The sequence below is a fragment of the Mytilus trossulus genome, chromosome 8 (genome assembly GCF_036588685.1).
Source record: "Mytilus trossulus isolate FHL-02 chromosome 8, PNRI_Mtr1.1.1.hap1, whole genome shotgun sequence".
Taxonomy (NCBI): Eukaryota; Metazoa; Mollusca; class Bivalvia; order Mytilida; family Mytilidae; genus Mytilus; species Mytilus trossulus.
In genome coordinates, this window is record NC_086380.1 from 66,228,288 (window position 1) to 66,300,376 (window position 72,089).

At 32.9% G+C, this 72,089-nt stretch overlaps 1 protein-coding gene across 1 annotated transcript; it reads left to right on the forward strand.

Moving 5' to 3' along the window:
• The first annotated feature begins 13,591 nt into the window (after nt 1-13,591).
• Nucleotides 13,592-31,177, forward strand: LOC134727877 (uncharacterized). Its single transcript, XM_063592272.1, has 4 exons — nt 13,592-13,678; nt 14,890-14,994; nt 16,947-18,056; nt 30,678-31,177. Exons 3-4 carry the CDS (start codon nt 17,126-17,128, stop codon nt 31,175-31,177), a joined length of 1,431 nt encoding a protein of 476 aa, XP_063448342.1. The 5' UTR covers nt 13,592-13,678; nt 14,890-14,994; nt 16,947-17,125.
• The last annotated feature ends 40,912 nt before the right edge of the window (nt 31,178-72,089 follow it).

Genomic DNA, 72,089 nt, shown 5'->3' on the forward strand with positions numbered 1-72,089 from the left:
GCTCGATATGGTTCAAATCTGGGGTACGATCCACCCAAGGAAGATGACTCGAATTCCAATGGAACAATGAATCTTCCTCCACGATGCTAATTTTCAACTTAAACGAGCTCTGCACTACATTGGATACCGAAAACTGTGTGTCTGTTCGTAGGCAAAGGTCTCCGAAATGATGTCATCGCACGATAACCAGTAGCGATGAGTCGACCTCGAACAGTTCTTGTTAAAAGGCTCCTGTATGCCCATCACTCTCTTTTTGGAATTGTATTGTATGCAATTGGTTTCCTTCTGACCAACCTTTATTATGCTAGATTTTCCCTAGCAAATGGTATAGGGGGTCCATTTCAAGGTGTCAATCACATACCTTTAAAACCTTGTTATTTAAAGTGTTGAAAACAATGAGGATGAAAACCTCTGTTTTGCTGTTTACGGGTACAGAAGCTGCATGTGCAGATACAAACTTACCGAGTAGATATCTATTGATTAAACTTAGGTGATACTTAAATAATGTTTAAGTAGTTCTATTTTACCAAATTATTTCACCAAAAAATTAAAAGTGTTTTTTTAATTTCAATTTCAATTTGGTGTTGCAATACTTTTTCCATGTGTATATATACGTTCGTGTTTGTTTTTGTTGTTACGTTGTTTTCCTCTTAGAGTTGATCTTTTGACATGGTTTTAGTTTGTAACCAAAATTTGTGTTTTCTCTATCGATTTGTGACTTTAGAACAGCGATATACCATACTGTTGCCTTTATTTATAGCTTCAGATTATTGTCAGATTGGTAGTCAGGGCGCATTTGTTTTGGAAAGTTTGACAGTACGGCCAAACAATCCTATATAAACAGTTTGTGAAAAGTTACACCATAAACTTTCAGAGGTTTAAGACTTATACACAACTTATAAACTCACATATTGTTATAATTTTACATTTGAAAATCAAAAAGTGAAATTTGTCGACAAGGATATTTGTCAATAATATAAGGAAGCGTCAGTGCAGTCTGACTTAATGATGTGTTAAAGAGAACCAAATAAATTTACGAAATTGTTGCACTAAAATTTTCATCAAATCTCATTAAATAACATCTTATTTAAATAAACTCATCTTAGATACCAGGACTAAATTTTGTATATACGCCAGACGCGCGTTTCGTCTACAAAGGACTCATCAGTGACACTCGAATCCAAAATGTTAAAAAAGGCAAACAAAGTTAAAAGTTGAAGAGCATTGAGATCCAAAATTCCTAAACGTGTTGCCAAATGCAGCTAAGGTAATCTATGCCTGAGGTAGAAAAGCCTTATTATTTCAAAAAATTCAAACTCACCTATTAGTACGGTGACCGAGTAAGGAAAAGTCGCTTATTTAAGGAGTTTAATAGTCATTCGCACTATACGGCTATAAATCGCAGTATTAGTAGTTCAAATGTTAAACTTTACATTTTGACTTGTCGTCAAAAAATCGTACGGTGCAGTTTTTGTAAAATTTACTTTGAAGTACGTTAGTTGACTTCAAAGAAAAATCGACTTTGAATTTTTTTTAGGTCCTCATTCTAAAAGAACATTCGTGATATGCTTTCTGTGATTATATACATTGTTGTTACACATTTATTTAACAATTTCAAAACAAGTTTAGCAAAATTATTCTGTTATTGAAGAGTTTTTGTAAAAGTTTAACACTACGAATATTTTGTATTTAATAGAGTACGTTTCAATTCCATTTTGTAATTTGTATTCACGCAAAACAAAAAATAATCAGAATTTATATGATATTTCATACCCTTATTTAACAACAATATCAAATTCGTTTATTTCAGAAGCATTATTTTGAGTTGTGCATTGAAACAAAGTATACACTGAAAATTCAAAGATACAGGTTTTCCTCCGGAAATTCAACTTCTACCGGACCGATACTGTTACTTAAATCTATAAATGATATTTCGTATCAAGTGCACCGCACACAACGATGTTTCATTGCTAAAATTTGTGCAATTCGATTTATTTTATTTGTTCATATTCCCGTTTCGTGTTGGTTATTGTGTTTTTTAGAGGGTTTTTTTTGAAAATATTACTTATTTTCGTTGCTGTCATAAATGTTTTTGATTTGATTTCTTTTATATTTATTTCGAAAATTAAGAACCAAATCAGGATTTGGACCTGCAATTATCTGAAAAATGTCAGAATTAGGAAGTCCTTTACGATTAGGTCCTAGTAGTTCAAAAAGTTCACGAGTGTGTTTTAATTTTGAAAAGTGTATCGTTTGCCAGAGAAGCAGCAATGAATCAGTCACTTTATTTACTGTTAAGAGTAAATGTAGCTTTTTTAGTTCACTTGAAAGACGTAATGATGAAATCTGCCAGCTATTTGTTGAAGAGTATGGGTCATTTGCTGAAATCCCTATGGACTCTTTGAATATGGTGTACCACAGAAGTTGCTATAAATCATATACAAGTAAACACAACGTTTCTGTATCTGTTGGAAATAAGTCTAACGAGACGTTGGACGAGGAAACAAAAGATAGACTCCCTTATGCACGTACTCGTTCACAATCAATTCTAATCGATTGGAACGCATGCATTATTTGTAAGAACAAAAGTTACAAAAAAGATAAGAAACTCATCAAAATTGGGTTAGATGACAGAGTAGGTCGTATACTGAGTGCTGCCCACCACTACTCTGATTTTCATTTGATTAGTAAAATCAGTCAGGTAGACTTTAAAGAAAAGGCGTTTTACCACAACCAGTGTATTACTAAATATTTAGTAGGGTTAAAAGAGGTTGATGAGGAACCATGTGCAGAAAACATTTCTGACTACCAAACTGCTTTTTCAAACCTCATTTCACAAATTAGGAAAGATTTAATGGAGAACAAGAAAGCTTTTCTATTATCATCATTATTGGAAATGTTCTTCTCTTATTTTCCGGAAAATGTGGTAAACAATTTACAACTCGCAGACTTCAACGCTGGTTGGAAAATCATTGTGGTAGTTCTGTCGTCATTCAAACACAACAAGGTCAGGGCATGTCAAAAATTATGTTTAGCAGCTCGATCACAATTGGAGACGCTGTTAAAACAGCTGCTAATCTTAAAGTTGAATTAAAATGGTCTCAAGAACAAAATTCTGTGAGTGAACAAAAAGAGCCAACAGAAGAGCAACTTATTCATTCCGTTGCCAAAATCATTCGTAGTGAAATTAAAAATATTGAACTTTCAATTGAGCAGTATCCTACTTCAATTGAGGCCTCTCTTGCTCATTCAAACGTGTCAATGCCTCGTTCTGTAGTGAAGCTTCTCTACTGGCTTGTTGATGAAAAGGGTTTTAAAAATAGGGTTAATCCGTCTGATATACAGACAGCTTGAAAAAATGTTTGGCATTAATAGAATGCATTGTTACTATTAATAGGAATACGTTTACACCTTTTCATCTTGGATTAGCTGTACAAGTATATCACGAGTTTGGCTCAAAGCGTCTAGTTGAAATTCTTAACGCTCTCGGATTTTGTGCCACTTACACTGAACTGTGCAGATATCTTACAAGTGTGGCAAACCACGACATTAGTCAAATCAATGGTGACCGCTACATTCCTGGAGGCATTCGTTCTATTTTGCAGGGAGGTGGTCTGATTCAGGAGGGCTCAGATAACATCGACATAAACACAGAAACTATAGATGGTAACAACACTTTCCATTCTTTAGCTAGAGCCGTGTTTCAAACAAAGTCCTTTAATGACCCTCTTGAAAAGTTGACTCCCATCAAACGCTGTCAAGACAGATCTCTTTCTATGGATGACACTACAGCCTCTCTGACAAACACTTTACCCTTCTATAAACCAAAGGTTAGAGCAGAACCGCCTCGTCGTATAACCCCATTGGACCAAATTCAGACGTGTGTAAATGGCAAAGTTAATGCTGTCGATGATATTTGGGTGTTTTTAAGACTTCTGTCGAGAGATATTATAGACTTTCCAGTCCATAACGAAGAAACAGGACAAACAGTTTCTTTCTGGACAGGTTTTAATTGTTTGTTGTCTGAAAAAAGTACAGATGTTGCAGTTGTAACATATCCACCAATAATAGATGCTAAACCCACTGATATGTCTACAGTATTTACTGCTATGAAGAAGTGTCTTGATATGTCGAATGAAGCAGTCTAGGCACATGCCATTCAAATTTTTGATCAGCAACTCTATGCTATTACACAGCAGGTAAAATGGTCAAGACCAGATATTTTTGAATCTCATATTCTAAGACTAGGTGGTTTTCATACACTATCGTGTTTCATAACATCATTAGGGAAAATTTGGGCAGATGGAGGTCCTCGGGATTTGTTGGTTGATTCGGGTGTTTATGCTGGTAGTACAGCTGAACAAATGTTGACTGGGAAGCAATTTAACAGGGCTGTCAGGGGTTACACAATAGTATTTGAAGCTTTAAAACTATTGTTTTTTACTTCTTTTATACACTGGTATAGGACCGCGGATCACTGTGATAAAATTCCAGATGTTTTTTGGGCTGCTTTGTTGGAGTTTCACAAGAGTATTTCCAAAAATTCAAGCCAGACACAAGACCTAACGCATAATATGACAGAGCTGTTCGAAGCTCATATACAGCCTCTTATATATATGTATAAGCAATGGGGTGTGCTGCAACACCAACATTTAAGTACTGGTATATGTTTCTGGAAGCTGTAGAAATTATGCTGTCAAATGTAAGGGCAGAACGAGAGGGTAATTGGTCACTTCATTTGCGATCGTCATCTCAAATGTTACCTTATTTCTTTGTAACCAACCGTACCAATTACTCAAGGTGGATGCCAGTTTACATTCTCGATATGCTTCAGCTTCCTGCCAATATTCTATCAGCTTTTATAGATGGTGACTTTGCTATTAGACAGACTCCTGGACATTTCAACGGTATATGGACCGACATGGCAACAGAAAAGACCGTTATAAAAAACCCAAAGGGATCAGGTGGCATTGTAGGCATAACAAACCAAAAGTCTGTTCTTGTTAGATGGACACTTACCAGGCATTTTCTAGCATCCTTTAGTCGTGTAATGCAGAAAAGGGCTGGAATTGCTACAAATAATTCAAATTCACACGAGGAAACAAGACCAACAGCACTGAAGAGAGACGAAGAACATGGTATTGCCATTGTTAACCATCTGAATGAAACCATGACTGATCCCTTTGATGTTGAATCCCATCCTCCATGTCTAATAAATATATCTTCTGGCATGCATGCTACAAGAGATATTCAAGATTCTTTGCTCGCAGCTGTTGAGGTAGGCTTGAATATGTCTAGACATTTCATCACCAGTGCTATTTCTGTGGGTCAGTCGAGGAGTTTTTATAGTCCAATAGCAAAGTCAATACTAAAAACGTTTAAAAACATGACCTCAAAATCAAACCTTAAATGTAAATCGGGAGAAATAATTTCAGGTCACATAAATCCAGAACTTTTATTTAGACGGGCACTGATTTTGGCAAACTGTAGGGATGATGTTACAATAGAAAATGTGTTGTCGAACCCTGTAGGTCCCATTCCAGTTTCCCTTTTTTCATGATGACGGTACCATGAGAAAGTCATGTAAGTCTGATTTGGTGAAGCAATTCGAATCTGAAGTCGCTTGTGAACTTTCCCTCCCTTCCTTTGAACCATCACTCACAACTTATATCAGAGATGGCATGGCATTGGTTCAATGTTTTGATGTCAAGAAAAGTAAAACATTCGGTAATCTTGCAGCTGACTATTATAAACTAATGTCCCAATGCGTTTCTCTAGCACACACAGTTGCTGATGTTTTTGACCGCTACGACATAAACAAATCTATAGAGTCTGCTGAAAGGGAACGCCGCACAAAGACAGCTTCCACCAAAGTGTATCAGATCATTGAAGGGAGAAGTATTCCTGACTGGAAGAAGTTTCTTTCAGTAAAAGAAAACAAAAACAGGCTCTGATGAAATCATAAACTTTTAGTCAGTTTAATTGAAGTCTGGAGCTGGCATGTCAGTTAACTGCTAGTAGTCTGTTGTTATTTATGTATTATTGTCATTTTGTTTATTTTCTATGGTTACATCTTCTGACATCAGACTCAGACTTCCCTTGAACTGAATTATAATGTGCGTATTGTTATGCGTTTACTTTTCTACATTGGTTAGAGGTATAGGGGAGGGTTGAGAGCCAAAATATCAATAGAGGTAAAGGGAGGGGGGTTTGAGATCGCAAACATAACATGTTTAAATCTTCCGATTTTTTGGGCCTGTCCTAACCTAGGATTTCCTGGCCATTGTTAGTTTTGCGATTTTGGCATCCATGTACTAAAGACACATTCTTGTTTTCAATAAATTTGACGAATATATAATGAATATTGTCATGATGATCAAAGACCACGTCATACGACACTAAGATTAGTGAAGACGAAAAGTAAGCTAGTCACATTGACAAAAACTACATTAAAACAAATAATATATATATCTATACTATTAAACGAGAAGACCTCATTTTGGGTGTCGCTTCTCTTCTTTCCACCATTAATTAATCATCATGCCTCTGTGTTCTTTAGGTACAGTGCATAGTGCCATTTGTCATTCATTCATATGATTATTTAGATTAAGTTATTTTTGAAGAAAAACGAGAAAAAAAGCATCCGGATATTGTCCCGTCATTTGACGAAGTTTTAAGTCAGATTAGACTTCCGGTTTGCGTTTTTCTGTATACTTTGAACATACATATACAAAGAATAAAGTGTATTTTCAGAATACTATCTGATATCATTTTCAAATTTACTATCCACGGCAGTCACAGAGTTTATTAAATAGAGAGGGTCTGTATACTATATCAATGACCACTCATGATGGATCGATTAGTAAACTTAGAATTGAAAGTAAATACACTATATTTATATAGTAATGAATGTTCATAATATACATATAAGCGCTAAAAATATTCATGTGAACTTTTGATACCTTTTCTGAAATTCTCCAGTCATTAAATCTTTTACAAAATTCATGGATTACAAACAATGTAAAGCAATTAAAACCAGAAAACTAGCAGCCGTATTTATGTAAAAAAAAAATGAACGAAAAACAAATATGTAACACATAAACAAACAACAACCACTGAATTACGGGCTCCTTACTTGAATGTTCATAACATACTAAATGTATGGTCATATTGAAATTGACAGAAAACCAAAAAATGGGAATATTGGAAATAAAGGAGGAGGGATAAAAAAAAAAAGAAGCATTTTCCTGTCCCCAATAACCTATGACTTATGATACTTTTGCTGAAATTCTCCAGTCATTCAATATTTTACAAAATTCCTCCAACAACACTTTACATACTTTAAACTACGCCCTGAATGCCCGCGATTTCGCGGGTGTGTTCTAGTATATAATGAATATAGAAAAAATCTAAGAATACAGATTTATTTGATATAGTAGCATGTTCTATTTTGCAATTCTATAGAATGATACGGTTATAAGTCTGCATGGACGACTGAAATAGATAATAAAAATAAGATGAATTTCGAAAAGACAACCCTAACGATCCCTTTACATAAGTCTAGAGGGGGAGGGGGTGTACTTCAATACTTAATTGATAGGGGTGCCGCTGTTTTGTCACCTTACCCAGTTTTACATTTAAAAAATATATACCTTTTCGTAAATTGCGTAGGAAAAAAAGTTATATCATATATATCTGATAGTGTTCTTAACTTTTCATTTATTCAAAGCTTAAAAAGGTGTAAATAGAAGTGCCCCCCTTCAACCCCAATCCCTTCCGGAAACATAACTACTGTTATGGAAATACACTGACTTTTGAAAACACCCTTTAATGCATGTGTCTGTATCAATTTATTTAAGATAATCAATATTAAGATTTCTTACAGCTAAATGTGTCTCGTCTTTATATTATTCTTCTTGTCGCTGATAAGTGAGACCCAACCCAGCATCAGATGCACAATCTGTATATATCAGCAATACCCAGTGTTTTGTTTTGTCTGTGGGTTTTTATACGACCGCAAAATTTGAAAAAAAATTCGTCGTATATTGCTAACACGTTAGCGTCGTCGTCTGCGTCGTCGTCGTCGTCCGAATACTTTTAGTTTTCGCACTCTAACTTTAGTAAAAGTGAATAGAAATCTTTGAAATTTTAACACAAGGTTTATGACCACAAAATGAAGGTTGGTATTGATTTTGGGAGTTTTGGTCCCAACATTTTATGAATTAGGGGCCAAATAGGGCCCAAATAAGCATTTTCTTGGTTTTCGCACTATAACTTTAGTTTAAGTTAATAGACATCTATAAAATTTTGACACAAGGTTTATGACCACAAAAGAAAGGTTGGGATTGATTTTGGGAGTTTTGGTTTCATCAGTTTAGGAATTAGGGGCCAAAAAAGGGCCCAAATGAGCATTATTCTTGTTTTTTGCACAATAACTTTAGTTTAAGTGAATAGAAATCAATGAAGTCCCAACAGTTTAGGAATAAGGGGCCAAAAAGGGACCCAAATAAGCATTTTTCTTGGTTTTCGCATCATAACGTTAGTATAAGTAAATAGAAATCTATGAAATTTAAACACAAGGTTTATGACCATAAAAGGAAGGTTGGTATTGATATTGGGAGTTTTGGTCCCAACAGAATAAGGGCCCCAAAGGGTCCAAAATTAAACTTTGTTTGATTTCATCAAAATTGAATAATTGGGGTTCTTTGATATGCCGAATCTAACTGTGTATGTAGATTCTTAACTTTTGGTCCCGTTTTCAAATTGGTCTACATTAAGGTCCAAATGGTCCAAAATTAAACTTAGTTTGATTTTGACAAAAAATGAATGGGTTGGGTTCTTTGATATGCTGAATCTAAAAATGTACTTAGATTCTTGATTATTGGCCCAGTTTTCAAGTTGGTCCAAATCGGGGTCCAAAATTAAACTTTGTTTGATTTCATCTAAAAATGAATAAATGGGGTTCTTTGATATGCCAAATCTAACTGTGTATGTAGATTCTTCATTTTTGGTCCTGTTTTCAAATTGGTCTACATTAAAATCCAAAGGGTCCAAAATTAAACTTAGTTTGATTTTAACAAAAATTGAAATCTTGGGGTTCTTTGATATGCTGAATCCAAACATGTAGTTAGATTTTTGATTATGGGCCCAGTATTCAAGTTGGTCCAAATCAGGATCTAAAATTATTATATTAAGTATTGTGCAATAGCAAGTCATTTCAATTGCACAGTATTGCACAATGTCAAGAAATATATAATTGCACAATATTGTGAAATAGCAATTTTTTTTTAATTAGAGTTATCTTTCTTTGTCCAGAATAGTAAGCAAGAAATATCTAATTGCACAATATTGTGCAATAGCAAGATTTTTTTTAATTGGAGTTATCTTTCTTTGTCCAGGATCAACTTAAATCTTTGTTATAAACAATATACAATGTATATTCACTTTTAACTACCAACTGATAAATTAAAATAATCTTTACCATTCAGTTTTTTTACATCTTAATATTTTATGATGTATTTAAATGAGTAGTTATTGTTGCAAACTCCATTAGAAATTTTAATTGAGATTAGTTTTGGAATAAGGGAAAGGGGGATGTGATTAAAAAAATTGGGTTCAATTTTTCTCATTGGAAATTTCATAAATAAAAAGAAAATTTCTGCAAACATTTTTTTGGGAGGATTAATATTCGACAGCATAGTGAATTGCTCTAAGAGAAAATAAAAATTTTAAGTTCATTAGAATACATTCATTCTGTGTCAGAAACCTATGCTGTGTCAACTATTTAATCACAATCCAAATTTAGAGCTGAATCCAGCTTGAATGTTGTGTCCATACTTGCCCCAACCGATCAGGGTTCAACCTCTGCGGTCGTATAAAGCTACGCCCTGCGGAGCATCTGGTTCAATATTGCTTTCCCCCTTAATATTTACCTTATAGTTCGTTTCTTTTTACAATTTACATCTTAAATTGCTTTCTGTTTCAATATATTTAAAATTAAATCTTGTAAATAGAAAACAAATCGCGGTTGCCATGGGCACATATATGTTGCTAGGGAGAAGCAACAGTGAATTTGGCAAAAATGTGCAATTAATTATGTAATATTTAAATAGTGTACAAGTGTAAAGTTCACTACATGCGAAACAGGTTCAATTTCAAATATAGATATATTAAAGCTGTATAATAATCATATTTGATGAGTTTAACTCCGCCATTTTAGTGGTTGCTAGGCAACAGAATAAACGAGCTAGACCCTAGTCCTTTGTTTATCAGATGTTGTTTCGATGGGTCTTTGCTTATTTTTGTCATAAATTGTAACTTATATAAATGTATAACATACAATAAAAACCAAATGAGCAAAACATTCAATTACATATTAACTTTAAAAAAGGTGAAATCAAGAACAAAAACAGAAATTAAATAGCAAATAATATACTATAATTTGAGGTTCACAGTCGCTTATTGCAAGTACAAGGTATTTAACCTGCCAATAAAAAATCCTACTGTCCTACTCGTAAAATCAGTAAGTGTACATCCAGGTAGATTTCAAACAGGAAATATTTCAGTCAGCAAGTGCAATCTGTTTCTTGAATAACCTTCATCTGATCCTCTTAAACGGTCGAACAAAAGTATTTGTTTCTAACGCTTAATTAAACGGAACTTTAAAATTATGATAACTGACATTAAGCCTTCAGTGTTCTGATTTTTGTAAAGAAAAAAAACGTCTGATTAACATAGGTTATATAATTTTGTTTCGCAAGACAATAATTCGAGCTTTTCTGGACCTGCATGCATGTACTATATTATTTGACCCATGGCTGGCGATGGGTTGTGATTGTACTCAAGATCCTCGGTTATTGACCAGGTTAAACTGTTTTGCAAAACGTTCGCCAACATGCTAGAAAACAAGTTAAAACATTACCAGATTTTTAATACTTTTATTATGTTCGAATTAAAAAGGCCAGAAAGGGCTTTTCACTTTGAATATTTAACTATTTATGCATAGATTATATATCTAAAATGTCTTACAGTTTTTTTATTATAATTCAGACAAAAGGTTGAAGCTAAGTGGTGGAGCAATTACATTTAGTCTGTGTCACTATTTTTCTACTGATTATTGTATTGAAATTTGAAACAAATAACACAGTATGTATGTGCCTGTCCCAAGTCAGGAGCCTTTAATTCATGATCAGTAGTTGTCGTTTGTTGATGTGTTAAATATTTGTTTTTCGTTAATGTGGTATAAGCTTTGCTCATTGTTGAAGGCCGGACTTGGACCTACAGTCGTTGATGTATGTGTCGTTTTGTCATTTATTGAGACTTGTTTCATTGGTAATCATACCACATCTTCTTTTTTTATATTTACATGAAGGTTTTCTATTTTATCTATTTCATGTATATAAAAGATTTAAAATATGGAAACGGTATCTTGTAACAGAAATAAAGGAGTAAATGCTATCAGAGCCATATTTGGCCCGGAATATTAAGTTCAATATTTCAGGATAAAACAAATTTACGAAAATACATGTAAGGTAGATAAATATATGTTGATTAATCTTTTTTCTCAACTTTTTATGTTATGTTGTGTACTATGGTTTATCTTTTGGTCTTTTCCTATGCGATTGTCATACAGGTGAAAGGTTTAGCTAGCTATAACACCAGGTTTAATCCGAAATTTCTATTTCGGAAAATGCATGTACCATGGCTTTTGTAATTCATTCGCTAGATGAGTTTGAGCTTTTGATTTTGACATTTGATCTCGTACTTTCGGTATTCAACAATCCTCGATCTTTTGGTTAATTTTTTTTATCTAGTGTTTTAATTTTGCCAAAACGTTGTCAGTTAATTTTCTACTTTTGAGATTGTATATCCTTCGCCGCGATATAACCTTGTGGTGAAGCGGCATAAAGCAATCGCCAATCATTTAATCAATTGAATATCCTCTTGGTATCTTGTGTCTCTATTTGATTAAGAATGTATCCTTCTTTCTACATATAATATTATTAATGCAAGATGATGATCGAATGATCAAACTTCAGTTTTGGTGGTATCAATGATAAATAGATATAGGAAGATGTGGTGTGAGTGCCAATGAGACAACTCTCCACCCAAATAACAATTTATAAAGGTAAACAATTATAGGTCAATGTACGGCCTTCAACACGGAGCCTTGGCTCACACCGAACAAAAAGCTATAAAGGGCTCTAAAATAACCAGTAATAAACCATTCAAACGGGAAGACTAGTACGTTTTGTATACAGATCATGATTCATCGTATTATTCTATTCTTTATAACAATCTTTTCTTTCAGATATCAAAGTTTTCAGAACTAAATCTATCAAACATATTCTATACACCTTTCAAACATTAATCAATTTTTAAGTCGCTAGAAAATTTCTTTCTTGTAGCGGAATATGTAAGAATTTTATGATAAATCATATATGTAGAAGGTTATCAGACTTCAAATATATAGTACATACTCACTACATATTTTAAGTGGGAAATAATTTATGGATTTGTTGATAATTTACACATGGTTTGGGCCTTTATATTTGAATTTCTTCCTTGGCGTTAGCAAGGGATAAAATTGGCGAATATCACGACCCAGGCGTCGATTGTAATCGGACAAATACAGGCATTTAAAAACTAAATCGAAATTGGGTATGTCGTATGTTGGGTTGTTCCTTTCTAATTCCTGTTAGATAATGCATATACATTCTAATAAATCTGAAGCTTGCCTAAACTATCTCGTAAATAGCTGGTGGAAAAATTGTTTTTAGTACTTTTTCAATTTTTTATTTACATACGTTTTTCTCGAAAAGAACCGTCAAATCAAAAGTTGACATTTCGTAACGGCCATGTTGACTTGCTGAAATCGGTAAATATGTGAATACTTCAATAGAAATAAAACAAAACAAAAACTACCTCAAAAATGTAATTTTAAAAATGCAATATTATACGAATTTCGATGATTCACGTACCGGAAAACCCTTCAACTTTAGAATTTTCATTTGTATGACGTCATGTTTTGAAAGGACTTATCTACGCCAAAACATTTATCGATTTTCGCCGAATTCTATTTCATTTGGATTTTGTGGATTTCGCCGACCACTGCTTCAGAATTGTTTGTTGCTGTTGTTATGCATCCATCTTAGAATACAAATTCTGAAGTCTTTTGTTAGTTGCAATTTGTTAAACGTAAAATCGGCATAGCGTTTGCAAACAGATTGCGATACATGTGGATTCAGGTGGAAGATATATTGTAACATCCATAATAATATATATATCTAAGTCTGCGCTAAGTATAGATATATCGAGAATTTGATCACGGTGTTGTTTACAAAGTGAAAGAAGCACGTCATATAATGATAAATATTACTTGTATCTACGAGAGGATTGTTTAGTAAAATATTTAGTTTTAATAGTTATCAAAGATACCAGGAGTTTAACATATTTGCAGTGCTTTGCTTTCCTGTATCAATTTATTCACTTTTTAATATTCAAAGTTTAATGAAAAATAGGAGAAGACTGCTTTGATTAAGATATTGATGCTATAATTTCACTGAAAAATCTGATTATTTTTCAGTAGATACTATTAGGAGAAGCCCTTTTAAAGCAAAACCAAAAAATGTTAAAGATGATGTCGAAATAAATGGATATAAAAGAGTCATTAATAAAGGTAAATGACCAGACTACTCTTAGAGATGAAGATCACTACATGTATCTTACTTAAAGCTGGAAAGGAGTAGGGTCAGTAAGATCCTTTTTGGCCCCAATTTATAGCAGTTTTACAAAATTGTGATAATGTAATCGTTAAGCTATTTATTGGAAACTAGAATGATTCTGCTACATAAATATTGGCTGTTTTTGACCATACAATGTACATATATCGGGTACTACATGTAGCATCAAAAAGTCATGTTAAATGTTTTTTTAAATGAAAGTGGCCGCATTCGTGTTCATTCATAATATTAAAATGTAAGTTGTATTTAATGGTAATACATAATATATATAAAGGTTGAGGATGAACACGGATGAGGCCACTTTCATTTTTGACAAAAAACATCTGAAAAGTGACCATTTTTGGCAAATTTGAAAGATTTTTCATATTTAAGCTTGAATCGGAACGTTTTTAATGACTAAATCAGTTCAAATCTTTCACAAAAACTAATTGAATCAATTGAAATAGACACTTAAGTGTTTAAAAAGTGTCTAAAATATTTCGTCAGATGAACTTGAAAATTGAGGCCAAAATCGGCCCTTACGAGACCTACTCCTTTAACGAATGAAAGGAAGTGATTTATTTCTGTTTAAAATAAATAAATTACGGAAAATATGGGTAAATTTAGGAAATAAAAAAAATGAAATCTGCATATACCATTGTATACGGTCTTGGATTATGTACAATTTGTCAGTAAAAATATTCTCAGTCTAAAGAGATGGATCTATATATAGATATAGGAAGATGTGGTGTGAGTGCCAATGAGACAACTCTCCATCCAAATAAAAATTTAAAACGTAAACCATTATAGATTAAAGTACGGCCTTCAACTATGCTCACTATACTTTATCAAGGATTCGTAATCGAGAGTGTATAACCCTGAGGAGACAATCAGACATAAGTTCATTACCTAATTATTATTCAAATCCTATCTGAATTAATCTTTGTCGCCGTAAAAGTAAAATCATCACTCCTTTTTTTAGCTCACTTGGCCCTTAAGGCTGAGTGAGGTTTTCGAATCACTTTGCGTCCGTCGTTCGTGCTTGTTGTTCTTTAACGTGCGCAAATATTTCCCTCTCTGAAACTATTTAATCAAATATAACAACATTTGAACACAATCATCATTCGGGTGTTAAATTAAACGAAATATCTTATTTTTTCATGTTCAGATCAATTCTACCAATTACATATAGTGTGCGATAATTTTGTCATAGACTGTATTATCGACCGAAGACTGAAGAGAAAATGCAAAAAGTCAGTGACAGAATTCCAAGGTAATATGTCAAAACATTATTGCTTCAACACAAATCATTTGTTTAACAGTAATCTTTGACATGTTTTAATAACATTTTCTATAGCCTTCCATGTATGCACGTTGTCATTCGATCTTGTGACTTCAAACTAACACCAAATGTGATAAAAACAAAGTTGGTGCGGTACAAATATCATCGATAATGTTACAACGCACAATTTCATAAAAAATAACAACGTACCACAATAAATTTAATGAAAATGAAACAGCGGATTTACGCCATCTCCCTTCTTGTCCAATGTCAGAACTTACCACTGGATGTAACGAATGCCTTCACAGCAACAACGTATAGGCATTAGGACTCAAAGCAATGCGCTTTATAAAACATTTAACAAAAAAAAATAAGCGTGGATTTTCGATAGACATTAAAATTACAAAATACGATTAGTCTAAATTGAACATTATTGAGTACATACAAATTAAAGTATTTGATTATTTCTTACTTCAATGTTATTGAATACGTAATAGGCAAACGGTATTAGACAGTGGATAATTTAGAAATATACACTACAAGGAAACTTTTTACCCATCCAACTAGTTTCTGAACGTTCAGACAGAGACAAATATTATATAATCCAAATCGACTATTTATTTGAAAAAAAAGCCAAAAGAGCGACAAAAAGAAATATAGAGTAATGATAGGAAGATTATCTGTAGAACACTTGCAATATGCCAATATGAAACGATAATGACGATTTTGTGTGTAGTGTAGGTAATCATACATATAAGAAACTTTCATATATTAAAAATATTAAACTAACAAAAGGGTTTCTGATATGCCCATTTCTAGAAGAGGTATAAAAACTTCAGTTAGTTGCAAATTCGTGTCTGTTTGTACCGGCCAATAAATCATCGTAAATAATAACGAAATATGACGAAAGAGCAGCCATCAATGTTGTGGTGGTATGACATAAATACTTCACAGATGTCCATAAAAATGTACCTATGTTTCCTTTTTCCTTCATGTCTGTAGAGTTTGACTGCAATTCAGACAGGAAACAATACTATCATTATCACATCTCAAAGATTCACTCCAATAAGTATCCAATTTCTCCATTTACACTAATTGTAAAATATAACGAAAGAACGTCTTTTTAAAAACCTTGACGACACTGTTTTCAATGTATTTCACTAGGCGTTGCAGGATATTGTCTTTATTGTTAAATTATTTGTTAGTATCGAATATTTGATGAGTTCACTAATTAATGTGCATATTTGGTGGTCGGTTTGGAGAAGATGCTACTAAGTTTAAAACGTGTATCTGATCCATTTGTTATTTTTTGACAATAAAATATGTTGATCTACATTGGTTTTATTTTTAGACAGTTTGAAAATTTTCCTGTTGTTTTCAGACCATCTTGAGTGGTTGAAATATGTTAATTCGATACTTTGCTTGTGTTTTTTCTAAATTTTAGAACTTTTAAATATTTTAGGTTTTCCGAAGTGTTATACATGCTTCGTTGTCCGTTTTAAATAATCTACTTTCCGTTTATCCAACATATTGTTTTACCACTAGTATTGGTTCGAGCCACATGTTTATTTAAAGATCAACTGAATATAAGAGGAAACCCAAATGATAAGCAGCTAGAAGTAGGAGACATTTTCGTTTTCAACACGTATGGGGAATTGAACATGTGTGTCTGATGTACACGTATTTAGGTGTAGCAAAAACAACTGATAATGGTAGGGGAAAATGTTTGTATGGTCCTAGCTAAATGCAATGCACATATCATACATTGAATAAAAAAAATCCTAATAATTAAGTTTTTAAGGCCGACTTTGAATTACCTTAACAATGCTTAGGTCTGATGAATAAACTAGTATTTTTAGTGCATATATTACACTTTTAAAAAAGATTTTACGTTTTATCGCATATTTCCATTTTTTAAGATAGTTCCTACAATTTCCTTTCAGAATGCACAGCAGAAATTTCAGAGTGGAGACAAACACAATCAGCTGTTCATGAACAAGTCAATGAAAAGTTTCTACATTTTGTGAAGTTGCGAAAGTCATTTTTATGTCAATACTTTTTCAATCACACTTCATTCAACGAAATTGAAAATTGCATCTTAGTAAATGCGTTGTATTTCACTATGAAGAATGATGATGCAGACACAGCTAGATTCATCGGATGGCAAATTGCCAGAAACTTTCTCAAATCATTGAATGTACACGTATATGATATTTGGCTAGCGTCTTTATGCAGTTGTTCAAGAATACAAAAGACAGATTTCTCATGGTTTTGTTCCAGAAGTGTCAATATTTTCATTATGGTACCTCATCTCATAAAAGAGGTTGTGAATAACTTTTCTGGTTTACAAATCAGACAGATTTTATATCGTTGTGAAACTTTTAACGAAGCACATGCTATTTCCAAGGAAAAAACAAAACGGTTAGAAAGGGATCTAAATATTCAGTGCCACGTTCCAGGTCCATTGGCAGAAAAGCTTTTCAATAACCATAGAAAACTTGCTCTTGTTTGCTCATCTGAAATAAAATCCACAAATTTTCCAACAACGCCAACGTTTTATAACTGTTCTTGTATTCAATTGTTTTGCTATGTAAAGGGTGCGATTCCAATTGGCGAAAAGCATTTCCCTGGTGAATTACAGGGAATACCAACTGATGTCATCGAAGGATTTCCTAGGTTCTCATCAAAGCATATTCGAATAGGGGATTCCGTTACAAATACAAAAATGAAAGGTACATTAGGAGGTTTTTGTCGTTTTTATGGAAGAGATGCGTTTCTTACATGTGCTCATACAATGATTGACTGGGATACACTGCGTTCAGTAGAACTACAACACCATATGCAGCAGGAAAGTGTTCATTTATACACTGGTGATAATATATTGGACCCGACATTGCTTTGTGGAAGGATTGTAAATCACAGTTTTGCATATGACAACCCACGAGAAACAAGCACGGATGTAGCCCTTGTAGACATTTGCAATGGTTTTTCTATATCCGAGGATGACTATGTCAGAGCAACAGGAATTGGACCAATCAATTATGCAGCATTTGGTAAGATAACAAGGGATTTAATGGATAGACATTAATTGTCGAAATGCAAATCATGTACATAAAACATGGTATTGTAAATGTTATTTATAACATTCAACACGGAAGTATTAAACCGAGAGATGAATGAAATTTATTTGCCACCCTGATAAGTTTTCTTTTCAACTTTCGATACTACTTAGATAATTACCTAAATATTTTAGGCGCAATCACCTTAAAAACAAAAAAGCATATATTTTAAAGGCGTAATGCCAATTTCTTTCGAGTTCATTATACAACAGGGCCAATTTAAAGTAAACTAGGAGGTTTTTGTCGTTTTTATGGAAGAGATGCGTTTCTTACATGTGCTCATACAAAGATGTAGACACTCTATCCGAATTGATTAAGGCAGTGAGGTCGTTAATACAAATCAGAATTAAGAAACTGAATGGGTCCATCAATGCCCATGCTACGTCAATCTTCATAGATCCAAATGTTGCTAAACACCTATCTGACTTCCATGATAAATATGTTGTTGTCCCCGCAGACAAAGCCCCAAATAACATCGTTTTTGTCTGTAAAAGTCATTACATTAATTGCTTGATAAACGAATTAGGTATAGACAATTCACTTGGAAACCCAACATATACCCTCACTACACTTACCAAAGAGGAAATCCTGGATAATCATAGGTCTGTTCTTTGTTCCTTTGGTATTTCAACCAAAGATGAAGAACTGGATCTTCCATCACTGTATTGGATACCTAAACTACATAAGTGTCCTTACAAACAACGGTATATTGCTGGGTCTTCCAAGTGCTCCACGAAACCCCTTTCTAAATTATTAACATCCATTTTATCAGCAATCAAAGACGGGCTTCAAATTTATTGTGAAACTGTCTATTCTAGAGGTGGCGTGAATCAGATGTGGATACTTAAAAATTCCAAAGATCTTTTAGAGTACATACAATCTAACTCTCTTTCATCTTGTAACAGTATTAAAACATTTGACTTCTCTACTCTTTACACAAGTATTCCACATTCCAAACTAAAAGACAAATTAAAAGAGTTGGTATTACTTTGCTTCATAAAAAAAAATGGCCAACGTAGATACAAGTATCTTGTCTTAGGGAGGGATAAATCCTATTTTGTAAAGAATCCTTCTGATTCAAATAAAAAATTCTCTGAAACCGATATTATCAAGATGCTTGATTTCTTGGTTGACAACATATTTGTTACGTTCGGAGGACGTGTTTTTCAACAGACTGTCGGCATCCCAATGGGAACAAACTGTGCCCCTCTACTTGCTGAGTTGTATCTTTATTATCATGAGGCTGAATTCATGCAGGAACTTCTTAGGAAGAAAGATAAGAAGTAAGCAATATCATTTAACTCTACTTTCCGCTATATGGTCCGAGTACACAGTTATCGTCCTTTGATTTTCGTTGTTCACGAATATAGTCCTTAATTTGGACAGTGTGTTACTTGCCAATTTTTGTTATACCCCTTCCAAATTTAATTCTCCATGTTTTATGCCTCATATAGCAAGTTGGGGGGTGAAATGACGCTGTAAAATAATTTGGGTCATAAATATTTAGGTAAAGTAGTGATTAGGTCCAGCTGAAAAAGGTCAAAAATTAGCACTTCGGAAGCTGTCAAAAGATTTCAAGACCCCCTTAACACAAAATTGTCCATATTTTGAGTTAGAGCTGATGAAGTTTTCTATAATTTTGATATAATTTGTCCCAAAAGTAGTACAACACACTGTAAAAATGTTATTGAGAAAGCGCAGGTGGGATTTTTTTTATTTACATTTATTGTCTAAAAGAAATGCACTACGAAATTACTGTGTACTCGGACCTAAGAGGTGAAATCAGGAAATATAGAATCTGTACTTTGGCAACTTCCCTGAATGATTTGATGGTGTCAATTTGTCAAATAGCATAAAACTAAAGGATTTAAACTTTTATTTGATAGAATTTCTGCAAAAATGACCAATTTTGGCATTATATGGTCAAAATAAGCATTTCATAGCTTTTTCAATTTTGATGCATAAGTGGCATTTTGACTTTCTATCTGACATGTTTTCATGTGTCAATTTTTGTGTTTCTATGATTAAATCCAGTTGTATTACTCATTTGTGAACTCTGAATTTACAGAAAAGAAGATTATCTCAGACAATATGAGCAAAGTGTGTTGTATAAATGACCCTCATCTAACGCCCTGTTTGGATCAAGTTAAATGTGAGGAGCATGGTACATAAAAGTTGAAGTCCATAATAAAGACCTCACTAAATTTGTATAAAAAGCACTTAAAAATGTCTTTTGTACCTGTTTCATTTCACATAATATCTTTCTTTACCTCTGTAGGATACCATGTGGTTCAAATATAAGCCTGTTGAGACTAAAATTGCATGCAAGTATTTCACTAAAAAGTGAAAAATCTTTGTATCAGACCATACTGTCTGCTCAAAAAGTTGAATGTAAGAGGCTTTTTGTGCTCAGATTCATTGTATCATGTCACCTGAGTATAGAAATGATAGAAAAGACACAATTTTTTTTATTTCCTATAGCTTCAATATGCATTTTTAAATGTAAATATGTGCTACGGCCTAAATTGACCCTAAATTATTTTTAGTCATACTTGGCCTAAGACCCTTTTAAACTAATATGATATGTTATTTGTAAGTTTTCTTTCCATTTAAAGTACATTAAGTACATATGTAAGGATCATTTATAATCAAAAAGCTTCACAAATTTTAAATTGCTGGAAAATATTACATCTTCATGTAAGGCTCCCCTTCATTGGAAAACCTCCATTTTTAGGCACAGGCTCATATAAATTTGACTTTTGAAAAATTATGCTAAGTCTGATATATAAAATGAGTACTCTATTGCTTTAAATACATGATGTATTATATATTTAGGCATTGTAAAAGTATTTTTTTGCAATATTTTAATTTTAAAAGCCCCAAATGTTGATAGTTAAAATTTCTCAATTTTAACGTCCAAATTTAACACGTAAAGTTGAATATAGAATTAATCATAGTGTCTATAATATATATCCTATTGCTATGAAACTTTGTAAGCAGTCTTAAAATATATTAGGCTTGTGTCATACCAAGTTTTATAAAGATTGGTCAACTTTTTCTATCCTATTAGGTCCGAGTACACAGTTATCGTTCTTTGATTTTCGTTGTTCACGAATATAGTCCTTAATGTGGACAGTGTGTTACTTGCCAATTTTTGTTATACCCCTTCCAAATTTAATTCTCCATGTTTTATGCCTCATATAGCAAGTTGAGGGGTGAAATGACGCTGTAAAATAATTTGGGTCATAAATATTTAGGTAAAGTAGTGATTAGGTCCAGCTGAAAAAGGTAAAAAATTAGCACTTCGGAAGCTGTCAAAAGATTTCAAGACCCCCTTAACACAAAATTGTCCATATTTTGAGTTAGAGCTGATGAAGTTTTCTATAATTTTGATATAATTTGTCCCAAAAGTAGTACAACACACTGTAAAAATGTTATTGAGAAAGCGCAGGTGGGATTTTTTTTATTTACATTTATTGTCTAAAAGAAATGCACTACGAAATAACTGTGTACTCGGACCATATAGATGACGTTCTTTCACTAAACAATTCAAAATTGGTGACTATGTGGATCGCATCTATTCCATCGAATTGGAGATAAAGGATACTACAGATACAGTTCTGTCGGCTTCATATCTTGACTTACATCTAGAAATTGACAATGAGGGTCGATTGAAGACAAAACTTTACGACAAAAGAGATGATTTCAGCTTTCCAATTGTGAACTTTCCATTTCTAAGTAGCAACATTCCAGCAGCACCTACATACGGGGTATATATCTCCCAATTGATACGATATTCCCGTGCTTGCATTTCCTATCATGATTTTCTTGATAGAGGGTTACTGCTCACAAGGAAGCTATTAAACCAAGAGTTCCAAATGGTGGAGTTGAAATCATCCCTTCGTTATGGAATAACCGTTTCACAAATGATACCGGATATGTTCCTTACGTCGTAACTACAATCCCCTCCCTTTCATGAATTTGACCTACCAAATTAGACTTTTTACCGGATTTGAAATCACATAAGCAACACGACGGTTGCCGCATGTGGAGCAGGATCTGCTTACCCTTCCACAGCACCTGAGATCACCCCTAGTTTTTTTGTTTGTTTTTTTTTGGGGGGGGGGGGTTCGTGTTGTTTATTCTTTAGTTTTCTATGTTGTGTCATGTGTTCTATTGTTTTTCTGTTTGTTTTTTTCATTTTTGGCCATGGCGTTGTCAGTTTGCTTTAGATTTACGAGTTTGACTGTCCCTTTGGTATCTTTCGTCCCTCTTTTAAAACAGTCGTTTGATATTTATTTAGATTTTAAGTATTACAGACAAATGTGTGCACTTTGAGGTCTAAAAATAGTTTAGTAAAATATAACCTGAATGTTACTTTTGTAGACATTCTATCTATTACACTTGGTATACCACGTGACTGGAAAGATGTGTTATTACAACAACACATGTCACATAACAGCAACACATTAGGATTCGTTTTTGAGTACGATAATAAAAAAAATGCCTATCAGTAAATTATTCAATAAAGATGTATATTCACTTTTTATCGATCGGGGAATTGCTTCTCCTATTTCACAACAAAGGTGGGAAAAAAGTTTTAATAAACAATGATAAAGAAAATTAAGAAATTAGTGACGAAAGTGGAAACATATTTATTCGCTAGCTTTCAAATGTACTATAGAAAGCAAACTACAAGCTTTTCAATAAAAATAGAGGCAACAGTAGCATACTGCTGTTCAAAAGTACATAAATTGATAGAGAAAAAACAAATGTGGGTTACAAACTGAAACTGAAGGAAACGTTTCAAATATAAGAGAACTACGACACAACAGAGACACAACACCGAAGTGTAATACACACATAAAAGAATTATAATATTACACAGAATAGTCTCACATAATTATCTTCTTGAAAAATATAAACTTTCCTTACCAAATGAATGTGCCAGTTGTAAACAAATAGAAACCATAGAGCATAATGTTTTTGAATGTAAAAAAATAAAACATTGTTGGACATAATTTTCTAATAAGTGGCATTCAGTTTTTGGAGTAAGAATATTTTTTTAAGAAACACAGTGTCATTTTTGGTGTATTGAAAATTCTGATAACTTATAAATTATTTTACTCTAAAGGCAAATAATAATATTAACTATGTAAAGAGCACACAACTATATAGACTGTTAATATCTGTGCAAGCTTTCCTTAAATTTGAGAAGACTTCTGGAAACTGACAGATTGGGGAATTTAGGGAAGTTTTTTAATTAAATTTGTTTTGAATATGACTGACTATGCATTATTGGCCTTGCTCATTGTTGAAGGCTGTACAGTGATCTTTAGTTGTTAATTTCTGTCTCATTTGGTCTCTTGTGGAGAGTTGTCTCATTGGCAATCATACAACATCTTCTATTTTTATTATATAATGTTACACTCACAAACGTGTCATTCCCCCCAAACAAGTCCGATTCCCCCAAACGGGTCTATTCTCCCCAAACGTATCCATACTAATCAACGTTACCCAAACGTGTCCGATTTCATGACCCGCAAACGTGTTCATTAATATTATTATTCGCAAAAGCGTGTCCACTATTTAACGCCAGAACTTCTCACGTCTTTTATTTATATGATTTTTATGTGATCAACGCCGGTTGTTAATGATAACCTTATAATTGCAAATTTAATTTATACTGTATAAATTAATTTTAGTCTGTTGATTGCGTATTGTCCAGTTGCAAGTACTTTATGCATATTTCGAGCGAACATAGTTTTACAAGTTTTAATGTTTTTATATTTACTTTATAAATTAACTTAAGACTGTTGATTGCGTGTTGTCCAGATGTCCAGTTTCGTGCAAATTAAGAGAGAACATTTAAGTTTTAATGCGTAGAGAAAGAGACATTTTGACCCATTAACTATACAGTTTAACTAAACATGTTTACCTGCAATTTACATGCGACATAGCCTAAATGTCGCCCCCAAATTTACACAGTTTATACTGCTTGTTTATAAAAGTTATAACACACCTTCTCTATATTTTTAAGGAAATGGTATACGTTAATGAAATAGCAATACCCAAATAACGCTTGACTTGGACACGTTAGTGAATCGGACACGTTTGTGGGTTAGTTGAAAAATGGACACGTTTAGGCGTTTATATAATTGCCGCGCTTTGGCGCCCTTTTGCAACTATACAGGTTTTACAGTTCAGTGACGTTATGTTGACACGTTTAGGTGATTGGACACGTTTGGGGATGAACACTGAGTGTTACATATATATTAACATTATATAAATTATTTATTACCGAAAAAAAAATATGACAGATCTATATAACCAATGTACTACGTTGGAAGGACACAAAAAATATGCGGCGGGATTAAACGTGACCCCAACCCTCTCCTAAACCTGGGACACTGGTGTAACAACACAACATGATAAAAAAAACTGTAAAATTGCAATTGGCTCAACTCAAAATGTCGGTACAAGGCACAAAAACAACATAAACCTACGATCTTTATAAACTTGTTAATTTCAAACTATGAAAATTAAAAAAATGTATGATTTAAAACTATGAGGCACGAAAAACATTAAGTTTTGAATATTTAAAAATACCAAGCACGTTTTATCATTGATATCGTCGTGCGTTTTGTGATTTTTGTGCATAAAAATGTCACATATTTGAAAAACCTTTGAGTAAGTAATGAGTATTTTAACAAAGAATATATTGGAGCAAAATATCCGAAGAATATATATTTGATTTTCTTTAAAAGTATTTATTCTTAACTGTCTGACCTCAGTGGTACACGGTGTGTTCGATTCGAACGCGTCAACGTCCGAATCCATCTGTATCGGGGTTATACAGAGTGTATATATTCGATCAAAGTATATCATTTAAAGACTGTGATTGTTTATATTTATAATGGACCCACATGAAATATGTCGAACCCTGATTTTTCAATTCCGTTAGTGTTCAACATATTTCACGTTCTGCCCTTTTAGATATTTAATTATGGCTACGTAGATCTGGAATTGTTCTCGTTTTTGAAAGCTCGATCAATAAATTCATGTAAAGTCAAAGCTATTTTGATTAAATATTCATACATATGTTTTATTTGATATATTGAATATTGTACACTTGGTAGTGTATGCATACATTAGAAAAACAAATTGCCATGATAAATAATTCAACAATACAGTGCGCATTTCTACGGAAGCCGATAAGGGCCATTCAAAAAAAAAATGTATGTCGTAATTACGACAAAGCATGTCGCAATTTCGACATAACATGCCGTTATTACGACATCGCTATGTCGTAATTTCGACATAACATGTCGTTATAACGACATCGCTATGTCGTAATTTCGACATATCATGTCGAAAAACGACATCACTATATCGTTTTAACGACATAGCTATGTCGTAATAACGACATCGCTATATATAAAAGACTATGTATTATAATAGGCAAGATACTAAATGACACAGAAATTAACAAATATAGGTCATCATTATGTCCCCATTAAGGTGGTATGGGTGTCTTCCTCCATCTTGGATTGTAAAAAACAGAGAACCAAAGGTCCATATTTTCAATCAAGTTAGCAAAATTTGATGCAGGAACGCAGATATTTAATGTGAATTTTCATTTAAAAGAACTAATTAATAAGAATATAACTTATAAATATTAATATTTTTGCAAATTTTGATTATTTTTGGTTGTTTTTATATTTTTTTTAAATTGACGTTTTCAGGGGAGGTAACTCTAAAAAAGTGCATTTTCTGAAGGATTCAGATTTGAATTTTCCTATTTTGTATTTTAGCCGGAAAAAACGTACGGTGACCCTCTCTTTTCTTTTGATATCCTCAAAGCATTGTCTGAAAGCTATCTTTTCCTTAAGTATTAAACAATTCTATCATTTTGTTTAGTTTCTAATCACAAATTGGTGTTTTTTCCTGTATAATCCATACAAAATTTGTCATTTTGTCACGTCCTCTAGCTCGAAAAAATGCACGGTGACCTATCATTTTTATTATTTTTTTCAACATATATCAAATATTGAAAACAACACGTTATTAATTTCTTGCGTCCGAAGCGCTTTTCTGGATTTACCTTCATCAGGAACGCTCAAAGCCAAACATTTGAAATCCGAAGATGTATAAGTACCGAAACCGTTGAAGAGCTGTATGTCAAAAAATACCTAAAATAATAGCCAAATTCATCTAAAGCCAACTTTGCCTGAGGGAGTTGAAACCTTAGTTTCTTAATAATTTATAAATTTATAAACGGACAATTTTAGTAAAGTTTGTTAAATCATGTCAGTACCGAAATACTGACTACCGAGCTGATGATACCCTCGGGGACTGATAGTCCACCAGCAGAGGTATCGACCCAGTGATATAAAATATTGAAAACAACACGTTATTAATTTCTTGCGTCCGAAGCGCTTTTCTGGATTTACCTTCATAAGGAACGCTCAAAGCCAAACATTTGAAATCCGAAGATGTATAAGTACCGAAACCGTTGAAGAGCTGTATGTCAAAAAATACCTAAAATAATAGCCAAATTCATCTAAAGCCAACTTTGCCTGAGGGAGTTGAAACCTTAGTTTCTTAATAATTTATAAATTTATAAACGGACAATTTTAGTAAAGTTTGTTAAATCATGTCAGTACCGAAATACTGACTATCTATCAATAGATACTACGTTTTGGCAAAGTATGAACAAATTCTATCATTTTTATTTTAGACTCCCATACCACCTTAATTAGAAAAGCCCACGTATAGTCTGTTATAAAAAGGAATAAAAAAGGGAGGAAAGATACCAGAGGGAGAGTCCCCGAAATGCTGTGTGGCAGACAGTGTTATTATTTAATTATTAGCTCCCTTGGTAAAACTCCAAATTTCATATTTAATGTATTTTATTGTTAAATAATTTACATGAAGCTTATGAAGTATATATATTTGTTAATTGCATAGCTTTTGATATTTGAAATCATACGTTAAAGATTTCTATTTATATTGTAAAGTTTAATATTTACATCGTCGCAAAATCCTAGATTACCTTCTTTGAATACCTTCAGTGAGAAACTTATATATTTTATAGATTCCATGTGAAGGATGTAAGAATAAACATGAGATTAAGAATAACAACACCAACTTCATACTTTTCTTTTTTTCGGCAGCAATCATCAACCTCTTTTTCCAAATTTCATAACACGATTTGTTTTAATTATCATGAACATTTGATTGAAACTTTAGCACATGTAACGTCGAAATTTAGCGTCTTTCGGATTTTAGACGTTTTCAGACGTTTGGACAAATGGCTACCGTTTTGTAATGTATAGAAGCATTTTATTCCTTTAAGGCCCAAATATGAAGTTAATAAGAAAAGAATCTCGGAAATTTTTACTCTTCGTGTATCTAACTTTTGTTTTGCTCAATTATAAAAAAAAACCACGTTAACTGCTTTGAAAAATGAAATATCAACTTGAACAAAATGACTACCGTTTGAAAAACGACTGTATAGAGAAGATTTTATTGAATCAGCAATATTTGAACTCTCATGAGGCAAATATTTGTACTTTTGTTAGATATTATTATCGTCTTACTCTTTTTATTTAATTCCTGCTATATCTACTTTCAATCGTTGAGTTAACGAAAAACGTCGGACATTTTTCTTATTCCAGCTTTATATGCAGCCACCTAGTCAAATGAAATTTGGTAAAATAATGGCTTTAAACGCCACAAAGATTCGACACAGGTCGTTGTTCCTGCCAAGAATCAAGAAGATCAGAGAATAAGAGATAGGATCACTATAAATAGGAGTTAAAACAGTTTTCATAAATGTAACGTTGGACATCTGTTTTTTTTAGCTCACCTGGCCCGAAGGGCCAAGTGAGCTTTTCCCATCACTTTGCGTCCGGCGTCCGTCGTCGTCCGTCGTCCGTCGTCCGTCGTCCGTCGTCTGTCGTCCGTCGTCCGTCGTCGTTGTTAACTTTTACAAAAATCTTCTCCTCTGAAACTACTGGGCCAAATTGAACCAAACTTGGCCACAATCATCATTGGGGTATCTAGTTTAAAAAATGTGTGGCGTGACCCGGTCAACCAACCAAGATGGCCGCCACGGCCAAAAATAGAACATAGGGGTAAAATGCAGTTTTTGGCTTATAACTCAAAAACCAAAGCATTTAGAGGAAATCTGACATTGGGTAAAAATGTTTATCAGGTCGAGATCTATCTGCCCTGAAATTTTCAGATGAATTGGTCAACCCGTTGTTGGGTTGCTGCCCCTGAATTGGTAATTTTGTGGAAATTTTGCAGTTTTTGGTTATTATCTTGAATATTATTATAGATAGAGATAAACTGTAAACAGCAATAATGTTCAGCAAAGTTAGATTTACAAATAAGTCATAATGACCGAAATGGTCAGTTGACCCGTTTAGGAGTTATTGCCCTTTATAGTCAATTTTTAACCATTTTTCGTAAATCTTAGTTATCTTTTTACAAAAATCTTCTCCTCTGAAACTACTGGGCCAAATTAATCCAGACTTGGCAACAATCATCTTTGGGGTATCTAGTTTTAAAAATGTGTCCTGTGACCCGACTATCAAATCAAGATGGCCGCCACAGCTAAAAATAGAACATAGGGGTAAAATGCAGTTTTTGGCTTATAACTCAAAAACCAAAGCATTTATAGCAATCCGACACGGGGTAAAATTATTTATCAGATCAAGATCTATCTGCCTTATAATTTTCAGATGAATCTGACAACCCATTGTTGGGTTGCTGCCCTGAATCGATAATTTTAAGGAAATTTTGCTGTTTTTGGTTATTATCTTGAATATAATTATAGATAGAGATAAACTGTAAACAGCAATAATGTTCAGCAAAGTAAGATTTACAAATAAGTCAACATTACCGAAATCGTCAATTGACCCCCTAAGGAGTTATTGTTATTTATAGTCAATTTTTAACAATTTTCATAAAATTTGTAAATTTTATTAACATTTTCCACTGAAACTACTGGGCCAAGTTCATTATAGATAGAGATAAATGTAAGCAGCAAGACTGTTTAGTAAAGTAAGATTTACAAACACATCACCATCACCAAAACACAATTTTTTCATGAATCCATCTGCTTCCTTTGTTTAATATTCACATAGACCAAGGTGAGCGACACAGGCTCTTTGGAGCCTCTAGTTTCACATAGCTTTCTTATTTTAATCCTCAAATATACTAGATATTACTTAGGATATGATCAAGAGCTGTAAAAACATAATTCAAAGCATATATTGAATTTGTTTTAATATTGGTTCGTGTTTTCTAACATTTTTATTTTGGTTTGCGTACGAAATTGCGAAGATTCTGTTTTAAATCCTAGGGGTTGTATGAACATCGTGCCCAACGTTTGGTAGTAGAAATAGAGTAAACAAAACTTCTATTAACACTTATTACAAGAGGCTTGTATTTTGCATACGCAGATAGAAAGAATGGTTTGCCATGATAGGACAATATCAGTTCCCTAATGATTTCATTTTTCATTCTTCCTACATGTCAAAATTTATATCAATCATGTCTAGCTGTATCGTTTCTTGACGAACGATATCATCCACTCAGTGTTGAGATCTTTAAAATATATAAATTTCTCACTGAAGGTAGCCAAAGAAGGTAGTCAAAGATTTTGCGACGATGCAAATATCAAACTTTACAAAATAAATAGAAATCTTTAACCAATGAATTCAAATAGCAAAAGCTATGCAATTAACAAATATATATACTTCATAAGCTTCATGTAAATTATTTAACAATAAAATACATATTCAACTATTTATCTGGTATCTTTCGTCCCTCTTTTATTAAAATTTGAAAGGTTGACACATTTTACTGTTTATTGTGGAGTCTTTTGTGTTGTTCCACAGATCACAAGAATGAGCCTCCTTAATTAAAATTTTTGTTTTTATGATAATTAAAGTAGCTTAACATACGTTTCCCACCTTTTGATATACACAGCAATCAGATAATAATTAGTGGCGAGGTATTGTAGTGATAGGTGTTATAACCCAAACAATTGTCAGACAATGTAACAATATATAATAGAATTAATCTCTTTTATTCAAATATTTGTATATATGTATTCATCGAAACCTTCCTGTTATAGCATACCCTTATGAGCATATATAATTGACGTTCCGTAATCTTTTCTTTAAATTGTGTACTTTTGTTTGGTTTACTCGTATACATTTGTGATATTTACATGTCAGTCAATCATTTTGAGTTATTTTCGTCTTTAACAATGTGATACAGTTATATTTTCGCGTGTTTTTCCCATTCAGTGAAAATTATACACAGTTAAAATTTACCCTCCCTATTTTGTCAAAAAATCGCGAACAAAGGTATACGGTATTACTTTAGATGCATTACCCAACAAACTCATACTGTGATAGTGATCTTCACACAGAAAGGTCATTTCATTCACGGGATGGTTAATTGATTAGGATTATGGCAGTAATACTTGGTTTATTATTTGGTAAGCTAACTCATGTTAATTCTTTATTTTAACAGGATTGAAATCTCGCTATTTACATAATGGTTACATACAGTCACTACATAAATTACCTGGACAGAACGTCCAAGTTGTTTGTGCAGGTGCAGTTTCAGGTTTGAACAGTTCGGTAGGCTCAATATCAACGGTACCTAGAAGGATTTTGGAAAAGGAAGACTTACAGTCTGCGTCAATCAATCTTGAAACTCGCTTCAGCGAGATTTTTCAGGCTCAAGTAACTAATCCCGTCCATATGCAAGCACTACTACCTACTATTATCCATGATTCCCGTAAAGAAGAAGCAGAGTCGGATAGAACAGTGTGTTTTTATAACCAAGTTGCTGTACACAACATACCATTCGAACAAGGAGATTCGGGTGCTTGCGTTTATATAACAAATGGATTCGAGGAGACCGGATGTCTTGGAATGGCAATAGCTGATTTTCCTGGAGGTGGATGCATAGTTACTCCTATGGTTAAATTGTTACAAAAGCTAGATTTAATCAAATCATCATTTTGAAAAATACGTTGACTTGGAAGAAAAAGAAAAAAATAATTTCATAGATGTAATTAGAATCTATTTTCGTCCCAACATGTCTCTTGTATTTCATATGCGTGTACAATTTCAAAAGTAAAAAGTTGAACGCGTTTTCAGAGTTTATAACTTTAAAATTTGCAGATTCTGATATCTCGTGCATCAATCATTACTCTAAATCTACGAAATCGTATCAAGATCAAAACCAACTAGTGATATAAATGGTATAGAACTCAGAATAAAAGGTCACGTAAAACAAATGATTTAACTAACTTTACATTATTATGAACAAAAAATTACCGAACTTTAAAAATATGTTATATATTTATACAACAATATAACGGGCGATATCTTTTTGCGCCAAAAACGAACTCTTTTGCGCCACAACTTAATTGCGCCAATACTTCTTTTGCGCCACCTAATTTTTAAAACTATAGGTATCATTTGCGCCAATAAAATGATCATCTAATTTCGCCAATTTTATTCATTTTTATTTATACATACGTGTAACAACTTATAATAAATGGTTGACTTCCCTCTTCCTTTATCCAGGCATGGGACTTGCAGTTCTTGCAACTTTCACCAAATATAAAAAAGAAGATGTGGTATGATTGCCAATGAGACAACTATCCACAAAAGCTGAAAATGACACAAATGTCTGAAAACATTTTCTTGTAACAAGCTTCTGATTTTGACGGCAACAGACAAAATACTAAGGGAATATAATGTCCATTCTTAAAGCAATGTCTTGTATAAAGTTGTTTGAAGTAATTTGGACAACATTTATAGGTTCCATCAGCAAAAAAATCATCTGATATTAATTATACAATTGTAAATCAACCTCGCATCCTAATAAAATTATCTCGCTTTCTTATCCAATATTCTGTGAAATTCTGCTTGATTTTTAAGCTGAGCCGGATACAGTTTCTTCGCTCTCTCTATACTTTGACTGACGCACACATTTTAAATCTTTTTTTTCTAAATTTTCTTCTTCAATTTTGAAGAGCTCTGAATTTATCATTTTTGAAGGTCGATCTGGCAACATTCGTTTTTTTCCCAGACATTTTGACTTGTGAAAAAATATTATTTTACTAAACAATTTATTTTTTTGGTGAGTTTTCTTAAATTTCGGTAAAATCTTAAGTGAAAAGGTTAACTACAGTACATGTATGATATAGGTAAAACATGTTCAGGTATGTTATAGGTAAAAATATTTACAGGTAAATGTGGCGCAATTTCATTTCATTTATTGGCGCAATTAATACCAACCAAATAAAAGATAGTGGCGCAATTAATACCTTTTCAAAATTGCAATTGGCGCAAATTGATTCTGCCCAATATAACAACATTGGAAAGAGTCGATTATCACATGATTTCTATGTAGTTAACAACTCATTTTTTTACAATGAAAAGGAAAATGAACCGCTCTAAATTCACGGTATTCACAATTTTCAGGGGAAAGGATAATAAATTTGTTTTAGAACAAATACGATCAAATAATTCAAAAAACCTTTTAGTTGTGATTTGATAAATAGGTCGTAAATGAATCATAGAATGGTTTAAGGTCAATCAGATCTATTCGTAATTTATTTACGACAACGTGTTTAGATTATATTACATGTATATTTTACAACTCATTTATGACTTTTCACTGATTTGTGTGACTTTTGAAAATCATTTATATTTTGGTATAACGGAATGTTATTACTCTCCGGAATTAACTGAAATTACCGGTTCAGAGCTATATAAAAGCTTTTACAAAAAGTGTCTGTACCTAAACTGAACCGCAAAAGAAACATCGAATTTTTCTAAAACTCAAATTTTCAAATGCATTGAAAAAAAATATTTATTTATTTTAGTTTATGTAAATTACCTTCAAATGATGCTTGGGTTATGTTTAAATCACCGTTACAGTTGACTGCGTTCATTAATTCGGGCGTTCTAATAGTGGTTTCGCTAGGTCCTTTTGCCTTGTTTTGCTGTCAAATTTCATGATGATGAGATGCACGTTGAATCTGTGCCTCTATAAGGGTAGTTTAGAGGGGCGAAGTTTTTGTGTCATCATAATCTGTTTGATCCAGTACTGATGCCACGATTTAACCCACGACAAAGAGAACAGGTAATAGGGCGTTTGAATGCTGGACAGCGACCTTAAGTCGTTGAAAATGCATTTAACAACAATGTACGCACCACCCAACGTCTACGTGAACGCCACAATGCAACAAACAAAAAATGACCGTCCTTAGTATTTCAAAAATTCCAAGTTTTGTTAACACTTAATTTATAAGTGTGAACATATCAACAAAAACTCAAGTCAATACAGTAGTGCTGACTACTGGGCTAGTAATACCCTCAGGGGGGAAAAATCTCCACCAGCAGTGGCATCGACCATGACGTTACATAAAGACAGAACGCTAACATGTATTAGTGTATGTTTAATATCCACGGTTTTAGGATTACACATATTTCACCTTATCCTCAAAATTATGCATAAACTTTAAAAAAAATTCTTGACCTGTACGAAGAGTTTGAATCATAATTTATTTGGCGTAATTAAGTAGATACAACATGTTATAGAGGGGTAGTTGCGAACAATACCAGTCTTGGTACCGAATTTCCCTTATCAGCTGGTGGCTGGGGAAATTTCACAGTTCATTAACTGTTACAGTGTTATTTTAGCAAAAAAAAAACTCAATAACATAATCTATGTGTTCAGCATTCATTATGCAATACTGAACGTAAGTTTTCATATGTTTAATTGCCTCTAATTTGATAGAATGTGCATACAGGAAATTTCTTGATTTGAGATGAGAAAAGAAGCGGAGTTTAGTTAAAACATTTGGTACCCTGTTGTTTGTCATTTGATTGTTTTGATGTAATTACTGTATAAACGGTAAATACTTCACAGTTTATTTTATTCATTTATTTTATGAATATCAATTTAAAAAGCCAAACAGATTTTACATTTATTTTTCTAATGATTTTTGTGTTCATATACATAACAATAAAAAGAATAAAAACAAATTGTACTAAATTGAAACTGTACAAAATAGATAAAAATTATGTCTTTTAACTAAAATAAATATAATCATTAACATACATATATAAAACTCACAACAAAACAACCTAAACTAAAGGAATAGGCAAACAAGTACTCATTATTTTTACCAACTCTTTCTTTTAATGACTAATCCTTTTACCATCTCTTAACAAATATTTTATTTTTATTTGTATTCATTATAGTTTTTATTTGTTTTTATGTATCATGATAATATAACAACATTAAAATAAGATAACATATTATTCTGATTGGTAATATGATGCAACAAAATTGATTCAAATCGAAGATAACAAAAAGCAGATCATTAATGAAACTGTTTGAATGGCAATTTAGACTTTTGGTGATCTTACATTGTTATACATTTCATTGTTTGAATGGAACCCCTCAGTGGTTATCCTTATGTTATGAACAGTAAATATATTTAAGAGGGGCGGAAAGGGGGTATTTGCACGGAAGAACGCGAAATAAAATTGCTATTTTACGATGAACAAACAAATAAATAAATGTCTTTCACGTTGATCTTTTTACCCATTTCACGAAACACGATGAATAACGAACCTTGGTCATGGCACTAAATAGGTAGTAATTCATTATAAATATACTAACACGATCAAACTAACATGTCAACGGAAAAAATAGTTAAAAATGTACTTTTCATTATTATATGGATCGTTTAAGCTTTAAATTATGTTTTATATATTCCCTTTTTGCCAACAAGGGCTAAAACTAATGAATTCATAAACTTCACAGTTTAACATTTAATATGCTATTTTTTATAAGATCAGTTTAAAAAAAAAATCCAAAAATCGTGTCAGTTGATCAATTAAAAGAAATAAAAGTAAAATTTTCAAAATCACCTAATTAGTTAAGTTGGTAGAAGTACGAATTGGTAAAAATAGGGTACGAATTGTAGATGGTTGTTGTGTACCCAATATTCTATACAATTCATGATAAAAATACAAGCACTTCATCACTAGACAATACATAAAAACAATAAATACATATAAAACATAAATCTTTTTTTTAATGAAATCAACTAATGTTCAATGTTGTACCCAAATTTGGACGATCTTCAATACTGTAAGCAAAATAAATAATCTAAATACACAGTTAGATTCAGCATATCAAAGAACCCTAACCATTTTTCTTTTTATAAATCAAACAGAGTTTAACTTTTGATCCCTTTTGGACCTTAGTACAGACCAACTATGCCCAAAATCAAAACATAAAAATACACTAAGATTCAGCATTTCAAAGAACCCCAAGAATTGAATTGATTTTTTTTAAACTAAAAAAAGTTGTATTTTGGATCCTTTGGACCTTAATCATGTTAATGTGGACCAATTTGAAGATGGGCCTCAAAATTCAAAAATCTGGATACACAATTAGATTCAGTATAAGAAGGAACACTAACAATTATTTTTTTAAAGAAATCAAACAAAGTTTAATTATGGACCGTTTTGACTTTAATATGGATCATTTCAATAACAGACCATAAAATCCAAATTATAAATACCCAATTACATTCAGCATATTATAAAGACCAAAAATTCCAGACTTTTGAATAAAACCCTATTGAAATTGCTAAAGTAAAACGCATTCTGTGAGTATTGCTTCGCAGTGTATAGTCCCCTGCTGGTTAAAACATCATTTTACTTTAGCAAAATGCTTACTTGATCTATAACTAAATAACGAATATCAAATCAATATCATCAAGGATGACAGCAGAAAATGTGGAAAAATTATCATTTGAGTGAATTTTGTAAACAATGATAACTTGGCACAAAATCTTAAGACCGTACAAAACTTCAAACTTGATCTGTAACTTGTTATGATAAAGCAAAAGACTTAATATAAATCAATATCTTCAAGAAAAAAAAGAGGAAAACGTATTGTCTGGACTGACGGATAGACCGACTGAGTGTAATTCTAAATTCTCCTTCAAAAATAGGCAGTTCTATTCAAAGTATTGGTTTTGGTCCCCGTTAACTAAACAAATAGGGTCAAAACCCCCTTAAAATTAATCCAAAACTTTATTCTATAGTACAATGTATTTACCTTGTGGCAATTTCAATAAATTTATACTCAAGTTATGGTCAAGAAATCAGAGACTCCTAGTGTAATGGCCCCTTTTCACCCCTTTATTGATAACCAGTTTGGCACATGACCCTAAAATGAATCCCAGCTTTCCTTTTGAATTATTGAACCTTGTAGTAAAATGTCATAGAAATCCAAACTCTAATAGACAAAATCGTTACACTTAAAATACTCATGATAAGTTTATACCTGCAAACAAGGAAATAGTTCTTTTTCTGTCCCTTTTCGATCCCAAATTATTTAACGGTATGGGCCATGCCCCTATAAAAAATCATTGTACACTTTCCTTTTGAAGTGTGGATTCTTGTGGTAACATATCATAGAAATATATACTCTAAAACAACAAATATTGTGCTAAAACATGAAAAATGCTTGTTTTTGGCCCCCGTTTTTTTTACTCCAATTCCTAAAAACCTACAACGATAACCCCTAAAATAAACCCAAAAATAGACCCAAACCTTCCTATTGTTTTATGGAACCTTTAACTCAAATTCAATACAGATCCATAGATTTATTCTCAAGTTTTTTGTCTTTGAACCTGACAAAAATGTTTTGTGGGACCCTTTTTGGTCCTAATTTCCCAAACTGCTCTGACAATAATCGTCAAAATGTATCCCAACCTTTCTGTTGTTGTATTGGACCTTGTGCTTAAATTAAATAGTGATCTAAACAGTTATACTAATGTTATTGTATGTGAAACAGACAAATAATATTTTTTTAGGCAACTATGCTCAAGTCATTTCCTTCAAACCAGAAAAATTGTTGTTATCTGCCCCTTTTCGAACCCTAATTATTGAACAATATATATAGGACATGACCCTCCGAAAATTGCTTTTTAATTGTTCGGAACCTTGTGGTAAAATTCCATAGAAATCTAAACTCTTATACCCTTATTACTGTCCTGAAACATGAAAAATGCTTGTTTTGGCTCTTTCTTCTTAAACAGCTATATAACAATAACATGAGGAACCTGCAATTAAAATCCAAACCTTCCTTTTGTGGTGTGAAACCGTGTGTTGAAATTCAATAGAGATCCATACTTATACTCAAGTTATTGTCTGTGAGCCTGATAAAAACTTATCTTTAAAAGACCCTTTTTGACCACTAATTCCTAAACAGCTATGACAATAACCCCAAGATTTAATCCCAACCTTCAAGCTTCCTTTTGTGGTGTGTAATCTTATGCTAAAATTTTGACAAACGAAATATGTCTTATACTCAAGTTTTGAAACCAGACAAACAGTTGTTGTTGTCGCCATTTTGGCAAATAATTACAAAACAACTAAGACAATAACCCAAAAAATCAACCCCAACCTTCATATTGTGGTATGGAGCCTTGACCTAAAACTTTTACACACCAATTCACTTACACTAAAGTTATTGTCTGCAAACACATTTTTTTCCATGAACAAGTATAACCGGTTTTTTTTTGCCCCTAATTACAAAACTGCAAGAACAGTACAATAGCCCCCAAAAACAATCTTAACTATCCATTAGTGGTATGAAACCTTGTGCTAAAATTTCATAGAGATCCATGAACTAATACTCTAGTTATTGTCTCTGAACCACAATGTCTTCAGACACAGACAACATCATAACACAATACTACTGCAAAGCGGTTGTATAAAACACACACACACACACACAAGGCAAAGAAAAAACAGGGTTTTGTTTTGCATGACTAACTTATAAGTCATACATACGAATAAAGATATGACTGTGTAGATTTGATTACCTTCATTTGCAAAACGAAAAAACAAATCAAATCAAATACAATGCTTAAAAAAATCTGATAAGTCCTAGAAAGTCTCTGTAGGAAATAATCTGAACATGTTCTTGACTATTAGACAGCAAAAGTAAAAACATTGAAAATATGCTACAGGTATCTAATTATAAAGAAATGTAAAAATTGAATAGTCAGAATAAAGAAAGATGGAATGGATTCTTCAAATGAAATTATATATATACATGAGACACAGTTAATTAAATTGATTAGTTAAATGCTACTGTACACGTTTTCTTACTTTATCATTGACAAAAATAAGAATACTTTCATGAAATTTGAAACAGAGTATTTGTGCTTGTAAACAAAACCAAGACATAGTCTTATTTATTTAATATATAAAACGTTCAGTAAGATGCTATACGATCCTATGTATAATGATATAAAATTGCTTAACTGTTTTGATCTATTCAATTCATAAAATATACTCATATACATGTATCTCACTATAACCGTAAAAAATGCATAGATGCTTATACATTTTTCAGAAATCAATTTTAGAGCGAGTGTTGAATTTAGAAATATTTTTGTACATATTTGTACATTGCTTCATAGATAGCTTGCTGTTGTCCATTATTACATCCGTAACCTGATAACCATACCATGAAATTCATCGGATCTTGTTTCATAACTAGAAAATTCCCAAGTACTTGCGATGCCTACAATAATCATACTAAATTATTTTCATGTAATAATTATATAAATCAGTTATTCTAAGTATAATGGACAAAAAGAGACGCACAACCTTTTACTTTTTCTTCTGTTAGAGACTCAGAGACTTATGGCCCAAGACCACAATTAATGACCATACTTTTAGTTGTCCACGAATATAGTTCCCTTTAATTAAGGTGTATTCTTTCTTATTTTTTTCCCTTGCCTTTCTCATTGATTATTTAGTTTTTATGGGGTGGAAATTACAGAAGAGAGGTGAAATAAACTTTTGAATGTTGTATTTTAACAGATTTTGGTATGGAAAGAGTGATTAGGCTAAGTGCAAAAAGGTAATATTTACAGTTTTCGGAACATCTCTTGACTTGTCAATAGGGGTAGGGATGTGTATTTGCTAAATTTGTAAAAGTGATTGCTTCAATCTTTCTGAATTTTGGATATACTTTTGGACAGGTACTATACATTATACACACAAAAGGTTGGAATTTTGTTTTAAATGTGACAAAAAGTTATCAAGAACTAATAGAGGAATAAATTGCGGCTTAAGAGGCTGATACCCAAATTCTTCAAAGTGAAGAAAGGGCCAACTTTTTTGCAAGAAGTCACTTCAAATGATAGATATTATTGGTTTATTGCAACTTTATTCAATTTTAATCTTTAAACTGGTAATATAATGCAATTTAAGGCAGATTTTGCCATTTTGATGCACTAAAAGCCCTTTGACCCCAGTTTCAGCCCTTTCTGGCAATAATGTTATATTTTATAATATATTACTACTCTATTGTCTTACTTAACATCACATCTTCAAAATGGATGCATTTTATCTGAAATATAGTCAGAACTATGAGAAATAAACAGAAAGCTCTGCCCCTGGCTATTATGGGCAGTGTCAAATTTGCACAGGTTTAGGTACACCTTATAGCAAATATGAAGTTATTAATTGTAAATTTCCAGATGCCAGGGGGTGGAGACAAATAAATGTGTACAGGCTTGCCTACATGGTGCATCATCAGAATATTATTATTGAAAAAAATGATGATGTTTCACACCTGTGCCACAATTCAAAATACATTACTGTCGAACATATGTCGTTGGAACCTCATGGTTTCAACAACAGCGTGCAGTAATGCGTTTCAACCAGTTTCTACTTGAGCCACCCAGATCCCCTCCCTCCATGCAGAGTGGAGTTGAAAATGGACAATAATAATTTGGGTAAAATGATTATCGGGTACTACTATATTTTTATTTTATTTCTTTTTTTTTCTGGGGCGGGCAAAAAAATATATTTTCGTATCAGAATGGGGGACAAAAAAGGAAAAGAAATTTGGAAACTACTGAAAAACAACTTTAGATTCTTTTTTTTATATTTGGGTGGCCCTAAAAGGGACCTTTTATGATTCTGTTTGATTGTGGCTCTGATATCCCAGTCTGCAGCAGGTCTTGGAAGCTTAAATTTGCAGTAGCTGTCATGGTCCTGGAACTGTAAGGCAGGCTGTGGATCTAGTTGACCTTTGCAGCAATAGTCATGCTTTTTGTTCATTTCTCTCCATGTCTTGTGCTTTGCAAGCTTTTCTGCATTCTGCTGTATTCTACTTTTCCGAACGTCTTGTCTTAGTATGTAATTTTGGTGGTATTTAAAGTCACTGTCCATTTTCTAGAGGTAACGTTCACTTCGTTCGGAAAGTTCTACTCCTAGATTCGTAAATTTAAGTTGTGTCGAGGTTCCCGGCATGTTGTTGTTTCTATGTACTCCTGAAGCAAGTCGTCCTCCCATATTTTTGGAGTAAATTACATTCTTGGGCAAATTAACACTCAGTGCTCTATGAACTTCTTCATTTTTGTTGGTATTAATTGTCATAAAGTGTCATGCTTTCAATAGCTGCTGTAGCAAATTTCATGTCTTGAAGTAAAAATTTGTCTGTGTTATCCATTTGCAGGGCAGTATGTTGACAAGTAATGTGAACCACTCTACCAGTTGAGTGCATCATAACCTTTGCAGACAATAAAATATTCAGGACACTGGGTGCAATCACCATCATAGCAGCGGAGGGTAGCATCGAGCACTTTTGGTCAGTCTTGGCTTATTTCATGAATGTTTTTGTCATATTTCTCCATCAGTTTCTTTATTATCATGGAGCAACTGCACTTAAGATCTTTGCTGAACACCGTCCTAAGTTGTTTATTTTTTCTTTGGTTTTACCATGGAACATCCCGGGCTGTATTGAGCGTCCAAAGAGGCCCTGAATTGAGACTGTCCCAAATTTACATGGTCTGCCAGTCTTTCTACTTTCTACATTGGTTCCAGAGCTGTAAGGGCTTCTTCAATACCTTCGTCTGAACGTCAATCTCTATCTGTGGTCACATACCGTACCAGACATTTCTGGAGTCCTATCCGGTTTCCCATCCCTTTTCCCAGCTAATACTCTGACAGGGCAGCAGCTCTGTATAAATTTGCTGTACATTCTTCATGACCAAGACATTCTATTGGAAAGCCTTTCCCTCTATGCCAAGCCCCTTTCCAACACATCTGATTCTGTATAACAGCAGCTACAATAAACTTTCTATCTGTTAATGTTTCTATTCCCAGTGCAAAGACTTGAGTCTCATTCTGACCAGGCTTCTTTTTACTAACTATTGTGTTCCTGTTGTATCGTTATCCACAATTATGTTAATTTCATTTTCTTGGACACCTCGCCTCCTGTTCCAGTTTCTGTGCCATATCCGTTTTGTTCAGCTTGACCTTTCCAGCTGCTACTCTGGTGGGTGTGCGTTGCATACTGCTTCTACATTGTGGTGGTGTGTCCTTTCCTGTGGCCTTATGAATTGTTTATGTCGCTATGAACAGTGGGGATTCAATCTACAAGAGACTCACAAGAGCCTGAATCGCTTACTTGCATTTTTTTTTACCTTAACCTATTATCAATGATTATTTTTGCTTTTTAATATAAATCAATGAGTGGCCGAAAAATTCCTTTACCATGCTATATATAGCTGTCATATCTTCTTTAAAGGCAAAGAAATGCATTTTAGCCTTATGTTTCATTTTAGCCATGGTTGCAATGTTTTTGACGTACAAGAAAATAAGATACAAAATGTATACCACATACCCTCAAACTCATTCAGCCCAATTTTGGTTGAAATTGATTCGGCAATTTCAAAGATGAAGATTTTTTAAAGGAAGCAAATTAAATGAACACATTGTGAAAAATGTCTTTAAAGGTCAGTAACTCCGTAAAAGTACAATGGACAACTTTGATCATTCTAGATCTTAATTTGCGGAATATCTTTGCTGTTTACAGTTTATCTTTATCATAACTGATATTTAAGATAACCGAAAACTGTGCAAAATTTTCTTAACATTAACAATTTAGGGTCAGCAACCAAACAACGGATTATTAGATTCGTCTGAAAAATTTAGGGCTGATAGAACTTGGTCTTATCAACAACTTATCTTATCATCCGAAATGCTGTACTGTTATAGATAAAAGCCAAATGCTGCATCTTTACCTCTATGTTCTGTTGTTTCCCATAGTGGCCATCTTTTTGACAAAGCAGAAAATAAAACACACACTTTATTCTAGATGTCCTAATAATCATTAAGCTAAAGTTTTGTTGGAATAGGATCAATGGTTCCAGGGATGAAGATTTATTAAAGCAATAACTCCGTAACGGGGTCAATCAATTTTTTTTTGTTATTGAACTTATTGTAGCTCCCATTTTGTTTTACATTTTTACTGTGTACAGTTTATCTTTATCTTTAATATTATTTCAGATAGTAAACAAAACTGCGAAATTTACTTATAATGACCGATTAGGTGCCAGGAACCCAACAAGGGCTAGTCGGAAATGTGAGTTTAGAATCTATTTCACAAGTTCTTGGTCAAGGTTTGAGGAGGCTGGTGATGATTCAGTGTGTTTAAAAATAGTTTTGTTTTTGTATCGCTAAAAAAATATCCTACTACCTGTCGATACATTTATTTTTGGCATTGCACAAGTCATGTCTTCGTTGACTGTTCATGACGTTAAAATACTAAATCCCTGGAATGTGTTTTAGTTGATTTTATTATCTGATGCATGATGTTTTATTATTAATTGTTTTTGGCTTTTAACTAGCTGTCAGTAACTGCGAGTACTCTCAAATCGTATTTTCTTGTTAATTCGATCTGTTGATACTGTTTAAAATGTTTTTTTGTTATTTTATATTAATATGGAACTTGTCTATATACCAGCTTTAATTATTTGGAATATCTTCTAATTTTCACTTACTACATTTGTATAAATGTATTTACCTGTATTATTTAAACCGTTTTTTTTTCAAAAGTGATATTTTTCGAAGGGTTAGATATTTTGCAGTGGTGTCTTGCCATGGCTTTGTTTGGACTTGCTTGTTTGCTTTTAGGCCTTGCCTGTTTGTCCCTAATATTTTATTAAATGTACATTTACATTAAGATATCGCACATACAATTTATTCGTTCATAGTGTATTAATATACGTTTTTTTTATTGAGTTAAGCCTGACAATTGATATTTTATCGTTTGTTTTTCTATGTTGTGATATTATACTATTGGATACGAAAAAGGGAGAAGGTTTGGTAACATTAGAACGTTTAGTCAAGCTGCAGATGTTTGCACCTGTCCTAAGTCAGGAATATGATGTACAGTTGTTGTCGTTTGTTTATGTAATTTATAAGTGTTTCTCGTTTCTCGTTTTTTATATAGATTAGACCGTTGGGTTTCCCGTTTGAATGGTTTAACAGTAATACTTTTGGGACCCTTTATAGATTGTTATTCGGTGTGAGCCAAGGCTCCGTGTTGAAGGCCGTACATTGACCAATACTGGTTTACATTTTTAAATTGTTATTTGGATGGAGTGTTGTCTCATTGGCACTCATACCACATCTTCCTATATCTATTTGCATAAACAATAATATACTATAATGGCCTATGTGCATATTAAACAAAGGACGCACATTAAAAACAGATAAAATTGAGAAAGGAAATGGTGAATGTGTCAAAGCGACAACAATCCGACCCTAAAGCAGACAACAGGAATATAATAAATGACAACATTGTGTTTTGGATTTGGTGACGTGTTTGTAGATCTTACTGTACTTAACATTCTTATAATAAACTAGGTTCAATAGTTTCGTATGAAAATACTTTCTTAAAATTTACAAAACCCTACAAAATTGTCAAAATTTAATATTTACTATAAAGGGCAATAACTCATTAACTGATGATGATTGTAGTCATGTTTGGTTAAATTTGTCTCAGTTGTTTCAGAGAAGGTTTTTGTAAACTATTACAAAAATTAGCGAAAAAAAATTTCATAATTGACTACAAAGGGTAATACCTCCTGGGGGTCCACTGAAAATTTTGACCATGGTGATTTATGTGTAGGCCTTACATTGTTTAAATGTTTACATGTTGCTTTCTTAATATAATAATATTCATGACAATAACCAAAAACTGCAAAATTTCCTTACAATTACCAATTCTGGGGCAGGAACCCAACAACAGGTTGTCTGATGCGTCTAAATATTGCCATGCTAGATATATCTTGACCTGATAAACATTGTTACCTTGTCAGATTTGCTCTAAATGCTTTAGTCACATTCCCCATTTCCTTTCTCAATTTTGTATAAACCAAAATTTTGATTTAAACCTATTAAAAGCAATACATGTCATCCATGTTGGTTGTCTGGCCGGGCCATCGGACACATTTTTTAAACTACATACGCTTGTGATGATTGTGGCCAAGTATTTGTTCAGAGGAGAAAATTTTTGTAAAAGTTAACGAGCGCCGGACGACGGACGCTAAGTGATGAGAAAGGCTCACTTGGCCCAGGGGGCAAGATGAGCTAGTAATATAAAGCTACTGGTAGCAAAGAACAGGTCAAAAAATTATACTTTCGTCTATAATATGCCGAGTGAAAGACAAAAATAGTATGGATTAAAAATAACGTGTTCACTGGAATCATATGGTCGAAATTCTGAATAAGTTTTATTTCACTTTACAACGATTTTAGGTGAAAGCGGATGCAAATGAGTATTAAAAGGGTTTGATATAAAGAAGTCCATATCACCCGTAAGACACCAAAACAGTTCGTGCATATGAACATGATAAATTAAGTAATGAAATAAGCTTAACAGGTTAAAAATGAACTATGTGCCTAAAGTTCTCTGAAAACTGTCAGATAAGTCAGAAGATAATAATGACAGGGAAATGGACTGGAAGGCGAACGTACGATTAAGAAATAGTTGATGTTAGCAGCCGGTTCGTTATTCCAAAATCGATATTCCATATCCAACCGGCTTTAAATATATATTTGGGTAAGTTGATGCAAGCATACGAGGTCATATTATGTCTCATACTGTTAATGGTTAACAAACTTACCAACCATATTATATCATTGAGTAAACCCATTAATGGGGGTCTCATTGGGGGGTTCCGATCCCGGATCCCGCTTACTGTTTTGTCAGATTCCCGTATCCCGCTTACACTATGTACGTAACCAATTCTCATGTTTTTGTCATTTCCCGGGTCCCGCAAGACCTCATTTCCCGTTTTCACGATACAATAAATTGACTTTCACGTTTCACACTTACGAAAAATCGGTAATCCCGCGTCACGCTTAAACCCCAATGAGACCCACATTAATTATGAGCTATAAAAATCAAGAAGTTTTACAAGACTTAGTATGTTTTTACAATTTCACACAAATATATTCTATTGTGGCCATGGGTTAGTATTCATATCCTATAGATTTACTACTGATAATTTAGAATTGTCACAGAAGATGGAGCACGAATTCTATTGATGTGTCGACATTTGTATGCAAAAGTTGCATGCCTTTGTACTAAGTTTAATTTTAAATAAATCAATGAGTTGTCTATCTTGATCAGCAGCCGGTTGTACGAACGTTTCGTTAAATTTAACGGCTCATTAAAGTGTCATTATCGTGTCATTGACTAATGTGTCATTAAGTCTGTTGTACATACAGTTTAATGAAGTAAAAGTTCATTAAAGTGTCATTAAAAATCAATTTATTTAATGAAGCACAGGGGGCATCATTAAGAGTTCATTAGCAATAAAAAAAAATGGCAGCCAATATTTTGTTTTGCCCAACTTGGACGCCAAAACATGACCGCATTGATAGATATAACGGGTTGACCATTTAGACGCTTCATATGTAATATATTTAGAGACAAATTACAGCAGGCAACCAAACGATCACATGCCATGTTAAACAGCTTGCTTACAAGTTCATTTCCACCTGTCAAAATACCGTTTATTGCCATACTGGGATTCCCTGTTTACTAAATGACGTCTTATAATATTTAGAATGGAAGCGATTACGGGCACTATCTTGGTCCTGATCCGGTTTCTTCGATATGTAAATCTCATGTTTATACGTTTCTGCCTGTATCAACCAAGGGGTATCAACTCGATAAAAAAAATACACATATTTTATCAATTGATATCAAACAACATACATAATGCTCGTCCGAGATTGCTTTGACGTCTGACTGCCTTTTTATGGACTTGCGTCGGGCATGTGATGCTGGTAAAATCGAACTCAATTAAAAAAATTGCAAATCGATCGGGCTTGGGGTTACCCATTTCAATCTGGAAATTGGTAAAAATTTATTCCAAAATATATAAATCATATACAAGTACTTTTCGATTCAATATTCATTTTCTCCGGGAATGATTTAGAATATAGATTTATGTATATGAAGATGTTGTATGAGTGCCAATGCAAAAAAGGCTCCTTTCGGTTAAGTAACAATTTAAAAGTAAACCATTATAGGTCAAGGTACGGACTTTAACTCAGAGCCTTGGCTAACATCGAACAGCAAGCTATAAAGGGGCCCAAAAAATACTTGTGTAAAACCATACAAACGGTCTAATTTATATAAAAGCGAGAAACACTTATGAACCACATACACAGCTAGACGACAACCACTGCACATCAGATTAGAATAGACTACGTGTATTATTATCAGAAAATGCATTCTAAGCCTATTTGGCTGGCTGATTATTGTGTATTTTAAAACATGTATTTATTTGTTTATTCAGGTTGCACTTTATAAAATAATTATTCTTCTCCTTATACATGTTTTATTCCCATTATCTATATCTCCTATTAAGAAAAAGAAAAACGATTTCCATGACCAACTATAATTTTTCAGCAACTGAAAAACTTTTCACGTGATTGTGTTATTTCATTCTGTGAACATATAACTGTAGACAATTCTTTTGCAAATGGTATAAGACGGATTAAAGAGGGCCCACGTTACTGTATTTAATAGAGAAGACGATTTTGGGGTAAAAATTGTTCTGGATCCACCTTTTATAACACTGAGAAACAAAATCTGGAATCTGTAAACTTTGCATTTGTATACGCTGTTCAGAATGATTTTTGTACTGATGAATTGTGCCCACAGACACTTATGTCTCAGAATATTTAAATAAGGTATACAAGGATTTTTTTCTGAGACAAGTGCTTGTGAGTGTGCTGCCCAAAGTCGACGATTTCTAGTATATATTTCCACTAGTGTCCAACGATCCTAACCAAGAATATTGAAACAATGAAATGTGTTTACAGCACAAAGATGTACACTCGCCAACAACTTTGACATTCATCAAAACATTATTCTTTTAGCAATCTCGTTTTGAAGTTCATTGAACCGAAGAACTGGATTAAAATCATTATTCAGCATACAAAATAGAAAATCATAACATGGAAACATGACTTGTTTGAATTGTGTTACATTTGTCATTTCGGGGCCTTTTATAGCTGACTATGCGGTATGGGCGTTGATCATTGTTGAAAATAAGGTCATGGTCAAATAACACCTGCCAGACAGACATTCATACCCACCTAATAAATTATATTGGTATACAGTATTCCATACACCAAATATACATTGTAGTTCTACTATCTGTATAGCATTTTTTTCAAATTCGACCTTATATATATACAAGGTACACACATACCAGATATTTTAATTTTTGATGTACTTATAATACGAGAATATCAATATAACCAAAAAGTTCCCTGAATTATGAAAATAAAGTGAAGAACAATTATGTTCATATTTTAAGTGGAAAGTTCATAACACAAAGCATCTTTGTACAATTGATAAAGAATTCAGATATCTTACATTCTGAAATATCACTTTCTGCAACTGAAGTCAGGCGAGACAAAAAAAACTTGATCAAAGCTGAAATATGTTCAAGGCCGGACGAACGGATTGAACAACAGACAAGAAAACATATTGCCCTTCTTCTGTGCCAGATCTATTGTATATTGAAAAAAAAAATCTCTGACTTTTTATTTTTTTATTTTATTTTGAGGGTTCACTCGTTTGAATTGTTTTACACATTTATTATTTCGATTTAAATGGTAAGGTTTTGCTCATTGCTGAAAACCTTACAATAACCGACAGTTGCCAATCTTGTATTTTATGTTGATCTCTAATGGAGTGTTGATTCATTGACAATCATACTACATCTTCTTATTTTTATATCAACAGCAAGTTACAGTCTAAATGTTTATTTTTTACCAGATTTTCTTAGACTATAGATAGCGAGTACTACTGAAACCATAGGCAAACTTTGCATTACAAAGATGTGAGACAACAAACAATAACCGTGCACTGGAATAGCAAGCCCCAAACAGGCACCAAATAAACAGACCTTTGTGAGCACGCTCACAATCCCAACGACCTGGCCCATATAGTAACTGGACGAACAAAATCTCACCTAATTCCTATGTCCACTCTACAAAAGTCAACTGATAAATTTAAACGTGTGGATATGCACCTTTACAAATTATTTCCTCATCAGCTAAAAAGTTTCATAAAATTCAGTTGTGATTACAAACTGTTCTAGTAGTATATTGAAGCCAATGTGTTCAAAGGGGAATAACTCCTAGAAAAAAAACCAACTTGTTATAATTTCCTGTCAATATGCCCATCAACATATTTGTACATAGTATGTCCTTAATATGGTGTACACTATTTTATAAAATTATGTTGTGTGGTTTAAGAGGAAGTGCGATGATGAGGACAGGACTGACCGACAGAAATAAAAAATAATAGCTTGCCAAATAGTGCTTCCCTTAACAATTAGGTAAGCTAACCATGAGGGATACTAAGTTAAAGCTGTACACTTAGTAAATTGTTACAGCAAATATGCAATAAAGATATTGTTACGCTAAAAACTTATATACCTCTCTTATACACATCCAATATCAAAAAAGTTGGTTAGACATACCAGAAATATGCCATCACGATTGAAATACACGGCTGTGTTTGGTCCTATTTCTGGAATAGCAGTGACTGGCTTTTGTCCCATTGGTTCCTTTAAGAACTGCTGGAGAACTTGTGACTGATATGGCATCTAAAAACAAATTCTGAGACATATTGTTCTTAAATCAACTAAATAAGTTATAGATATTTCATATCTTTTGGACAGTTTTGTGGTGTTTCGTAAATTATACCATAGCTTTTGTTGAAACCCCCGGCATTAACCTCACGAGACGAAGTCGAGTGAGGTTGCCGAGGGGTTTCAACAAAAACTATGGTATAATTTACGAAACACCACAAAACTTTCCAAAAAATATGAAATATCTGTTTTAACCTATTGTATCTTTCGCTGTAAAAATGTGTATTTCATATATTTTTGTTTGTTTACATCGAAATCATTTTAATAAGAATCTGTAAAATAACCCTTTTCGGACCTTACACTTAAGGCTCCGCCTACCTTTTAAAACTAGCGCGGGCTTCAGAAACAGCGGGTATTCAGTTTGAAAAGATTTTTCGACAGCGATGGATGTATCTTTACAGTGGTGACGAAAAACCTGTTAAAGATGTTCTGGATAAGGACACAAGAACTTTCTAGTACAGATTTCTTATATTTTGGAAGATTGCTGCAATCCCAAACTTACGTACAATTGAACTGCAAAGGGTAGGTTTTTTTAATTTTATTATTTGTTTTCAAAATGTTCGAAATGTTTTATTTTTTTAAATTAATGATTTTGAGGAAATTAACTTCACAAGAATCTGTCTGAGAGTTTGTATGAATTATGCCACTTTAAACATTAAACCAGAAAAGTCCATGGGGGAGGGTGGAGAAGTCCTGATCCCGCAATCCCGGTCTTTTTAAAAACACGAAATCCCGAAATGCCGGGCTTATTAACACGAAATCCCGAGGTTCCGAAATTCGAAAAAAAAAAGAATTCCTTGACCCCGATAGGGTCAATCCCGAAATCCCGGGCTTAAAAACACCTGATCCCGGAGTCGCCGATAAAGGTCATATCTATTAAATTCATTGACATGCGACGATATAATTTTTAAAAAATCGCTCATTTAGAGCTGGCATCAAATGTATAATATATATTCCTGTTTAGAGTAAACAAACGCTATATAGATTTAACGGTCAAACATAGAGTATAGCCTCATGAAAGAGGGACGAAAGACACCAAAGGGACAGTCAAACTCGTAAATCTAAAACAAACTGACAACGCCATGGCTAAAAATGAAAAAAAACAAACAGAAAAACAATAGTACACATGACACAACATAGAAAACTAAAGAATAAACAACACGAACCCCATCAAAAACTAGGGGTGATCTCAGGTGCTCCGGAAGGGTAAGCAGATCCTGCTCCACATGCGGCACCCGTCGTGTTGCTTATGTGATTACAAATCCGGTAAATAGTCTAATTCGGTAGGTCAAATTCATGAAAGGGAAGGGGATTGTAGTTACGACGTAAGGAACATATCCGATATCATTTGTGAAACGGTTATTCCATAACGGTCAACCAACTCGTGATGGCGTCCGTAAAATTTACGAAGGGATGATTTCAACTTCACCATTTGGAACTCTTGGTTTAATAGCTTTCTTGTGAGCAGTAACCCTCTATCAAGAAAATCGTGATAGGAAATGCAAGCACGGGAATATCGTATCAATTGGGAGATATATACCCCGTATGCAGGTGCTGCTGGAATGTTGCTACTTAGAAATGGAAAGTTCACAATTGGAAAGCTGAAATCATCTCTTTTGTCGTAAAGTTTTGTCTTCAACCGACCCTCATTGTCAATTTCTAGATGTAAGTCAAGATATGAAGCCGACTTAACTGTATCTGTAGTATCCTTTATCTCCAATTCGATGGGATAGATGCGATCCGCATAGTCACCAAATTTTGAATTGTTTAGTGAAAGAACGTCATCTATATAGCGGAAAGTAGAGTTAAAGGATATTGCTAACTTCTTATCTTTCTTCCTATTGATATTGCTAACTTCTTATCTTTCTTCATGAAAAGTCTAGATCTCAGCAGTGTTTAATAAACCGGGTGTGGAACAAACACTTTTAGAGTGGGGTAGGGCCATAATAAAAATAGGTTTGTTTTCCCAAACGCTACCTACCCAGAAAAAAGCTGCTTACTCAAATTCTTTTATTGTCCTTATTTGAAGAAGTTTTTTTTAATCAAATAGGCATGAAGACTAATAAACATCTGATACTTCAATTTCTTTTTTTTTTTAAAGAAAATAAAATGACTACCTACATGTACCTACCCACTGTCTCAACCTTTGGTAGGGTTTGGGCAAACCAACATATTTTTATGTGTGGCCTAGGGGTAAAGCATGCCAACATTTGAAAATATTATTAAATAGATTATTTGTTTACCATATTTAAAGTTCTTTAAAAGGGGTTTGCTTCCTGTCACCCCCCTCCCCCCCATTACCTAAAAACTAAACCGCCTTGCCAAACAAACGGTTTGATGTGATTCATGTAACTGTAGCTGTACAGTGGAGACTATAGAAAGATTACCATTTAATTACCGAAAATCAACATATTTTTAAACCTTTTTTGTTAGTTCTGGGAGCGAATCTTGGTTCATTTAAAATATAGGACAACAGAGTTGGTGTATGTGGGTTCGATTCCCACCCTAAGCAATCATTTATTTCAGCTGGTGCAAAGCGGGCAGTTTAGCTTAGTGGCCCCACACTAACGTTGTTGTTTCTATCAAAAAAATCAGGCGGTCGCGTCGAGGTCTTGACATTTTTTTTCTTTTGAATTCCTAATACAACAAAACCATGGTATAATTGTGAAAATTATACCATGAATAGCTATGGTATAATTTTCGGTTATTGGGATTTATACTCGGGTTGCACTCCCATAGGTTACATTGTACAGCTATAGGTTAATAAATGATTACCGAATTACACATAATGGTACCAATGAGCGAATTACAATATGAAAAACTTTACTACTTTTCTTTAAAAAATGTAAATATATAGACCAGTATAGAATCAGAAAAATAAAATGATCCAATGCCCCCGCCGAATACACGGCTGAATTATGTATCACTGAAAACAGGAAATTGTAAATTTTCAGATTAATGATGCCGTAACCATGAGAAGTTGTCGGAAATTTGCATAATTGAGGTCAAAGGTCAACAATTTTAAATTTCAAAATATTGCCATAACTGTTAGTTTTGGGTTTAATTCAGAAATGAAAATATATTTAAAAATTTAAGCAAAGGACAATTTGTCATTCAATAAGATTTATGCAGCCTGTAGGGGATACCGTTTTTTTTAACGTTGAAATGGATGTATTTTCTTAGATAAGACATTTTGTTCATTGATGACTTCATTTTGTTTCTATACAATAATGGCCTTGAACTTAATTTTTTTTTTTTTTCATAAACATGAAGTTTAAGTACGACATGTTACTTCGCATACTTTAAAGTCAAGTAAAGGAGGGATTGAAGTTAATGTCATAGATTTCAGGTCCACTGGCTATTTTAGTATTTTTTTGAATTTTTAATTCAAAATAAAGCTGTCTATAATATCTGTTTTTCACCATTAAAATGTATCTATATAAGGTTTATGAAATTGATAAGCATCATATCATTTTTTTTGACGTTATTTGATGTTCGTGATGTCAAATTCGTCATATCACAAGAATAGGGAATAGCTCTTGTTGTCAAACTTACATAGACGTATAAATAACAGAAAAAGAAGATAATAACTGAAGGTAGAATAAGTTTTATATAGTCATTAGCATGTTAAAGACGTTAAGACAATCATCATCATCATCATCATCATCATCATCATCATCATCATCATCATCATCATCATCATCATCATCATCATCATCATCATCATCATCATCATCATCATCATCATCATCATCATCATCATCATCATCATCATCATCATCATCATCATCATCATCATCATCATCATCATCATCATCATCATCATCATCATCATCATCATCATCATCATCATCATCATCATCATCATCATCATCATCATCATCATCATCATCATCATCATCATCATCATCATCATCATCATCATCATCATCATCATCATCATCATCATCATCATCATCATCATCATCATCATCATCATCATCATCATCATCATCATCATCATCATCATCATCATCATCATCATCATCATCATCATCATCATCATCATCATCATCATCATCATCATCATCATCATCATCATCATCATCATCATCATCATCATCATCATCATCATCATCATCATCATCATCATCATCATCATCATCATCATCATCATCATCATCATCATCATCATCATCATCATCATCATCATCATCATCATCATCATCATCATCATCATCATCATCATCATCATCATCATCATCATCATCATCATCATCATCATCACCATCACCATCACCACCATCACCACCATCATCATCACCATCATCATCATCATCATCATCATCATCATCATCATCATCAACCTCTGTGTATTGATATTTCCCGAAATGTCAGATGCTTGACATTGACAAAGTTCAAACCCTAACTGCAAACTGATTTTCCTTTTCACGTGCACATCAAATCTTGAAGGGAATCAGATTTTGGTTTGAAAAGAAGACGTAAAGACGTAATGTTTAAATTATGCGTCACAAGGAAGGAGTCGGACCTACCTGTTAGGTATTGCCTTATCTCATCATATGAACTGCCAATTTTTATTAAAGGTACCAGGATTATGATTTGATACGCTCGACGCGCGTTTCGTCTTTATAAGACTCATCAGTAGCGCTCAGATCAAAACATTTAAAAAGCCAAACAAATACAAAGTTGAATAGCATTGAGGACCAAAAATTCCAAAAAGGTGTGCCAAGTACGGCTAATGTAATTTACTCCTGGGATTAAGAAAATCCTTATTTTTTCGAAAAATTCAAAGTTTTGTAAACAGGAAATTTACAAAAATGACCATATAATTGATATTCATGTCAACACCGAGGTGCTGACTACTGGGCTGGTGATAACTTCGTATCACCAAACTCGTGAGCCTGTAATTTATTAACTGATTGTTTTGATTCATGAAACAATTGTAACGCATGCATAATTTTAAATGAAGTCATTTATCTATGTTTTTTGATAAGCGACATGCATCTTACCAATTTTTCAAGGGTCGCTTGATTTTGCTTCGTAACGCCCAGACAAGATTTTTCATCAATTAACAATCAATAAATTTGTTTAGGTTGGTAGGCAATAATTGAATTGACAACATAAGAGATCCTGACAGTTTGACCCTAAAATAGTTTTAGACAGCTCTACATAGAGGTTGCATTTTTGTAAATATTGACAATGCAATTTCCCATAGGAGCTCCTTTTACGGCTAAAACTGTACCACTTTTACTATGAAGTTTTGAAAAAAATCTTATTCTAGAATTGAAAGTTCATTTGCACCACAATTTTTTCAAGGGTCAAAAAAGGGCTGTGCGGCATATTTTCAACGTTTATATGCCCTGAACTTCTCAGAGTTGCAACTTACACTAATTGTCTTAACTTCCTCTACCTCGAATGAAAAGTTACCACAGATTTCAATGTAAACAATATGCACGTGCTTATTTACTGGTAACATTCCCAAGTTCTGTCTCTGTGATATGGAACACAGAGAGCATAACTGGGAACCAGTATGTAAACAAAATAAGTTTTCTATGAATATTTAATTTCTCCCCAAAAGAGGCTTGTTTTCAGAAACAGCTGTATTTACAAAGTGCAACCTTGAACTGACCAAATCTTTGGTCAGTTCTACGACTAAAACAGTTATATCGCTAGACCAGTTCTACAATAAGAACTGATTTGGTCAGTTCTACGGCTAGAAGTGATTTAGTCAGTTCTATCCATAGAACACTTTAAAGAATTCTTTATCTTAAATATAAATAAGTCAAATATACATTAAAAATTCTCAGTGACGTTATTTGGAACTGTTCTACAATCCTTACTGGTTTGGTCAGTTCTACGGCTAGAACAGTTTTATATATTGTTATACTGGCAGATCTACGATTAGAGCTGATTTAGTCAGGTCTGCTGACAGTACTACTGATTTACACCTAGAACAGTTTTAGATAGTTATACTATACTGATTCTGACAGTTCTACTTAGAACAGTTCTAGGGTCAAATTGTTCTTAGACATTTTAGAACATTTCTATGACAGAATATTTTGACAGTTGTAATGAGAGGTTAAAGTGATCTCCACTGTATCATGAGTTTATTTGCAACCACTGACCCGGGTCACTATTAGTGGAGTTTTAATTCTCCGAAGTTATCATCAGCCAAGGAGTCAGCGCTTATGTGCCGACATGATTTTCCTTGATGTGGGCATAATTATAAATCAACTGTTTACAATGCTATATTTTTTTAAATAGTAAGGCTTTTCTTTCTCATGAATTCGAAAAGATAACCTTAGCTGTATTCAACAAAACTTTTGGGAACGTGTTCATTAAATTAGATTTAACTTTTCCAATGGCTTACACAGTGATTGCAATTCAGAATTACATAAATTGTGGAACGGGTTGATGTGTCCTATCTAAATAATTGTTTATCTTGTAAATCGAATAAGAAATGTTACAAATAAAAGTTGTTTTGTACAAAGTAAATATCAAAGTGTGTATTTATGTCAAAAACACACAAATGAAGCTCTTTATTAATGTCCTGCTATTAAAGGAAACCGGTGAAAATCGTGTTAGCGACAAAACCTGAAGTAAAGCGTTTTTCTAAATGTTGATGATTAATATTTTAAAAATCGTTATTGTCTATTTTTATCGTCAGTGTTATAATCTTTCATTTGCATATTAAAAAATAGCCGTGATATTGTGATTCGTAAACATTATTAACATTTTAGTGTATCAGTGAAATGTGTTTTATACACTACACAACACCCTAAAAAGCCGATTATACGGAAATTCGACCATACGATTTTCTTACGGCATGTTTAAAATGTAAGTTTAACATGAATTCTTTCATTCAATAAAATAAATCCAGGTGTGTGTTCTTTGGGTGCACTAAACTCCTTAACTAAGCGGTTTTTTTTCAGATTTCGCCGCTGCGCCAATAGTAATGAATCAAAACCGGCCTGTAAACGCTTTGAAATTTAATATTATATGTTACACCATACAATGTGCTGTTGACCTATACAATATTTATATACACAGAGTAATTTAAATATATAAGAGTGGTGAGCAAAGCTCGAACCCAATAAGGAATTTACTGACCCCGTATATATTGTATTTGGTCACTAGCACACTGTGTAACAAATTTATCGAACTATTTGAACAGGTGAAATTTAGGCCTATTATAGTGATCAAGTTTCAGTATTAGAAGTTACTCTCATCGGCCTATACGAAAAAACAAGTGTTAGCTACCTTACCTTCTATACATTTGCAGAAACTAGGTATATACCTAGGATTACACTTAGACTTACGATTACAGTTGACAAAAAACAAGGGGTCATCTCAAAATAAAAATAAAATATATAGACTACATAGTTAAATCAAATGATCTTTATTGTATTGAAAATAGGACTTTAATTCAGCGAATATGGTCACAACAGATTCGAATAGCTGTATAAGATGTCACCAAAAATTACCCGTAGTTTTGAATAATTTTTTTTAATTCTCCGCCGACTTGTTACTCTTTACTCTATAACTCTATAGTGTGTAATAAATCTACTTTAATTTCTACTCTTACACTATATATTATGGGGGTTTCGAACGATCAATACTAGATGTCTGTTCGGATATTTCTGTCGCTCACGAAAAGAACCCAGAAAACCATACGCTCTCCGCGAGAAATGTGTTTTATACACTACACAACACCCTAAAAAGCCGATTATACGGAAATTCGACCAACCGATTTTCTTACGGCATGTTTAAAATGTAAGTTTAACATGAATTCTTTCATTCAATAAAATAAATCCAGGTGTGTGTTCTTTGGGTGCACTAAACTCCTTAACTAAGCGTTTTTTTTTCAGATTTCGCCGCTGCGCCAATAGTAATGAATCAAAACCGGCCTGTAAACTCTTCCAAATGTGTTTCCTTCGTTTATTTTTAATAGTTCCTCATCAATGTCTTATTCTGTTGTGTGGGCAAGATGTTTTAGATTTTTCGTCGTCAACGTTATGATGTGTTTGTAAAGGGACGTACCACTGCTACTAACCACGGTGTATTGAAATAAATAATACCCTGTGACCAAATATTAAATACACTAGTCCCCGCCTGTTCGATTTAAACCAATGATATTCATAAAAATGTATAGAAGGTAAGGTAGTAGAAAAACAAAGGATGTGCGTTATATATAGATATGTTCCGGACCATATGAGTATCTGGACCATACGCGTATGGTCATGACCATATGGGTATATACTCATATGGTCCGACCATACGCGTATGGTCGGACCGTACGCGTATGGTCGGGGTAATCAACACGTATACTTTTAAACTCTTCATTTGGTGTGACCCTTCTGGTTGTAACGTTACTAAAATGTAATTTTATTATATATTAAAACAACTTAATAAAAAAACCCAGTTTCACACAGTTAATATTACTTACTATTTGTAAGTACAATTATAAGAAGATGTCAAAATCAAATGAACATATCTTAAAAGGATATTTTTTGTTTAAAGTAGGTTACATCACCGACAAGGATCATGATATTTATTTAAAGATCATGACATTTTTAAGACATTTTTGATAAGTAATATTTTAAAAGTGTATGCTTCATTATTTTTTTCTATTCTTTATTTCTATATTTCTATTTTAATCTTTATTATAAGACCGGTAAAATAGCATTTAACAGCTATGAAATAGCCACTGCTTTTATTTAATTTGATCTGTAATATTTATTTTACGATATTGGAGATCAAGCGTTTCTTAAAAACACCGTAGACACATCTGAACTGTCCCAATCGATATCACTGCACGCAGCCAAAACAAGCAATCGCAGAAAAGCTACATGTATGGTACCGTGTGAAGGTCATTCGAAATATACAAAAGTATACACGAATACAATTAGCGATGAAAACTAAGATCAACTGACTGTGGCATCAATATTTAATGATTATGTAGCTTTTGAAATGTAAAACTAATTCATTTTTTTTTGTAAAAACATTTGTTTTTAAGATAAAGTTGATTGTTTTATTTCTATTGTATATTTGAAAAAATACCTATATGGTCCAAATCCTCATATGGTCCGGCCCGTTAATAACCAAACAAGTATAATACTCATATGGTCCGACCATACGCGTACGGTCGGACCATACGCGTATGGTCGGACCATATGAGTATACGCATATTGTCATGACCATACGCGTATGGTCCAAATACTCATATGGTCCGGAACAGATATATAAATATCTATATGGAAATATCGAAACACCGTTCACATTTCAGTGTTCAATAAATATAAAAAGATATGGTATGAGTGCCACTATGACAACTCCACATCCAAGTCACACAATTTGTAAAAGTAAACCATTGTAGGTCAAAGACAGTTTTCAAACCGGAGCCTTGGCTCATAACGTTCACAAAAATGGGATTACCTACGGGTTAATCTATTAAATTAGAGGCTTCAATGATCCTTTGTCGCTAACCTTATATTTTTATTTACAATTGATGCAAGAAATAATGCAACCGCTATATTTTTGCTTAGGTTTCCGATATATAAGTCAAAAACTGCATTTTCCCCGTATGTTCTGTTTTAGCAATATCTGCCATGTTGATTGGCAGATAGGGTCATTGGACACTTTTTGTCAAACCAGATGCCCTCTTGCTAATTGTGACTAAGTTTGGTTAAATTTGTCTCAGTTGTTCCAGGAAAAGACTTTTTTTAAAGATTACAAAAACTTTCAAAAATCTGTAAATTTGACTGATTTGAGCAAAATTTCTTCGACAAATCCAAACTAAGCCGCATCAAGTTAGAATATAGGTTGGACCAAAAAATAATCAAATATTTATCTCATATGCCTATAAACATAGTTGAATATGATACAGTACAAAAGGTGATTTTAGGAAGATAAATACCTCTAATGGACCTCTTTGTCTTCTTAATAAGGTCTCTTTTGGTCAATTCATGCCTCTTATTTCCTCAAAATTCAACTTTTCAGGCCAATAAATAAAAATAATGGGAAAAAATCCTTCATTTATGATAGAAATGTTATAAGAAATGAGTAATTGAAGTATTTTAGCAGAATGAACAATCCATATAAAGTTTACTGTCTCAATGGAGGGTTCAATACTAGTAAATCCTTACGTAAAAAAAATAATTTACGCCACGTTCCAGAGAGGGACATAAAAGGCTTTTCTTTTATTGAATAATTTGTTGTTACTGCATTTAAGATAATTTCATTTACTTAAAACTGTAAAATTGAGAATGGAAATTGGGAATGTATCAAAAAGACAACAACCCGACCATAGAAAAAACAACAGCAGAAGGTCACCAACAGGTCTTCAATGTAACGAGAAATTCCCGCACCCGTAGGCGTCCTTCAGCTGGCCCCTAAACACATAGTTCAGTGATAATGAACGCCATACTTATTTCTTAATTGTACACAAGAAATTGAGATCTCAACCCTCCCTATATACCTCTAGCCAATGTAGAAAAGTAAACGCATAACAATACCTACATTTAAAATTCAATTCAAGAGAAGCCCGAGTCTGATATCAGAAGATGTAACAAAAGAAAATAAACAAAATGACAATAATACATAAATAACTACAGACTACTAGCAGTTAACTGACATGCCAGCTCCAGACTTCAACTAAACTGACTGAAAGATTATGATTTCATCATATGAATATTAGGCGCAACTCTTCCCGTTAGGGGTTTAGTATCACACCATCATAACATATATGAGAAGAACATAACCCGTGTCATGCCAACAACTGGTTTTTGAACAAATGTGTTTAGTTCCGATCCAAAGACCCTATAAGTGAATCAATATTATCGCCAAAATATGCACTTTAATGACCTGACAACAGTATCGTAACTATATATATCCCTCTTAATGAGTCTATATAAAGTTTTTGATAGTTTCTGCGGTGAATACTGACATTTTTGTGCTTTACAAAGCACATTTCCATAAAAAAATTGGATATGAAATCCCTAAACGTATAAGAATTCTGCATGTTGAGCTATATTTACGAATGATGTCCTATATCGATGATAATATTTAGTGAATGTTTTGACTAGTTTGTGATATCGAAAACCCTGGTGTAATAACTTTTCAATAATACATAAATTTCTCTCGTTAAAATCTAAAACATTGTTACATACACTACAAGTACAAGTTGAGATATATAAACACCGTAGGATGGTGACAAGGGAACGTCACCATCTAAAAATGGATAATTAACGATAGGAAGTGATAAAATATCTTTTATCATAAATATTAGTATTAAGCTTTCCGTTAGTGATATAGATATCAAGATCGAGGAAAGGGCAGTGGTCATTGTTAGTATAAGCTTTATTTAAAGTAAGTTCTACAGTTTAAATTTCTTTAGTATAAATACTGAAGTCGTCATTATTGAGAGCGAAAATGTCATCCAAATATCGAAAAGTATTATTAAATTTGTTTATCAGATGTTGTTTCGATGGGTCTTTGCTGATTTTTGTCATAAATTGTAACTCATAGCAATACATAAACAGGTCCGCAATAAGTGGTGCACATTTAGTCCCAATTGGAATTCCGATAACCTGACGATATACGGAATCTCCAAAGCGAACAAAAATGTTATCTAGTAAAAATTCAAGGGCATATATAGTATCAAAGCATTCCAATTGACATAGTTTTTTAGTTTATTGCTACTAAAAAATGCCCTAAAAGAGTTTGAACATATATCTTCACATTCTGACTTTTTAAATGCCCATTTAATTAGGTGGGTGAAGACGAAATAAATCTATATTTGTAAGGTGTTTTGTGGAGCTTCGGATGTCAATACATAGTTGGGACTTTCATTGTATTTTGTTCTGCTTGTAAAGCGGAAGCTAAAAGTTTATGTTTGTTACAGGTGTCGTTTTCTGAAAATGGAGTCAGTTGGAATATTGGTAAATTGGTAATTTCTTTTTTTCAGAACCTTAATGTAAAATTTACGTCAAACAATAATAATATTACTAGCAGCTTTACTGGCCGGGATAAAAACAAATTCCTTGGCTAGATCTTTTCGTTTATGTTTAATACGAGAAATAGGTTTTATCCATTTCAAACAGTAAGTACGGAGTGAGTCGTGGATGATATTACGACATTCATTCCAATTAATAACTGAAGGGGAACGATATTTAGGTCCTTTACTGGGGAATGATTTTAACTCTCGGTCTTGAACGATGTTTAGATCTCCTGTTATAACATGGGAAATGGGTCCATAAATGTATGCGGAATTAATACAATTACATGACGTAGGTTTATTTTCACTGATATTAACATCTTTACACAATTGGTTATAATTGAACACAAATTTTCGAGAAGATTTCTTGTAAATATAACAAATAAGAGGGATCTCAGTATTGTCAAAATATCCAGGAATTTGTTCTTTAACAGAATGGTCATTAAATATACCGGCAATATTTACAAAATCAAAATCTTTATTGACATACTTTATTTTAATAAAATGTTTTCTATGATCTTCAGGGCGATCAATTTTTGGAAATAGTTAAGAATAACAATATGCCATAATAATTTGAACTATTTCATACTTAGGATTGTTATATGAAATTGTGTTGCAATCCTTTAAAATTTTATTTAACCTATTAACCGGTAATAAACAGAGCTTTGTTAACAGATAATGTCTGCCGTTGTTTTTTGAAATAGAAATTAAGTCCGAAATATTGGTATGATTGGTCCGAAATTTTCTTTGATTGCGATTTTTTCTACGAACAGGTTTAGAACCTATATCAAAAATGTAAACGGAATCTGTTCTATATATATTACCAATTCCCATGATATTATCATTAAGACCGAGAGGATAGACTGTCTGTAATTTTTTAATACAATTTAATTCAATTATATTCCGTGATCGTACAAACTTTGAATGAGATTCACCAAGCTGCTTTTTTACTACTTCTAAAGGTTCAACTGCTAAACATTTAATAGGATGATTGTGCTTCTTAAGGTGTTGATAAATGAGATATTTGAATTCATTGGGTCTTTTAAAACGATACAGATGTTCTTGAGTGCGTTTAGATAAATATCGTCCAGTTTCACTTACGTACAGAATACTACATCCCGGTTTGTTTCATGTGAGTAATTAAATAGTACTGTTTGTTTTTCAAGTTATATAAGTTTCAAAATTTAAAGAAAATGTGCGACCATTAAACGTGGACCTTACCGTATTTTTGGTTGAAAGAGAGGGACATGTAAATCATTTTTTGGCATGACACTTATTGATAGAAGGGTAACCACTATTTTTATTGTTAAAAATGTTAGTGATGGTAGTATATTTTGATATCCCATTTTGAAGATTAAGACGTGTAGATACCCTTTGAACGAGTTTAGTATTTAATATTTTTCCATTTCTAAGCTTCATATTTGATTTTTGTTTGTGAAATATATTATAAAGGAGCATAGAGTGGCATCCAGAATATGCACCAGCATACAATAAATTAAGACCAGACACAAGTTGGTTCCTTTTTCCTTTTTCCTTTTTCGATATTCAAATTTTGAAAAATATTACAAGTCCAAACTAAATTTTTTTTTGCTTCAAATTTTTTTTTCCCTCAAATTTTTTTTTCCTCAAAATTTTTTTTTCCTCAAAATTTTTTTTCCTCAAATTTTTTTTTTCCTCAAAATTTTTTTCCTCAAATTTTTGTTTTTCTCAAATTTTTTTTTCCTCAAATTTTTTTTTCCTCAAAATTTTTTTCCTCAAATTTTTGTTTTTCTCAAATTTTTTTTTTCCTCAAATTTTTTTTTCCTCAAATTTTTTTTCCTCAAAATTTTTTTTTTTTCAAATTTTTTTTCCTCAAAATTTTTTTTCCTCAAATTTTTTTTCTCAAATTTTTTTTTCCTCATTTTTTTTCGTTTCTTTATTTAATTTCTTTTTCCTTATTCGATTTTCATTTCCTTTTTCATATTCATTTCCTTTTTCGGTTTCTATTCCCTGAGTCGGATTCTATTTCCTTATTGGGTTTCTATTTCCTTATTCGGTTTCGATTTCCTTTTTCGGTTTCTAGTTCCTTATTCGATTTTCATTTTCTTATTCGGTTTCTTTTTCCTTTTTCAATATTCATTTCCTTTTTCGTTTCTATTTCCTTATTCGGTTTCTGTTTCCTTATTTGATTTCTTTTTCCTTATTCAATTTCATTTCCTTATTCGGTTTCTAGTTCCTTATTCGATTTTCATTTCCTTATTCGGTTTCTTTTTCCTTTTTCAATATACATTTCCTTTTTCGGTTTCTATTTCCTTATTCGGTTTCTATTTCCTTATTGGATTTTCATTTCCTTATTCGATTTCCATTTCCTTATTCGATTTCCATTTCCTTATTCGATTTCCATTTCCTTATTCGATTTCCATTTCCTTATTCGGTTTCTTTTTCCTATTTCGATATTCAATTTTGAAAAATATTACAAGTCCAAACTAAATTTTTTTTTGCTTCCAAATTTTTTTTCCTCAAAATTTTTTTTTCCTCAAAATTTTTTTCCTCAAATTTTTTTTTCTTTCTCAAATTTATTTTTTTCCTCAAATTTTTTTTTCCTCAAATTTTTTTTCCTCAAAATTTTTTTCCTCAATTTTTTTTCCTCAAAATTTTTTTTTTCTCAAATTTTTTTTCCTCAAAATTTTTTTTCCTCAAATTTTTGTTCTCAAATATTTTTTTCCTCATTTTTTTTTCGTTTCCTTATTCAATGTCTTTTTCCTTATTCGATTTTCATTTCCTTTTTCATATTCATTTCCTTTTTCATATTCATTTCCTTTTTCATATTCATTTCCTTTTTCGGTTTCTATTTCCTTATTGGGTTTCTATTTCCTTATTGGGTTTCTATTTCCTTATTGGGTTTCTATTTCCTTATTCGGTTTCTATTTCCTTATTCGGTTTCTAGTTCCTTATTCGATTTTTATTTCCTTATTCGGTTTCTTTTTCCTTTTTCAATATTCATTTCCTTTTTCGGTTTCTATTTCCTTATTCGGTTTCTATTTCCTTATTGGATTTTCATTTCCTTATTCGATTTCCATTTCCTTATTCGATTTCCATTTCCTTATTCGGTTTCTTTTTCCTTTTTCAATATTCATTTCCTTTTTCGGTTTCTATTTCCTTATTCGGTTTCTATTTCCTTATTGGATTTTCATTTCCTTATTGGATTTCCATTTCCTTATTCGGTTCCTTTTTCCTATTTCGATATTCAATTTTGAAAAATATTACAAATCCAAACTAAATTTTTTTTTGCTTCAAAATTTTTTTCCTTAAAAATTTTTTTTTCTCAAAATTTTTTTTTCCTCAAAATTTTTTTTTCCTCAAAATTTTTTTCCTCAAATTTTTTTTTTTCTCAAATTTTTTTTTCCTCAAATTTTTTTTCCTAAAAATTTTTTTTCCTCAAAATTTTTTTTCCTCAAAATTTTTTTTTCTCAAATTTTTTTTCCTCAAAATTTTTTGTCCTCAAATTTTTGTTCTTAAATTTTTTTTTTCCTCATTTTTTTCGTTTCCTTATTCAATTTCTTTTTCCTTATTCGATTTTCATTTCCTTTTTCATATTCATTTCCTTTTTCGGTTTCTATTCCCTGAATCGGATTCTATGTCCTTATTGGGTTTCTATTTCCTTATTGGGTTTCTATTTCCTTATTCGGTTTCGATTTCCTTATTCAGTTTCGATTTCCTTATTCGGTTTCTAGTTCCTTATTCGATTTTCATTTCCTTATTCGGTTTCTTTTTCCTTTTTCAATATTCATTTCCTTTTTCATTTCTATTTCCTTATTCGGTTTCTGTTTCCTTATTCGATTTCTTTTTCCTTATTCAATTTTCATTTCCTTATTCGGTTTCCATTTCCTTATTAGATTTTCATTTCCTTATTCAATTTCCATTTCCTTATATGGTTTCTTTTTCCTTTTTCAATATTTATTTCCTTTTTCGGTTTCTATTTCCTTATTCAGTTTCTATTTCCTTATTCGGTTTCTATTTCCTTATTCGGTTTCTTTTTCCTTATTCGGTTTCTTTTTCCTTTTTCAATATTCATTTCCTTATTTAGTTTCTATTTCCTTATTGGGTTTCTATTTCTTTATTCGGTTTCAATTTCCTCATTCGGTTTATAGTTCCTTATTCGATTTTCATTTCCTTATTCGGTTTCTTTTTCCTTTTTCAATATTCATTTCCTTTTTTCGGTTTCTATTTCCTTATTTGGTTTCTATTTCCTTATTGGATTTTCATTTCCTTATTCGATTTCAATTTCCTTATTCGATTTCCATTTCCTTATTCCGTTTCTTTTTCCTTTTTCAATATTCATTTCCTTTTTCGGTTTCTATTTCCTTATTCGGTTTCTATTTCCTTATTGGATTTTCATTTCGTTATTCGATTTCCATTTCCTTATTCAAATTTTATTTCCTTATTCGGTTTCTTTTTCCTTTTTCAATATTCATTTCCTTTTTCGGTTTCTTTTTCCTAATTCGGTTTCTGTTTCCTTATTTGATTTCTTTTTCCTTATTCAATTTTCATTTCCTTATTCGGTTTCTATTTCCTTATTGGATTTTCATTTCCTTATTCAATTTCCATTTCCTTATACGGTTTCTTTTCCTTTTTCAATATTCATTTCCTTTTTCGGTTTCTATTTCCTTATTCAGTTTCTATTTCCTTATTCGGTTTCTATTTCCTTATTCGGTTTCTTTTTCCTTATTCGGTTTCTTTTTTCCTTTTTCAATATTCATTTCCTTTTTCGGTTTCTATTTCCTTATTTAGTTTCTATTTCCTTATTGGGTTTCTATTTCCTTATTCGGTTTCGATTTCCTTATTCGGTTTCTAAATCCTTATTGTATTTTCATTTCCTTATTCGATTTCCATTTCCTTATTCGATTTCCATTTCCTTATTCGGTTCCTTTTTCCTATTTCGATATTCAATTTTGAAAAATATTACAAGTCCAAACTAAATTTTTTTTTGCTTCAAAATTTTTTTTCCTCAAAATTTTTTTTTCCTCAAAATTTTTTTTTCCTCAAAAATGTTTTCCTCAAATTTTTTTTTTCCTCATTTTGTTTCGTTTCCTTATTCAATTTCTTTTTCCTTATTCGATTTTCATTTCCTTTTTCATATTCATTTTCTTTTTCGGTTTCTATTCCCTGAATCGGATTCTATTTCCTTATTGGGTTTCTATTTCCTTATTGGGTTTCTATATCCTTATTCGGTTTCGATTTCCTTATTCGGTTTCTAGTTCCTTATTCGATTTTCATTTCCTTATTCGGTTTCTTTTTCCTTTTTCAATATTCATCGTCCTGAGCACTATGTGTTTTATACCAAGGCTAAACTAATGAGCACTATGCTTATAATGTCTAGATCTCAACCTATAACCCAAACCATACGTAAAATTGAGAATGGAAATGGGGAATGTGTCAAAGAGACAACAACCCGACTAAATAAAATAAAAAACAGCAGAAGGTCACCAACAGGTCTTCAATGTAGCGAGAAATTCCCGCACCCGGAGGCGTACTTCAGCTGGCCCCTAAACAAATTTATACTAGTTGAGTGATAATGAACGCCATACTAATTTCCAAATTGTACACAAGAAACTAAAATTAAAATAATACAAGACTAACAAATGCCAGAGGCTCCTGACTTGGGACAGGCGCAAAAATGCGGCGGGGTTAAACATGTTTGTGAGATCTCAACCCTCCCCCTATACCTCTAACCAATGTAGAAAAGTAAACGCATAACAATGCGCACATTAAAATTCAGTGCAAGAGAAGTCCGAGTCTGATGTCAGAAGATGTAACCAAAGAAAATAAACAAAATGACAATAATACATAAATAACAACAGACTCAGGCAGTTAACTGACATGCCAGCTCCAGACTTCAATTAAACTGACTGAAAGATTATGATTTCATCATTTGAGTTTTGAAAAAAGTCAACAATATCACTGATATCATCTGAAGCGCTAGACATTATATCTCGAGCCTCAATTACAATATCTTGGGCGCCCAACATAATACCTGTAGCGTTCGACTTTATTATAAAAACAATCAAGTTACTAACTAAATATCGGAAGTGTTCGACTTGCTATCTCGGACACTAGCTTAAAAATGTCGATTACTTGACCTTGCGTGGCACGAGCAGTCGACGTTATATATTGAGCGATGTAGACATATCAAATCGTTTTTTCAACGCTGAATTCATTATAGTCCGGCGGCTTTGTGAAAAATTGTGCACATCCTGTTACAAGCATGAAATTTGGCATAGACCTTCCTCAACTATTACTCTTTTATTTCAGATAGGGAGGCATTTGAAAAAAATGTCTCACTTCCGGTAAAATCCAAAATGGCGGACGTCATACTTAAATCAGCCCAATATCGAAGGCTAGCGGGTAAAAATGTCCTATTATCATGCAACTATCATAATATTTGGTACAGACCTTTGTTTTTTACTACTTTTGGATAAATTAAATAGATAAGATGTTTTCAGAAACCCCACTTCCGGTTCAAATCCAACATGGCGGACATTATACTTAAATAAGCTTATTTTCAGGGAGGGTAATTGAAATATGTTTTAACGTATTGCTACTATCATTACATTGTGTAGGACCCTTTCTCAGATGCTACTGATGGATACAATGTATAAGACATATGTCTCAAAAACCCTTACTTCCGGTAGTATCCAAAATGGCGGACATAGAAATATCAATTTTTTATTCAAATTTTCAACTTTTTTAAAATGTAAAGAAATTGATTTTATTTTGTGCTGGTCATTAAACTTTTGGCTTTAAGTTATCCCCAAAACCACTTATTCTAGCATGTTGTAAATGTTAAGATATAAAGTTGACACTTCCGGTAAAAATATGACGTAAATTTCAAAGATGAGTCCTCAATCTTTTTCTTCGATGTAGAGTTTTGGATATATTGATTTAAACAAAATAAAATCACTATAGTACTAAAAGATATTTAAAATTACTACTATTTGGCCAAGAATACATGTTTATTCACAGTCACCACCACATGCACACAAGGCAGTGCACGGGAGACCCGATTTTACACATTAAAAATAACTGCGGCATCCTTTCTTACATCCATAATGTACAAGCTTCTGAAAAAATTATTTGGTCTCAGAAAGAGTTTTTTTTTAAAAGGGACCCTCTTTGTCCCTTCACAATCGATTAGTGACAAGACTAGGTAGAATAAGAGTCAATCCCCCCAAGCTCGTCTCACTAAACACCTGCATTAGTATATTGCACGTTTTACATGCTTGAAAAAACTAGAACAAGTCGTGGGAATAGCCGCACTTTAAATACGTTTTCCCTTTTATGCAAAAATTGACTTTCTTGCTTCGTTAATCATATTAGATAAACCCCGGTGATTAAGGCTGATCAATCATCATTCTTAATGTAAAGTCACATCTTCAAATAACATCAATGTATCCCACGCAGTCTTTTTTTTTTTCCTTTTCAAGCAAAGAGAGAACAGTATCACAACCGGTAATAAGGTATGGGTCAAACTTAAAAGTGTTTGCTCACTCATTGCCTAGTGCATTTGAAAGGCCATTGATAGAGATTAATTTTTGCCTCCCCAAATACAATCCATAGTTCGTCTGCCCCTATGTCACGGAATAGCGAAATAGTATTGACAGCATCATCAGTGACTGTAAATCATGACTCGTTTAAGTTCGTGTTTCACTGCATCAGACACATGCACTATGATTTAAGTGTCAGTCTCTTTATGTAAACATGGTGCTACACTTAAAATACATCACGTGGTGGATAAGAGCATTTGTTGCTACAACTACCATACTCATCAAAGACTTCATCCACTCTTGTTACAGTTTCAAGGTTTTTTATTAAGGTAAGGATATAATACCCAATCATCATACTCCTTAGGAAACACCTTGAAACTGAAACAACAGTGGATGTAGTGTTTGGTGTGAACATAGACAATACTGGTAGTTTGAAATCTGCTAAAAGAAGCAAGAGCAACATTTAGGGGAAAGGGAAATGCACAGACGAGTCCAGGATTAAAACCATACTCAAAATCGGCAAAGTTTTCTGAGAGATGACGACAGTAAGAAAGAACTTTTAAGTTTTCATTCACAGGAGCTTGCTTAATACAATTTTGAGTACAATGTAGTTGAAGCACAGACTTAACTGAGTCATGACTCAAACAGTCGATACTGATGTCATTGCTGATTCGCCATTCCGTGTCATAGGGGCAGACAAATTTTAGTTTGCATTTGGAAGGGGAAAAAGTATAAGATATATATCAATCAATGACCTTTCAAATGCACTAGGCATTAAAAGATAACACGTTTGCTGGGAAAGGAACTGCGTTGGTGACATTAATGGAGTTTGAAGATGTGACTATAGCATTTAGAATGATGATTGACCAGCCAACATCACCATATGGATTTGATAAGTTTAATGGCATTGACAACGATACGTGGTTTTGTTGTAAGATCGAAAGAAAAAAAGAAACAGATTGGGTTAACAAGGCAAGAAAATATGTGTTTTTGCAGAATTTATGGATGTGAGAAAAAATACCACCCTCTTTGTAAATGTTGGAAATCAGCTCTCCGATTGTGAATTGCGGCCTAACGAGTATGCTGATTGGGTATTATGTCCCTACCTTAATGAAATACCTTGAAACTAAAATACGAGTGGATGAAGTCTTGGATGCGTATGGTAGTTATAGCAACAAATATTCTATCTTATCCACCACGTGATGTATTTCAAGTTCAGCACCAAGTTCACATTTAGAGGCAGACACTAAAATCATGGTACATGTGTCTGATGCAGTGAAACACGAACTTAAACGAGTCATTAATGATGATGCTTTCACTACTGTTTCGCTATTCCGTCACATAGGGGTAGACGAACTGTGGATTGTGTTTTGGAGAGCAAAAGACTTTGGATTAATATCTAGTAATGGCCTTTAAAATGAACTAGGCAATGAGTGATCTGAGTGATCTGACATACTTATTGTTATCCATGCCTTTACCTGTTGTGATATGGTTCTCTCTTTGCTTGAAAAGGGGAAAAAGACATTGTGGGAGACATTGATTGCATTTGAAGATGTGACTTTCACAAAAAGAATGATGATTAATCAGACTAAATCACCGGGATTTTACTGTAAGATCGCACAAACTTAACAGATGGGTATAACATGGTTAACAAATCAAGAAATTAACTATTTGCGCAAGAGGGAAGGCTTTTTGAGGCTATTCCCTCAACTTGGTCTAGTCTTTTCCAGCATGTAAATCATGCAATATACTGAGGTAGGTGTTTAGGGAGACGAGCTTGGGATTGGCTCTTATGCTACCCACTCCAGGCGGGGACATAGAGGATATCTTTTTAAAACTCTTTTTGAGGTATCATCATTTTGTCAAAAGCTTGTACATTGTGGATGTAAATTTGAATAAAAATTAATATTTCTATGTCCGCCATTTTGGTGTTACCGGAAGTAAGGGTTTTTTAAGACATATGTCTTATACATTGTATCCATCAGAAGCACCAAAGAAAGGTTCCTACACAATGTAATGATAGTAGCAATACGTTAAAACACATGTCAGTTACCCTCACTAAAAATGAGGCTTATTTAAGTACAATGTCCGCCATGTTGGATTTAAACCGGAAGTGGGGTTTCTAAAGACACCTAATCTATTTAATTTATCCAAAAGTAGTAAAAACAAATGTCTGTACCAAATATTATGATAGGAGAATGATAAAAACACATTTTTACACGCTAGCCTTCGATGTTGGACTGATTTAAGTATGACGTCCGCCATTTTGGATTTTACCGGAAATGAGACATTTTTTTCAAATGCCTCCCTATCTGAAATAAAAGAGTAATAGTTGAGGAAGGTCTATGCCAAATTTCATGCTTGTAACAGGATGTGCACAATTCGTCTGAAATATGATTGTAGCCGCCGGACTATTATTGTCTTTAAATTTTGCATTGTTTATTCTACTAAAGAACATGTTTTTATGATAAGAGAAAAGGTAGATTGATTGATATATCAATTCGAACACTCGAGATCAAATGTCAGTTCTCGACTCTCATCCTCATTTGGGCGTATGACATTTGCGCCGATTTTGAACATTTTCGTTCTTTCATTGCGCCGATTTCATTTTTTCATTTGCGCCGATTTTTTTTATTTGCTCCTAATTAGATTTACAGGTAAGTTAATACTTGTACATGTACTATACCAGTGGTAAAATTTGGTTCTAAATGTTTTTCATTTATGTTTTTAAGATAATTTTGATTCATATGTTTCTGCAACTTCATTGTAACATGATAGACATATTGCACACTGAAACTAGCCGCGGAGACAATTCTTTAATCATCAAGGGCCATACATATCGGAAGATAAGTGTCCTGAAATATAACAACATATCTTACTAATGTACTATAAAACTGTGTAAAGCCAGAGTCACCACGGATTTTATTGTCAAAAAAGTAAAAACACAAAAATACCGAACTCCGAGGAAAATTCAAAAAGGAAAATCAAAAATCAAAAGGCAAAATCAAAAGTCCAAACACATCAAACGAATGGGTAACAACTGTCATATTCCTGACTTGGTACAGGCATTTTCTAATGTAGAAAATGGTGGATTGAACCTGGTTTTATAGATCGAGCATAAATATGTGGCAGATGTCCGAAAGACAGAGGGTGAAGAACTACGGTTACGTTCAGGGAAAATGTCTGGAGATGTATCTTGTAGGCCTTCTTCCACCTCCCCACTGTGAGAAGGGGACAACAGTTATATACATGTTATGATTGACAATTCATAAATTTGTACAAGTGGCTAATGGAAGAGGTCTATAATGTAAAAT

What these genes read in the sequence shown, in the direction of transcription:
- LOC134727877 (XM_063592272.1), top strand. Translation starts at nt 17,126, where the DNA reads ATGAAGAATGATGATGCAGACACAGCTAGATTCATCGGATGGCAAATT. An exon ending in AATCAATTATGCAGCATTTG is followed by an intron (nt 18,057 to 30,677) that starts GTAAGATAACAA and finishes TTATTTTAACAG; the next exon opens with GATTGAAATCTCGCTATTTA.